Below are 58957 nucleotides of genomic sequence, written 5' to 3'. Positions count from 1 at the left end.
TGTCATAAAAATATCATTTAATTTATTACTGTAAATTATGAAATATCCCTACACCATCGATACATATAATGAGACGAGACATTCATTCCCAACCCATGAGATAATGACAGATGATAGATTCTAAAAGGTGGAAAAGAGGGGGGGTCCAACCATATATGTCCCATTTAAATGCATTGATCGAGCATCGTTCCCCGAAACCACATTCCCTCAAAGATGCAACTAGGTAGACCGTGGCACGATTCAGGAATCGAAGTCTGGAAATGAGTTGGAGTTAGGTTGGAGAGATTTAGAGTGTGGCGGAACAGACGGCGAGGCCGGAAGTATAATTTATGCTTCTGAACTATAAAAAAAAATTGAAACTGTAGGGGGTGGCAAGGAGGAATCATTCCATGTTCACTCCCTCAATAACACAGTGTACAAGCGGACAGTGACACAAAACGGAAGTTGCTGATCTGTCCGACGGCGATCGGCTCGTTGTTTTTCAAAAAAATATAGAATATCAACACAAAGTGTCCCATAATGGATTGTTCAGCAGCTCAAGGTAAGTGAATAACTACAATGATGTATTTTTGACCATTTAAAGCTTATTTTATGCTTTTAGCATCAACCGTCTTTTTAAAATAACTCCTGATCATGAAGAGGGGTCAAAATTTTGCGATTTTTCGAGTCATAAATCTTAACAAAACTCCGAAAATTCAAACATTTTCAAGATTTTTAATCGATACATAGTTGAATAATCATATTCCGCATACACACACAAAAGTTTGGTTCATTTTTTTTTATTATATTGTCACAATTGAATTTTTTCTATTCAAAGTGTACTGTCCGCCTCGTTGCCACCGTATGTTTTCATACTGTCCGATTCGTTGGTCATATTCATGATCGATATCTTAAGCAAAAGTAAGATTGAAACATGCAATTTATCCACATTCATGACCGATTTCCTAGGAAATATCAACATTTATAAAATGTTACTGATTATTACATATAAAAAGCATTGTTAATGCATGCACATGAAAATTTAATATACGTTTCTCTAGTTTGTTTTAGGAAAATGGGGCACGTAGGTGATTTTTATGGTATATTTATTCATACATTCATGTGGAACATTGTTATTTTTATCACTTAAAAACATAAATAGGGGTAATAACTTTTCATGAAAAATACAACCATGCAACAAAAGTTATTTCTAGGCCTTATATAGCTGACTATGCGGTATGGGCTTTGCTCATTGTTGAAGGCCGTACGGTGACCTATAGTTGTTCATTTCTGTGTCATTTAATTTGTTCTCTTGTTTAGAGTTGTCTCATTGGCAATTACACCAAATCTTCTTTTTTTTATTTATAAACGTTTGACACAGAAAATCAAAACAATAGTTTTTTACACCCAGTTTGCGTCTTATTTCACCAATAATCAAACAAATCTCATGGCTTGGAATTCAAGTCAAAAAGAATCAATTGAAAAGTTACGGTGTACTTGAATGGTCCATGAGTTTGTTTTCCTATTGCCTTAGTAGAGGTAAGAATACTTATATACACACATTTAACATGAAGTATGCGGTGAAGCCTTTCTTGTTAAATTTTTTATCATAACTTGCATTTATTCTGTATGAGTTATTATTCGATTCTTATATGTCACGGCCGACACTCGGCTAACCGAGAGATAGGTCGGTTAATCTATATTGAGTATGCGGCTAAATCGGCAGTGGGTCTGTTAATCGGGTTGGCTAAAGTCTGTTAAGAGTAAAACTCACAATTTAATGTTAAACTCTGTTAAATATACAGATTTTTTGGCACATTATGAGAATCACACCAAAAAAAGAAAAGTGTCTGACAAAATGATATCTGTCATAGAACATTTTCCACCATTAAAACAAATGCATAGCCTGCGCAATTTTAAGTAAAACGAAAAGGCGTCGTGCAAGTATGTGGTTTTTATGCATGTACGCATACCAATATTTTAGATAAAAGGCCAAAAACCATTTTTAGATCTGATTTAAAGGACACAAAGTAGTACTTTGGTTCTTAAAGATCAATTGTCATTGATAAATATTTCATAATTGTTATATAAGTTGAGTTATACCACATTTTAATGAATATTAGGGGAATGCAGTCTGTTAATGGGTTGGATAATTTAAATCGTGTCAGTTAAGAGTTATTTAGCCACGACAATAGTCTTACTACCTTGAGTTTATATTTTCACATTGAAAACAATGATATGGTACTTATGACGAAAAAAATACAATACGGTGAAACAGTATCCTTATAGAAAGAGCACTTTTATTTTAATTTTTTTTCTCTGCATTTCATTAAAAAGGTGTGTCACTTCAAATTAGCATTATATGGACTGATTGGCCGCTCGAATTCGCATGAATTTATTATTTACGCCAAGTTATCAATCAGCCTTATTTGTTTGTCTGTTCAAAGTCTGTAACATCTATGAATCTGTCATGTGTTGCAATTCAGCTGGTTAAATTCCATGCGTTTTCTTTGGAATACTAAGGCTTTTCTACCTTATGAATAGATTACCTTATGCCGGCGTCACACATTGACGGATAGATCAGCGTGCACTAAAAGTACAGAGAAAAATGACAAAGTCGGTATATGTTAGTTGCACGCCATAGGAACGCTTAGCAATCGTTCAAAGCGCGTTGTATAAGTTTGAAGTACGTCGAAATACAAAGGTAAAATTGAGAAAGGAAATGGGGAATGTGTCAAAGCGACAACAACCCGACAAAAGAACAGGCAACAGACAAAGGCCACTAATGGGTCTTCAATGTAGAAAGAAACTCCAGCACCCGTAGGCGTCCTTCAGCTGGCCCCTTAAAAATATGCATACTAGTACAGTGATAATGGACGTCATAATAAACTCCGAATTATACACAAGAAACTAAAATTAAAAATCATATAAGACTAAAAAGGCCAGAGGCTCCTGACTTGGGACAGGCGCAAAATTGCGGAAGGGATAAACATATTTATGAGATATCAACCCTCCCCGATACCTCTAGCCACTGAATGAAAGTAAATACGCTTGATGAACGCTACAACCCGAGGAAATTTTTATGCAGCATAAAAAACATAAAACATACGCCAACATACGCTTCTAGTACGCCAAATTCACGCTTAAAGCATATTGGCAGCGTAAATGATTTTTAACACGCCAGAGCTATACGCTGATGTGTGACGCCGGTATTAGTTGTATTTCCTCAATGCTTTTCAACTTTGTTTTTGGCCTTTTAAACATTTTTTTTACCGTCACTGATGAGTTTTTCGTAGCCGAAACGCGTGTCTGGCGTAAATATAAGGTGCAAATATCAAATTTCAATCCTGTTATATATGATGAGTTTATTTCCGGTATGTATTTTCCTTTGTACCGAGTCATCATTCTCATTTTCTGCCGCCTAAGGAAATGTCTGTACCAAGTTCTAAACCGTGGTTCTAAACAAGAAATAGACATTAGTAAGTTTTTTTTTTATATTAGTGTTGGGTGCTGATTTAATAAGTAACAACAAGACAATTTTATAATCCTGTAAATCACAATAAATGCATATTATTAATTTTATATTTCGAGTAATGATGTATTCCAATGATATCGCAAGTCATTTAGCCGACTCGCAGTCCGCAAACGTGCTTGTTTTTCTATCGAGTGACCTTCAAGGTGTAGAGAAAGGTTGATGTTGAAAGATTTGTCTATATTTGTTTGCATTATAAACATATTTCAGTTCATTTGATAAAAAAAAATCAAGACATTAAGAAGTTTATCTCTGATTTATGTACTTGTTAATTATGTAAATGACATATTGGTGCCATTCATATCAATGAAACAGAATCCACATGATATATGCGACCCATTCTTTGATGAAATTAATATTACTCTGATTTTACACGTTTTAAAATCATTTTTATCAATTTTCAGATTCCATTGTCTAAACTTATGTTTCATTGTTCATGTGTTGTTTCCATTTATTCTAGCCACTAATATTGGGTCTATCTCTTGATTCAGGTAACACCCCATATAACAATTAAAATTATACTTGTAATGTCATTCATAACTCTTAACAGACCAATTAACAGACCGAGTTTTATACATCCGACCCATTAACAGACCATATTTTTTATTAAAAATTGTTTTATGTCACCAAAATACAGTTTTTCGTGTAGATTTTTCACATATTGATGTTAATATGGTAAACAAACATAATCCCAGTCTTTTTTCGATGTTCAAAAGATTGCATGCAAGTAAACTCAACCAACTTGTAATTTTTGTGTACATTTTGTGTGTGTAAAATGTGTATATATTTACTGATGAGTAACTCGCCTTTTCATTTTATAGATCGTTTCTTGAAGCTAAAAAAAAAATAATTACACCACTGGATTCAGTACTCCAAATCATTTTGTCAGACATGAATAGTTTTTATGATATAAATATAATTAAAAGGTTACACAATGAAACATGCAGACCTTAAATTGATTTTCACGATAACACCTGATTAACAGACTTTAGCCAACCCGATTAACAGACCCACCGCCGATATAGCCGCATACTCAATATAGATTAACCGACCTATCTCTCGGTTAGCCGAGTGTCGGCCGTGTATGTACAAATCATCGATTAAATAAATTAATATGAATACATTCACGTTACTTAATACATGTATTTGTAATCGCTTAGGCAGTTGCGGATCCAGGCGGTCGGGGGTCCCAACCCTAGTTACTTTTTTTTTAATCTTTCATCTGGGTATGAATTCTCTCTTAACAATTTCTGGATCCGCTCCTGAATTATATTTTTGTAAGTTTAAAAAACACGAATATCAGTGAAATTAACAAATATGGAAAATATGGGGCAAAAAATACCCGTCCCCATGTACCTACGATTACATCTATGTTATAGTATACATTATGATCGAAATGTTAAAGTCTGATCACGGATGCAAAGTAAGAGCGTATTTTCCTTTTGAAATGTCTGAAGAAAAGGACACGATAATTTTAAATTATTACATGGCATTTTCCATATCGACCCTGGTATCAGCCCTAGACTTCCATATCAAGCCAGAGGGCTTTAGCCCGAGGGCTTGATATGGGTCGAAGGCTGAAACCAGGGCCGATATGTAAAATGACATGTCATGATCTATTTATCACATATTTCCAAGTTTACTGGGGCTGATATGGATTTTCAAAAGCTAATATCGATTCTCAAGGGCTGATATCGATTTTCAAAGGCTGATATCGATTTCAAGGGCTGATATCAATTTTCAGGGGCTGATATGGATCTTCGGGGGCTGATATGGATATTGGAAAATAGCCAACTTTAACTTCCTGCTTTATCTGACCATGCAAAAGCATACATATCAGTTCAAAATGTGTGATAAAAATATATATAAATGCTTTGATAATTATGCTGAACGATTGATCAAATATAAATCAATGAAGTTATCAAATATTATTATGTTCTAAACATTACACGCCGTATACCAACATGGCATAAGCTGAACAAAAACGGGCGTGGGCCCCCAGGCCATCCTTATCGGTTTTAATTTCATTTAAAATTTACAGAGATTGCGGGTCAACTTGTTTTGTGTCCGCTCCTCCATTCTTGATGCAAACATTAGTGGGACCCCTTTTATTTTTATAAAATCTGGATCCGCCTCTTATTGGTCATATGCTTTAAGTAAATCTTTAATGACCATATCTAAATCTATATCTTGATTGTAACCTGCGTCATCGAAGTGAAAGAAAGTCTCATTTTTTGTCTTTTTGCAACTGGGCTTCCAATTTCATGCGAGTTATCATTTTCAATTTCAAAAAGAGTGCTTGCTGTTTCCAAAAGATCACATGTTTTTCCTATATTAAGAGTTTCCTTATAATTGTCACTATGTATGTAATAACCATCCTTTTGTAGTTGGTTTGGAATAACACAAAAGTTTTTCGTCTGAAGAATGCATTTATTTTGAATATAAACCTTTATTTTAAGTGTTTGTTCCGGATGGCGAATTATATTGTGGTCTATTATTTCGGAAAATATTTTGCACGAAAACAAGCATGTTGTACAACTATAAGGATTACTAGTACTCATCATGTATATCTGAAAATATAAGCAAAACATTATTTAATTGATGTTCTTAAGTGCGCTGCATCACTCACTATCATCTACTGATGTTTTAAAATAACTTTTAAACAAGAATGTGACCATAGTACACGGATGCCCCACTCGCACTATCGTTTTCTATGTTCATTAGGCCGTAAAATTGGATCAAAACTCTAATTTTGCATTAAATTAGAAAGATCATGTCATAGGGAACATGTGTACTGAATTCACCATGCATTTATTAGAATATTATATCGGTAGAGAATCTAACAACAAGGTCCGCAAACGATGAATACGAGCAGCAGACATGAGTAAAGGTTCTGGAAGAGTGACCAATGTCCCCCTTTAATTGACACGAGATCCAAGCTGAATATATAATCTATAAATATTTTCCATATATAATCATAGACAGTATCTGTGTTGAATAAAGTTTAAATGTGGATAAATTGCATGTTTCAATCTTACTTTTGCTTAAGATATCGATCATGAATATGACCAACGAATCGGACAGTATGAAAACATACGGTGGCAACGAAGCGGACAGTACACTTTGAATAGAAAAGATTCAATTGTGACAATATAATAAAAAAAAAATGAACCAAACTTTTGTGTGTGTATGCGGAATATGATTATTCAACTATGTATCGATTAAAAATCTTGAAAATGTTTGAATTTTCGGAGTTTTGTTAAGATTTATGACTCGAAAAATCGCAAAATTTTGACCCCTCTTCATGATCAGGAGTTATTTTAAAAAGACGGTTGATGCTAAAAGCATAAAATAAGCTTTAAATGGTCAAAAATACATCATTGTAGTTATTCACTTACCTTGAGCTGCTGAACAATCCATTATGGGACACTTTGTGTTGATATTCTATATTTTTTTGAAAAACAACGAGCCGATCGCCGTCGGACAGATCAGCAACTTCCGTTTTGTGTCACTGTCCGCTTGTACACTGTGAATAAAGAATTAATTTGTGTAAAGAAACCGGTGCAGTGGTCATACTATGTTACCTATTGAATGTGGTAGATTTTGTCACAGCATTCATAGATCAGAAAGGCCGTGAAAGGAAAGGAGATGAGTTTCATTACATATATGAGTGTACTTTCTTAAATGCTGAACGGCTGAAATTTTGGCATGCAGATATTTGTAAATTTAAAAATACTTTATTAGTTTCTCCAATTTAATGAACAGCAAAGATAAATTTGTTCTTGTTGGCTTATAGTCAAGTTTTGTAAAATTGTAATTTCAATTTACAAATGATATTTGCCTTCCCATTTATTCATGCATTTGCAAATAAGTTTGTTCATGTATTATTTCTTATTTCTTATATTGTGGTACTATCATGCCTCATGTTATAGGCTTTTACAGTGAAATAAAATGTTTCAAAGATGAATATGGACCAATTATACGCGCGTACGGTTACTCAGCACGAGGTTATTTGGAATGTGAAGATTGTTTAGGACTTCAGTTGTCAACAATAAATGCTAGCACATCATAGAAAAACAAGTTAGTTGGATTTGTTTAAAATTTTATAACCTGAAAAATCTATTCATAAGTCTTAGGATTTGTTACAAAAAACTTTGATTTATTTTCCTGAAAATCCCATTTTTCTATTATAACTGCAATGAATCAATAAATAATAATGCTTTGCACGAAGTTCCCCCTTGGTATATTTACAAAAGGCCCATCTCTGTAATTCCTTATATTTGCTGTTTTGACACTATTGTAGTTAAAAAAAATCGTAATTCACATGGCCAAAGGTTCAATTAAAAATTAAAATACACGTATTTGAAACTCGAGATTTGAAATAATCACATTCGCAATGTCGGCTATTGGAGGATCTTCTAAGAGCTGTTGTACAAAAAGCTCGTTTACAAAGAAATCCATTATTATATTGTATCGTCCATTTTTTTATTGGAAAGTTCGCTCAACCTTAGATTAACATGTCAAATCAATGTTAAAACTTGGAATTGAACAATTCATCGGCGATGTTTCAAATTGCATGTTTTTTTAGGTTTTTTTAAAGTTTGTTTTTTTAGTTTGGTAAGACTGAACCAAATGGGCTCTGGGAACAGTATATCTAACAATATATATGTTCCTGATTGGCTGCAAAAAGTGAATTATTGTTTTGCTATTTGACTTCCATTAATGATGGAACAATCAAAAACATGTTTGAATTTTCGTTTTATCTCGTACCTACCCCCCCCCCCCCCCCCCAAAAAAAAATAGCTGCCTACTCAAAATCTTTTATTGCCTTATTATAACCAATTAGACATGAAGACTAAAAAAACATCTGACACATCAATTTATCTCCACAAAGAAAAGAAAATGTCTACCTACCTACCCATTGTCACTACCATTGGGTAGGGTTTGAGCAAACTAAAATATTTTTAAGTGTGGCATCATAAAAATATTTCAATATAAAATTGTCAACATTCTGAAACATTTTTTCATAAACGTTCGCGGAGTTTCTGTCTGGTTGTGAAAAAAAAAGTAAATTTTTTAAAATCTTAATAGTGTAGCATTCACACCACATCTTCCTATATATATATATATCTATTAGAAGCAATTATTTCAATTATTGATAAAAATCATGATAAAGTAATCATAATGCTTTTTATTTAAAGTCATAAGAAATGAAAATAAACTTAGCAGTACTTTATACAAGTTAATGCTATGTTTAAAAAGCAATCATGGTGTGAATTTCAAGTGGATAAACCACATAGAATCTATATTTAATGAGCTAGGCATGAGCTTTATTTTTTTAAACCAGTTTGCTGTATACGAAAAGGCTTTAGTAAAACAAATTTTGTGTGACCAGTTCATACAAAAATGGTATAGTGATTTACACACCACATCACGTGGACAATTTTATTCACTGTCCAAAAAGAATTTTGAAATAGAAAGATACCTTATTAATTTACCAGAGTCATCTAGAATTTGGATTTCAAAAATCAGAACTGCAAACTTACGATTGCCTATAGAAACTGGTAGATGGTACAATATACCAAAATCAGAAAGAAAATGTAATTTATGCAAAGAGGATATTGGTGATGAGTATCATGTATTATTTATTTGTAAAAATGCAGAGATAGTAGATTTGAGAAACAGATATTTACCACAGTATTATAGAAATAATCCAAACATTGTAAAAATGGAAGGTCTTTTGTCACTCTGCAATATTGAGTTATATAAGAAATTGTCAATGTTTATCAGAAAACTGTCTTCTCTTCTTTAAATTGTGTTTGTATTAATTTGTTAATCACTTGTTCATTTCTGTCATATTTAATGTATATATGTTATCAATAATGACCTCTTGTAACACATTATAAATGTGTCCGAGTGTTTTCCTAATAAATCTTGAAAATCTTGAAGAAACCTCAAATTAAAAAAAAATATGCATATGTTTTTTATAACTAAATGGATAGTTTTCATTATACAGCTTATGTACATATACTTTTTTCTGAGGACAATTCTTTAATTTGTCCACATTTAGAAAAAGTTTACTTATTTTTAATTGCTTGCTTCCAGGAATTTAAGCAATTCGCCGACATATTTTCCGTATGCATAGTGACCCGAGCTTAACCCCGAGTCCTCGTAAAAATCCGGTGATTAATTGCAATACGCATGGATCTGTCATTGAAATAAACAAATATCTGATTTATCATTATACATGTTAAACACGTGCGTAATACCCATCATGGCTTTTTGTGATTTGTTTACTATAAGGTGACAATCGGTAAAAACTCGGCTTCAAAACACGGCATTTAATGAGCAGCCATATTTTTTAAATCATAAACAGAGAGAGAAAAAATTGACGATTATATGATCTGTGAGGAGAGAGAGAGTATGAGAGGATGAGGGTGTGTGAGTGGACGAGAAAGTGTGTGTGAGGAGAGAGAGAGCGTGTGAGAAGAGGAGGAGGGACTGAGAGGATAGACTAAGTGTGTGGGTGTTTTATTGAGAAGGAGAGTGAGAGAGAGTTTATGTTAGTGAGAAAGAGTACCGAGTGAGTGTGTTGGTTGGTTTGAAAAAAAAACGTACCGCCTTTTACCGCCTTACCCTTCCAGAGCACCTGCGATCACCCTTAGTTTTTGGTGGTGTTCGTGTTGTTTACTCTTTAGTTTTCTATGTTGTGTCATGTGTACTATTATTTGTCTGTTTGTCCTTTTCATTTTTAGCCATGGCGTTGTCAGTTTAATTTCGATTTATGAGTTTGACTCTTGACTGACGTCCCTCTTTTAAGGTTCATCATAAGGAATTGAAAAATATGGCCGTGTTTTCACCTCAAAATTTACTATGAGTACAGACAAAACGTCTAGGAAAGTTTTGAGGCATGGCAGGAACTAGATATATAAAAGTAATATGAAGTCTACGTTTCAGAAAATTAAAAACTTATCTCGATTTTGATGTCCAGTTTTTTCCAGTCTGTAGAAGATAGCAAAATAAACAACCACCCGAGTTTCATTTGATACGGTCCACTCAGTTACACAGTTTAAATCACCTATTATCTGCAGATGCCTATTGTCCATCTATTGTCCATTTGAATTAATACTACTCACAACATGTATTATATGAGGGGGAGATTCTCAAACCTCTTTCCCAACTTAGTTTATTTTGACACCTTCTGCAGGAACGAAAAAAACTGGATAGCAAAATCTAGTAAAGTTTAAAATTTTATAAGATATAAAATGCATTTAAAATTTATATATCTAGTTCCTGCCATACCTTAAAACTTTTGCAGGTGCATAGGTTTGTCTGTACTCAGATTAAGATGTGTGGTGTAAATACAGCCATATAAGCCAAAAAGGTTATGATGAACCTTAAGTGGAATGGTTGTTCCCTAAAAAGTAAATTACAGTTGAGTATTGAAGTGCCCCTTCTTTTTTATGGGACACATGCACATTTTTGTTTTAACCTTTTCTCTTTATCTATAATAATTTCTGCAAATGTAAAAAAACAAAACAAACGAAGTCTTTTAAAGGCAATAGGCTTTGCAATTTACTTTTTAAATTTGTCACTATCATGTCTATCTGTAATAGTTTTCAAGACAATAACCAGAAACTATGAAACTTACAAAATAAATGACATTTCAGAGGCAACAACTCCAAAATGGGTAATTTGAATGACTAAAATAATTCTCAGTTCATACCCCGACTTTTCAATTCTACCACTATATATTCTCACATTGTTCTGTTTTAGCATGTTTATTGGATCAATTCATTGGATACAATTTTTCAAGTAGAAACCCTAAGGTACATTTAAAGATGAAGTGAGGTAACATCTGGCATAGTGTCACAGGTGAAGAGTTAAAAGGTCATTCCCCAAATGGTAACTCCCATATTACTAGTGTTGAAAGTTTGATTTGGGGCATCTCTTTATTTTTATCTGTTGTTTCTCAGTATTCTTGAGTGAAACTCTGGATGATTGATGGACGATTTTATAAGGAGCTTGACTGGCTTTATATCCCTTGCTCGGTGGTGGTTTCTTATCCCAGGCATAGATTACCTTAGTCGTATTTGTCACAACCTTTTTGGAATTTTTCATCCTCGATGCTCTTCAATTTCAAGGCCGTAGCGCATGTTTATTTAAAGTGAGGCAAATCGCCGAGCGGAGCGAGGCGAAACAATTTTGAGCCTTTTTTTACGGGGGTTCGAGTGTCTGGAACGGAAGATAGCTTATTTCAGCATTTCTATTAATAATAAAAAAAAAAAAAAAAATATAACAGAAATGCGTAATTTTTATTAGCTAGCCTATAAGTAAATATTAAAATTAATCTCTGTTAGTCAACCAAAACTTTCCGATTCTCCTGTGACCTGTACTATCGAAAAGCTTCAACACACGTTCTTATGTATATACATGTATATATATTTATGTCCAGAAGCAAGTTATAAGCATCTAGAAGACGAGAATATGTTATAACATTCTAATGCCACAAGTGATCACAAGTTATCTGTAAACATTCCGCTGAAAGACATGTCAACCCACCTGGGTTGAGTCAATATCGTAGCAGCTTCGTGGCGGTTACGTAGTTGCTATCAATATCTATGTAACAACTAGTCTATAGCTACACGTTCAATAGTCGAAATCTACGTAGCACTACGTAGCCGCTACGATATTGAACGCAACCGAGGACACATAATTCTACCAGTTTTTAAGTCATTGGTTCGACCTACCGGGGTTAGAACCCACGACCTACCGCACTAGAATCAACGGAACACGCTAGCATACAACCAGACAATGCTCAGAAAAAAACCACGAAAACAATATTTTCAAACAATACCAAAAATATATTTCTTACTTTTATTAAAGATAAATAAAAATCATGAATTGCCATATACATCAAAGACTTCCATAGAAAAGGCGCTTCATGATTTTGTTTAAATTAATTATGTATAATTATTTTTGGTCAATGATTTTATCGATTAGCATTTGTTGTTCAGTGAGTTGATAGACGTGTAAACATTGGTAGCTATAGCGTTATCGATACAAAAATGAACCAAGGAAAGTAATAAGCCAGCATACTTATAGGGGGGTGTTTATACTCAGGAGTTATCTTTTTCAACCGTCTTCAACCAGTTTTGTAACGACTTTAAGATTTGTTTCAATTTTTTTATTTTTATTTGTATTCGGAACACTTATTTTTTTTACCGTCACCGCTATGGTAAAAGCTGCAATCGCTGCTGCAGATTGGACACACTGTATGTAGTGTGCCGGTAGATAATTTGAAACTCGAAACTCGCATATTGATAATGTAAAATACATTTATAGTAAAAAAAATTACAATTTGAAAGTTTGGTCGTCGTTTCAAAAGTGAGGCATTTGCCTCATTTGCCTCCATTACGCTACAGCCCTGAATTTTGTACTTTTGTAGTTTGGCTTTATAAATATTTTGATACAAGTGTCACTGATGAGTCTTATGTTGATGAAACGCGCGTCTGGCGTATTAAGTTATGATCCTGGTACCTTTGATAACTATTAATGACTTGTGTTAAGTCAGAAACAACACACTACAGGAACATATCTGTACCTGTATATATAAAACTTCAAAGCCTCTTTTCACTGACCAGGCCAAAAACAGACAAAAGCTATTTCAATAAAAGAACAGAGTTCTAATGTACCTGTGTTGCACCTATTTTATGTCTTGTTTTTTCTTCTGTAAGTATTATTTGTCTGTTTGCCTTTTTATTTTTAGCTGTGGCATTGTCAGTTTATTTTCAATCTTTGAGTCTGACTGTCCCTCTGGTATCTTTCGTCCCTATTTTATCTGTCCCAGTGCAAAAATTTAGACAAATTCTTTAAACTTTAAATATCTTACAAAAAATGTATGTCTGGAATCCCTTACAATTTATTATCCAATATTTCTTTTTCCAAGATGAATAACTTTTTTTGTAAAAAATTTGGTTTGCTCTCTTCCAAGAACTTATTGATCAAGCCTTGTATATTAACTATAAAGAAATTCTACTAGAAATGCAGGTGTGAGTGTTTACAATGCAAAGTTAAATATAAAAATAATAGAATAGTGCTGATTTTACAAATTCACCAAAGAATTATTATGCTGGTATAAACATAGATATAAATTCAATAAAAAAGTGAGAGTGCTTTTAATGACAATTTCGGTTAAATTGATATTTTAAAGAGGCATAACTCTTTTAAAAATAGTTGATTGACTAGATATTTTTTCTTGTTCAAAATATTGCTTAAATATATAAGCCATTGATATAAATTTCATAAATATCTGGCCAGAACTGTACACTTGGTAAAATTTTCAATGCAATTTTCTCTAGAATTTACTTTTCTAGTAGACATAATTTCTGAAGATATAATTTATGAAAGGAGATCATACCATGTTTTACCTGTCTAAGGTGCATTTCAAGATTACATTTGATTAAAAAAAGGCTAGGAGGTTAAAGATGAAAACATGAGAACATAAGAATACAAGCTATAGCTTTTAAGAATACTGAAAGTAATAAAAGACCAATTTTTCATACTGGGCATAGAACAACACCACAAAATTTTTAATATTTTTATTACAAAAACAACAAAGATTTTATAAAATACAACAAAAATATATAAAGTGACTAGAAAAAAAATATAAAACAAGATGCTCCAATGAGCATGCATTTCACAACCCATATAAATTCATTCACATTATGAAATATTTGTTTTAGGTAAGCTTTTGTAATTTTCTCCTTTACTATATTGTCTTAAAAAAACTTATCATATTGTTAAAAAAAACTATAAATATATACATGATATGTATGAAATCATTGATCGCAACAAATCAAACTGGTTGAAGAAGTGCAATTAAAAGTGAAATAATTTGATTTTGAAGGTAACCAAATTGATTACAGTATGTTTTTTTTTTTTCAGTGAAGAGATTATAAATACATGAATATTGTCATAAAAGATTAACAGAAGCTCAATTGCACATTTGTGAGGGACATTAAGTAGAATCATGAATCCCTTATAACAGATGGATAATAAAAGTCTTTTCAAGAATAATTTCAATACTACTTAGAAAGTATACTCTGAACATTAACTAGTCTGAGATTGCTGACTTCTAACAGCTTTTTTTTTAAGAATTTGCTGAGATTGTGAGCCCATTTCTAGTCCTAAAAAGGCCATCAGAGCAATATTTGAATAGCTTAAGTTGACATCAAAATTTTAAATGATAACTGTAAATTCAGAAATTGTTGCAATATTTTTTATTGTGAAAAATGTGACAGCAGCCAGTAAATTGCAACAATAAAACATTGCATTCATACTTTTAGTATTGCTGTTTTCCTTACAAAATTTTGACATCGCTTTAATTAAATCTGACATCTTACTGGAATTCACTGATTCACAATATAAATGCAAGCACTTATTTTCAAATTTACAATATTTTGGTGTAACACATTCATGCCTCCAAAAATTAGTACAAAATGAATTGTGGAGTTTTTGTATACAAAAACCCCTTTGTTTATGATAATAAAAGTATAAGTAATTGTAATTTTTCTGCAGTTCAAGCAGAATGTTTTCACATTTATGAGACTTTATTCTTTATGATGATTTCATGTAAATATAGTTTGTGTTATTTAAAAATTGTTGAGAAATATTCTGTTGGACTAGTAAAAATGTTAAATAATAAAGAAATTTAACAAAAACATGTATCAAAATACAAACTGTCAATAATAACAGTCATACAGTGTAAAAAAAAACATCTAACAAGTAAAATGAATATAAAAATTGTATCACAAACAATATAAATAATAAACAATAAACAATAAAGCCTTGTATACTGTTCTCCTGTTTAAAGTTTCCAGATTTTTTGATTGACTGACAGAATAATCGTCATGTTATAAAGGATGGGGCTATCTTAGAGTAGTCATAATGAGGAGTCACTATAAATAGGTAAATACCAATACCAATATAAAAAGTTTTGCAGTATTGTTTACAGCTGTGAAATATTAATAACAAAATTTAAATGCAGAATATATTTTTTTTCTGAGTCAATCACAAAAAATGGAAATGTATATGTTGCATAACTAAATTGTAACAAAATGCTGGCTTAGTTTAATACCAGAATTTACCTTATAGTTGACAGAACAATCATGGGTTCATGATAAATACTATACAGAAAATCATAAGATAGCCAGAAGCTCTGCAGGGCGCAGCTTTATACGGCCGCAGAGGTTGAACCCTGAACGGTTGAGGAAAGTATGGACACAACATTCAAGCTGGATTCAGCTCTAAATTTGGATTGTGATTAAATAGTTGACACAGAATGAATGTGGTCTAATGAAATTAAAAAAAATTATTTGCCTTTGAGCAATTCACTATGCTGTTGAATAATAATCCTCTCAAAAAAAAATTTGAAGAAATTTTATTTTTATTTATGAAATCTGAAATGAGAAAAACTTTCCCTTATTCCAAAACTGATCTCAATTCAAATTTCAAATGGAGTTTGCAACAATAACTGCTCATTTAAATACATCATAAAATATTAAAATGTAAAAAAAAGTGCTTGTTATCACTGAATGGTAAAGATTGTTTTAATTTATCAGTGGGTAGTAATGGTGAAAATACATTGATTATTGTATAAAACAATGATTTAATTTGATTCAACTACTATTCTTGACAAAGAAAGATAACTAAGATTTACAAAGAATATTGAAAATATCTTGCTATTGCACAAATATCTATTCTGGACAAAGAAAGATAACTCCAATTGAAAATTGATTGCTATTGCACAATATTGTGAAATTAGATATTTCTTGCTATTGTGCAATACTGTCAATTGAAGATTTCTTGCTATTGAACATACTGTGCAATTGAAAATTTCTTGCTATTGCACAATTCTGTACAATTGAAGATTTCTTGCTATTGCTGAATACTGTGCAATTGAAAATTTCTTGCTATTGCACAATACTTAATATAATAATTTTAAATCCTGATTTGGACCAACTTGAAAACTTTGCCCATAATCAAAAATCTAAGTACATGTTTAGATTCAGCATATCAAAGAAGCCCAAGAATTAAATTTTTGTTAAAATCAAACTTAGTTTAATTTTGGACCCTTTGGACCTTAATGAAGACCAATTTGAAAACGGGACCAAAAATTAAGAATCCACTAACACAGTTAGATTTGGCATATCAAAGAACCCCAATTTTTCAATTTGTGATGAAAGCAAACAAAGTTAAATTTTGGACCCCGATTTGGACCAACTTCAAAACTGGGCCAATAATAAAAAATCTAAGTACATTTTTAGATTCAGCATATCAAAGAACCCCAAAGTTTCAATGTTTGTTAAAATCAAACTAAGTTTAATTTTGGACCCTTTGGACCTTAATGTAGACCAATTTGGAAACAGGACCAAAAATTGAAAATCTACATACACAGTTAGATTCGGCATATCAAAGAACCCCAATTATTCAATTTTTGATGAAATCAAACAAAGTTTAGTTTTGGACCCTTTGGGCCCCTTATTCCCAAACTGTTGGGACCAAAACTCCCAAAATCAATCCCAACCTTCCTTTTGTGTTCACAAACCTTGTGTTTAAATTTCATTGATTTCTATTCGTTTATACTAAAGTTATTGTGCAGAAACCAAGAATAATGCTTATTTGGGCCCTTTTTGGTCCCTTATTCCTAAACAGTAAGAACAAAAACTCCCAAATCAATCCCAACCTTCCTTTTGTGGTCATAAACCTTGTGTCAAAATTTCATAGATTTCTATTTACTTAAACTAAAGTTATAGTGCGAAAAAAAAGAAAATGCTTATTTGGGCCCTTTTTGGCCCCTTATTCCTAAAATATTGGGACCAAAACTCCCAAAATCAATATCAGCCTTCCTTTTGTGGTCATAAACCTTGTATAATAATTTCATAGATTTCTATTCACTTTTACTAAAGTTAGAGTGCGAAAACTAAAAGTATTCGGACGACGACGACGCCAACGTGATAGCAATTTACGACGAAATTTTTTTCAAATTTTGCGGTCGTATACAAAAAGACAGACGTCATAACAATATCTAAGAAAAAGAGATCAGAAACAATACATTAGTCCATAAAACACCACATCAAAAACTTAAGATTGACTACATGCCCTAGTAAAAAAATAAGAATGAACTTAATGCAAAAAGGGTTGTGTAATGCCACCATCAGGGATGGGCATGATTACTGACAAATGTTATCAATATTGATAAACAAAAGATTACTTAGATTTTCGTTTGTAATTGATTACAATAGATTACTTTACCAAAAGTAAATACATTATTTTTTGTTGCCTCACTGTCAATTCATGGGCATAGAATTTATACACAGAATTAAATAAAATACTTACATAAATACAGTAGAAGGCGGAGTAATGCTATAATATAAGTGATTGAGCGTGAACAAAAATATTTTTGCAATTACTTTGGGCCTCAATATATCAAAGTTACTGTATTTTGTCATGTTCTTTTAAGAAGATTGTTTTGACCTACAAAAATGCTAATTACTATTAAAGAAAAAAACATGTATAGTGAAACAACAGTGTTCATAGCTTCTTCAGTCAACAACCCTAGATTGCACAAATACTTTAAATGGCTTAGGATGAACTATTTCATCAAATTCAGACTCCAGTTTAAACACCTGTCCATTCTCTGCAGCTGTTACTGTAACTTGATGCATAATGTAAGTAAAGAAGAGGAATATCTCAACATCCACAAGAGTCTCTCCAGGACAACTCCTCTTACCAGCACCAAATGGCATATACTGATCTGGTATGACAAGATTCTGTTTGTCATCAAGGAACCTGAAAAATGTAGAGTTAATAAGTGTTTGTTTACCTTTATCTAGGAGGAATACCGGTAACAGATAAACAGGATTACCATTAGGAATGTCCTTCATGTTATGGTTGTAGACATTATTGAATACATTTTTCATCTATGTGATGATTAATATAAAAAAGAAGATGTGGTATGATTGCCAATGAGACAACTATCCAAAAAAGACCTAAATGACACAGACATTAACAACTATAGGTCACCGTACAGCCTTCAACAATGAGCAAAGCCCATACCGCATAGTCAGCTATAAAAGTCCACGATAAGACAATGTAAAACAATTCAAACGAAAAAACTAACTGCCTTATTTCTGTAAAAAATGAAGCCCTTTTTAACTGATTTTTATAGTTTGTTCTTACATTGTACTTCTACACCACTGTCCCAGGTTAGGGTGGGAGAAAATATTATGAAGAAGGGACATAAAGCAATTGCAAAAGCCTAAGAAATAGCATGCGTACCACTTCATTCTCATTAGAAGAGTCTGTGCCAGTTTGGCTGAATTCTTTCAAGCCATTTTAATGTATTTGCAGAAGCTAATTAACAATAAAATGAATTGTAGACAATTAAGATCGAAATGGGGCTAATTATAGCTTGATGTTCGGTGTGAAGGCTGCTCTTTGACCTTAAATTGTCAACTTTTTATACATTGTGACTTGAATGTAGAGTTGTCTCAATAGCACTCATACCACATCTTCTTATTTATATCTACCTATTTATTGCAAGAAACAGCTAAATTACTGCCAGATATTTGCCAGGGTTGTTTGTGGGGTTTGTGTCATAGTTTTCTATGTTGTGTTTTGTAAACTGTTGCTTTTCTTTTTTTGCAATGTATGTTGATGTCAAGATTGTTTTCAACTTATGAGTTTTAATTTTCTTTGGTATCTTTTGCCAAGCTCCTTTGACCATGATGACACAATAAGTATTGGATAACCAAAAAGGGACAAAGTGAAACTTCATGCAATTCTTAAGGTAGATCACAAGTATATATTTTTTGAGACAGAATTTTTTTATAATTTGCCAAAATGAAGATTTTACTATGCTCTTTTCAAAAATTTAATAAAAAGTATGGGTCACCGTGCTATTTTTCAAGCTATGAGTCGTTGAAAATTGCAAATAATTGGTTAGTTTGTTCATGAAAATCCACATTAGTGTGCATAAAAAAAAATCTATGAGATAGAATTTTGAAATAAATTGTGAGAAGAAAGGTTTCATAATATGCTTTAAGAAAATAAAAAGGAAAAACAGTGAACTTGTTTTCTTGCTACAAGTAAAAATAAAAAAAATCCCTATTAGACCAGTATAAATTTTGTACTTAAAGAGTTATCTCCCCTGAAATGGCTCATTAGAAAAAAAATGATTTAAAACCAAACAAATTGATATTTGTTAAAATATTTTGTATTATTCAATTAATTAACAAGTTTTCTTTAAATAGAAAAACATTTTAACCATTGAATTGCATATCTGTCTCCAAATTTGCAGATTTAGGCATTTAACTAGACCGATTTTGTACTGTGATTGTACAATCCAAGACGGCGGTATACCATCAATCTACCTTAAATATTCAAACTAACCTGTGTGGGTCAAATCTCATTGGATTTTTCCAGTATCTCTTGTCATGATGAATGCTCCAAATGTTAAACATCATTATTGTATCCTCTGGTATATCAAAACCTGAATATCATAAATATAATTAGTTAAATATGAGACAAATATCAATTTTACTGATATAAAAGATTTCTATTAAAATGGTCTAGTCTATAATTAAACAAAATGTATCTCACAAGACAAAATTGTATTTGTTGATTTTTAAACATTACTTATCAATGTGCTATTGCACTGTAATATTTTCTTCTCATGATCTTGTTGTGAAAATTTATGGTAAGTAGCAAGGCTGGAAACAGAAAAATATATGATAGTGGACTTACAGTGGATTCATTTATTTTCATGGGTACCAACTTTTGACATGTTTGTTGATATTTAATTTTGTGGTTTTGGCAAAGTCTGCATACATTTCTTTAGAAAATTTGTAGTTCGTGGAACATAGTTTGTGGTTCCCCTGTACCCATGAAATCCTCAAAAAATTTAGTATCAAACAAATATTAATGAATCCACAGTAACAGTATTACCTTGAAATACACAGTGCTTTGTTGTTCTGTGGGGCTGAAGGAAGGGGAATACAGTAACGATTCTCTGGACCTCTAAAATAACGGCCATAGTGAAAGGTAAATATGGCTGATTGACTAAGGACGGAAATCTCTCTCTACCAACAACTTCATCTAGTTCTCTCTGAACTAGTTTTTGGCAATCTGGGAATGCCACCATGTAACCAATGAGCCACTGTAGGATGGCTGGCACTGCTGAAAATCCTGACTCAAATATCTCCATAAGGAGGTACTCTATATCATCACAATCAATAAGGCCGTGATCCTCGTCACTTTCTATAAACAAGAGTAAGTGATCTACAATGTCGCGGAGTCGATGTGGACTGTATGTATCTTTATGATGATTAAGCATGTCTCTTTGAAACGCCATCTGAAGTTCAGTTCTTTCAACAGTACTTTGAAAATCGTCTTTATAAAAAGAATGTAAAAATGGAAAGAAATTATTAGGACTAAAGACTTTCTTTGCATCTGATCGCGTTTTAAGTGATTTATAAACATCCTGTATAGCTTGGTCTTGTGTTTGATGGAAGACCAATGTCATCATAATATGCAAATGAGCAAATTGGAACGATTCTTTTGGGTCAAATTCTTCTTCTTGTTTAAGAAAATAACATAAGAGATTAACTGCCTCTGTAGTTATCTTTTCTTCAATGTTTGTGTCTACGGAACAATAACTTCCTAGACAGTCTATGATGAACTTTTTCTTTATTGATGTTTTTTCGTCAAAATCTGCAGTTCCCAAACCTAAAATGCAAAAATAATGTATATGTTATATTGTATATTGTAGATTGCTGATGTAATATTATTATACAAAATATATGTACAAATGGGAAAAGGTGACATTCATCATGTTCATTCTTTTCGTTATTAACAAATTATATAAAGTTTGCAGAAGCTCCTGGTTTCAATGATAAACAACTGAATGAAACATTTAAATTGATGTGTTCCAAGCATGACAATACAATATACAATTTTGAAACAAGTAAATAAATTTTTAACTTTTTCACCAATTTGCTAGTTTGTGTATATATACAATGAATGTGTGTATACAAGTCATGATCATACAGACCGGTTTCCTGTTATATAATTAGTCCTCACTTTGTACTTGTTCTATAATGCTACATAATATACAGCAATAAATAAAAAAGCACATTTTTATTGTGTTAAAGTTTAAACAAAAAGAGGGATATTTAAATAAATTAAGAAGAAAAAATCCACATACCGCTATATAAAATTTACCAAAAAATTACCTTTTTGTCTGCAACCATGGAACAACCAATGAAAAGATGGTAGGTTTGGTCGGTCATCAAATGTGTCATCTGATTGGTTCAACCCATTAATCACACCATCCAATGAGCAAACAAACACAATTCTATTTTTCCCAGCTTTAAGGCTAAATATATCCCCATATTTATTTTTCAAATTTGTTAATCGGATGTGGTGTTTTCCTTGGAACAAGATAGGATTTCCAATGATGGGCCATGGAAATGGTCCGGGTGGAAATCCATTATGTGTTTTTCTCCAAAGATATATTGCGCTTAAGAAAAACATGAAGAAAACCAAAAACAGCTGGTTTGTTTCCAGATTACTGAAAAATTCAACCTGCAACATTTTCATCAGATGTTTAGTTTGATTTCATTTAACGTGATTTTTTCATGGCAAACTAACAGAAATTGTAATGAGATACATGAAGTCTTTCATTTGAGATAATCTTTTATGTTTCCCTCCTGACAACAGAATATGGTCTCATTTCTCTGAAAAGAAAGGAAAAGAAAACATGATAAAAGTTAGTTGAACAGCTGGTAAACCAAAAAAAATCTCCTGCCACACAAAAACTCTAAACTGTTACCATGGTTACAAATGTAGCTGGTATACATTTGTAGCTACTGTTAATTTTAAAAGAGGGTGATAACTGGATGTCACTTTTTATATTAAAATTCTTGATTTATAAGTGAATATGTTTTCATACAGTCATGAAATCTTATGGACCTCAGATAACTTTTTGACTAAATATCCTCCACTATTACAATGTATACTTAAAACAAGTACATGTAACATGCATGTTAATGTAACATCCAATAACATTTAAAAATTTAAGGTAAAGAAACCGAAGCCCCGTCTATCTATTGATTACAGTCATCAATCTTAAGTACAACTAGAACACACCCGCGAAATAGCCGGCATTCAGAGCAGAGTTAAAAGTATGTAAAGTGTTGTTGGAAGAATTTTGAAAAATATTAAATGACTGGAGAATTTTAGCAAAAGTGTCATAAGTCATACATGTCATAGGTTATTGGGGACAGGTAACTGTTTTTTTTTTTATCCCTCCTCCTTTATTTCCAAAATTCCCAATTCATGAATTACTGAAGCCCCGCCTATCTATTGATTACAGTCATCAATCTTAATTACAATGCTTGAGCGAACATTTCTACAAACAAAGCAAGAACGCCTTATTTTTTAGCAAAAAACAGTTCTTAAAAAAAGTTTGCAATAATTTATGAATTTACAGTATTCTGTAAAAAGTACACCTAATGTTTTAACATTGTTTAAGATAACTAACTAATATATTTTGAGAAACTTTAACAATTAAATGCTCATGACGAGCATTTTATTGATTATGATAAGAAGGATAGCTCTTGATTTTCAGTTTTGGTGTGTGTAAAAAAAAATACATGTCATACTGTGAATCCACTGATTTTTCGTGGGTTGAGGAAAACTAACATGATTGTGGATATTTAATTTTGTGGTTAAGACAAAGTTTGCATACAAGCCTATAGAAAATTTGTTATCCGTTGAACATTTATTTTCATGGTTCACAGTTACATGTACACACAAAATCCATGAAAATTGGTATCCTATGTCAGAATAATAATAATGGATACACAGTATTTTAACTAATTAGAACATGTAGAAAATCAAATTGTATTTTACTATTTTATCAACAAGAAATTGATTTGAACAATGTTTATCCTTTTGACTTTTTTTTCGTAAAAAATACTCTTGAACCAGTATTGGATGTTGAAACTGAGGAACACACTAAGACAGGTGACAATTAAGATGTAAAGGAAAATAGTACATGTAGATCTTACTGTTGACAAATAGTAACTTTACTTGGTAACAATACAGATTATGAGATAGAAAACATTAATAGTAATACTGTTATCTTTGAATAAAAAATAGAAAAAAAGGGGAGAAATAAGTTAGTACATGTATAATGTAGCATAATCTGCAAAATATACACTGCAAACTCAGGGCCGTAACTAGGGTTCGAATTCATGGGAGGCAGGGGTATGGGGGCTGTGCTCCCCGCCAATTTTTTTTTCTAGGTAAAATGGCTAAAAATAACCGGTATTCCTTCGATTTTCTTCATTTCGAAACATCAGTATTGCTTGAACCTGGCAGCCATTTTTATGCAAAAACAAGCTGTCTGTGACTGAGATTGCTGTTCGGAGAGACCCAAGGCTCCGTCTTGATGGCCGTACTTTGACCTATAATTATTAACATCAAGTAAAAACATTATGACCGCCGATTTTTTTCTCTCAGTAAAATGTCTTAAAATAACCAGTTTCCATTATTCCTTTTCTTTTCTATCATTGGGCATTTGAATTTCATCCTCTATATCTCTTTTACATAATATAATTTTACAATATTATCGATCTTGCACCTATAGACCCTTTATTCAAAATTGTCAAAAGCAAAGTTTCATACGTGTTCTCGTACGACTATATCACTGTATATACTGAATTACAAAGAGAAGGCCACACGAAAAAATCAATAAAACTATACCGTAGTTACGGCCCTGAAAACTTTAACAAATATGTCAATTAAAAAACTCAAATGCTCAAGTTCATGTATCATGGTTGTGAGGTCCAAACTTCAGCTGGAAATTTTCCAAATTTTTCATTATACTAATGAACTCCAAATCCTTCAAATCTTTTTTTGTGGCATTTTTAATTCCTGCATTTGCACAGAATGCAAAAATTTACTTCTGCCTTCTGGTCTCATTATCTTGAGAATTGCAGTACTATAGTAAAATATAGGAACTCAAGGAACACAAAACCAATAGTTTTAAATAATTCTTTGTCCTTGATATGAATTAACGTTACCTGATGCATTGGGTTTCTTTGTTTACATTGAACATGATGTCATAACTTAAATAACGTCACAAGTAAAATCCCTAACAAGAGAATCAAAATGAGAAACGTTCCGGTATTAACATTTCTTTTTTTTAGCAAATATTAAGGTTACAAAAAAAAAAATTCATACAGACTTCGTCCCCATTCACAGGTAATGCCTGCCTCATATTATACCTTTATACCTTTATACCTTTATCTTCGGGTCGTTAAATAAGCCAAAGGCTTCTACTGACCCCTCATCTTGGATTGTCGTATACTGGTATATGCATTTCTCTTCTCATAATTAATATATATATATATAATATATATTAAACTTATAGTAAAAAACACTTATTTGGGTGTGCGCAGCTGAACACTTAATTAACACGAACATATGAATTTATAAGGGTTCCAGTTTTCGCCATTTAGTGCGGACTTAAAATTATTTAGAGTCTTTGCCGTCACTGTTAAATCAGACAGGTTATTCCACTGATCCACTACTCTAATTGAAAAAGTATTTAGTCTATGTGTGGTCTTACACTGTTTTTTAAACAGTTTTAATGAGTGACCTCTAGTATTATTAGATGGTGCTAAAGTAAATAGCTTCATCCAGTCGATGTCATCTATACCATGCAACGATTTGTAGACTTGTATCATGTCATTCCTATCCCTACGATATTCCAAAGTTGGCAAACCCAATGAACGTAGCCTGTCTTCATAATTAAGATGACAAATATTTTTCACCAGTTTTGTGGCCCTCCTTTGTACAGATTCCAGTTTACGGATGTCTTTTTTAAGATACGGTGACCAGACGCATGTCGCATATGGGCAGGAATTCGCTAGTGAAATTTTAGGGTCAATAGTATGATAGTGTTTATCCAATTAAAAAATAAAGAAATCATGCAAATTTGGAGAATAAACATTGTTTAAATATCAAAGTGGGTTAGTCTTTATTGCCAAATGCAAAAAAATTGGATCCAATTGAAAAAATCAACAAAAAATCAGCACTTGTTAAGTGCTGGCAGTTGAAAACTGTAGACAAAAAGTGTGACATTTCTGCAGTGGCTAAACCCCTAGCCATATTTAGAATATGCCTGAAGAATTGTTCTACTATAATAGTTGAAAATCAACTGCAAAATGATCGGTCTATCATTTAGAAACCCCATTTTGTACAGAATCCGATTATAGCTGCAAATAAAATACGTTTGAAAATGGACAAGTGCATGTAACTTTTCGGGTCAACAAATGTTACATGCACCTTTTCATTAGCTGATTAGCTTTGGAAACAAGTTATTGGTCCAGCGTGGCAAATTTTGAAAGCTGTCAACAATGGGTACAATTTGGATTTCATGATTTTTATCAATCAACTGAAGTTTGAAAAATATAGAAGGTAAGAAAATTTATTTCATTTTCGTGTCAATACTGCCCAATAATACTCATCTTTTTATAACAGTTGCATACTTTTTATAGTAAGCATTACCATAATTATTTTTTTCACATTTCAACCCACTGACAATTACATTAAAATGTGGCTTTGCCATCTTTCACACTTGGCATCTACCAGTGATCAAGCAGATGATAAGAGAGTGGGACCAGGTTAATTTGTCCTCACAATGAAGTGTTACATGCACTTTCTGTGTAAATTAGGTTCTTTGATAATGATGTGTGACTTGCTTTGCAATTTTGTCAAACAATATAAGTTTATCTTGTATTTAAACAGGTTTGACCCTTACAATATCCATTTTATTGCTGGAGAGATTTCTGTACATAACATTGACACGAAAATATTTACCAAGGAAAGGTGTCTATGATACATGCAAAAGCTTTTTTTTGTACGGTTTGCCTTATCAATCTAATTTATTACATGAAATACCACAGATTAATTGCCAATTTGATTAACTAGTACTTGTATTCATTCTCAGCATTATAAAGATAACTGGCCACTTAATTTGAAAACATAAAATGTAACATTGACACCAGAATAAAAACAATATTACTTTATTACACTTAAAGCATAATTGGCCAGTGCATAATATTAAATCAAATGTAAATTTATGCTGAATTCTAAACAGAGAAGTTGTTGATCTTTCTTGATTTCTAGACGTTACAATATTTACTTGTAATTCTTATTGTTTAAAGGTATGTAACATTGACACATCTTCTGCGTCCAGGTTACATGCTACAACCTAATAAATGTGCATACAATTATTCAATCAATAAAATCTTGTTGAAATTTAAATTTGCTTCATTAAAATGATATTAAAGAAATAAATGAGTTTTAATTATTTGTGTTTATTTTTTTCCTGATTGACCAGCAATTTTTCCTCATCATTTGTTGGTGTTCCTGTCAATGTTACATACATAACCCAGAATTAAAATGTTTTAAAAGCATTGATTTCCAAACCTCTGTTATGAGCTTTAAAATGAGTTTATCTGAGTTTATAAATGACTAACATCTGAAATATTGTCATCACACAATTTCTTTGATGCTCCTATGATAACTTTATGAGTAACATGGACTACGATTTTTGTATCAGGTCTTTTTTGTGTTACATGAGAAGATTTTACTGTGTTAAAATCAACAGTTTATCTAATTTTTAATATTCAAAGTTATTATTATGATACTTATTTTAAAAAATTAATGTATAAAGTAAACCCAAATTAAACTTTTTTTTCATTAAGAAATTGTGTATGTAACATTGACAGAGTCTATTATTTAGACTTTTACATGTTCAGGCCAGTGTTACATGCGTAAACAAAACTTACTGCCATATGGAGCTATTATCTTATTTTTATTTTACAAAATTAAAGCGTTTTCATGTTTTCCTGTATAATTTGTCTTTTAACACTAGTTAGTAACATTGACAACAATATTTTGTGTCAAGATTATTTTATGTTACATGCAAAGGTATTACTTCCTTAAAGTCAGACATTTATATAACATTTTATAACCTAAATGATTAATTAGATATTACTGGGCAGCAATTATATTATTTCTCCAAAGTTGACTATTAAGCACACCACTTATATCTTCTGGTCTTCATGTATGTAACATTGACATACAACCTTTTACTTTTCTGTCAATGTTACACGCATGAACAGAACTGATAACATTTACTAACTCCTTTGCTCTATAAAGAGATTATTGATAATTTAACTTGTTTTACCACCATCAAACTTCATCTTTATTTCTAAATATAAATATTCTTTATAGAAGTGTATTTTCTTCATTGACAACAAAATTGGTGTCGGTCTTGAAAATTCACATGCTTTTTTTAATAAAAAAAATCTACAGGCAATATAAACCAAAGAAAGAAAAAGATGATCAGCAATAAATGTGATGAAGAAAACTCTCAGGAAGATGCTGCAAAAAGATACTGTCCCTGACAACCAGTCAGATGGTGATGTCCCTGGCAGCCAGACAGATGGTGATGTCCCTGTCAGCCTGGAAGATGGTGATGTACATATCAGTCAATCAGTTAGTTGGTGATGTTCCTGTCAGTCAGTCAGTCTGTGATGTTCTTGTAAGCCAGTCAGATGGTAATATCCCTGTCAGCCAACAGATGGTGATGTCCTAGTCAACCTGACAGATGGTGATGTTCATATTAGTCAGTCAGTTGGTGATGTTCTGCCAGTCAGTCATATGGTGATGTTCCTGTCAGCCAATCAGATGGTGATGTCCCTGTCAGCCAGTCAGATGGTGATGTCCCTGTCAGCCAGTCAGATGGTGATATCCCTTTCAGCCTGTCAGATGGTGATAACCCTATCAGCCTGGCAGATTATGATGTCTGTGTAAGCCAGTCTGATAAGGTCCCTATTAGTGAGTCAGGTGGTGACGGTCCTTTCAGCCAGTCAGATAGTAGTGTTTTTCTGTGTCAGAAAACCAGATGATGGTGACTGTGCATGCAGACATACTAGTGATCTCCAATTTAAATATTCTACAGCAGTGTAGAAGATAGTTATTTCAAAATCTTGTTTATTTATCCCTTTTCAATCACCAGTCAACACATGTATCATGTGTATTTACTGATGCTCATTATAGAAATCATGAGGAATTCAATTTGTAACATTTTTTTTAAAATTGTTATGCCAATAATTGACATTCCAGAATATCTTTTGCATTATAAGAGGTTCAGGCTCCTTCTGATTTCAAAATAATAATAATAAACTCATCATGGATACCAGAATTGAAATTTTGTAGGCCAGAAACGCTTTTCGTTTACAAAAGACTCTTCAGTGACGCCAATGAAACAAAAAAGTAAAAGAAGGCCAAATAAAGTTGAAAACAGGACTATGGTCTAGTGGGTGTAGGTTTTCTCTTCTGAATTGTTTTACACTGGTCATTATGGGGCCCTTTAAATTGTGGCTTCCTGTAGTTTAGGAAACAAGTTTTCAAGATGAAATGGCATTGAAAAATCGAAACAAGATATTTGAGAGTTTCTATATTATTGTAAATTTTATAATCTATGCATGGATTTTGGTTCTGTTTGAGGGTAGATTAATTGTTGTTTTGTTTTTTTCTTTTTTCAGATAGATAGTTGAAGATGTTGGAGACAGAAAACAAGAAACAAGAAACTTGTTTTGAATGTTTGAAATAAAATTATTGTTTAAACCTTAAAAAGTTATCATAAATGTAAGATTAACCAGCAGAAATAAAACGAGATATGGGGTAATATGTCTATCAGACAACAACCTCAAAGATGAAACCCAAATTGTTCTTTATAGAAGTTATGTAAACGATTGAAAATAAGATTCTCAATAAATGCAGCTGTATCAACCTCTTGTAGATTTGTCCATGTTTTGTCTTGGTTTTTCATACTATTAGTTTTAAGTGTAACTGTGTCACATGAATGAGGGATACATGTAATCATTTTGTACCCTTACTTTGTCAGTATTAGTTATTGAGTGAGAAACTTGTGGATGCTGATGGTTGTGTGGTTGTCTTCTTATCAATCTCATCCCTGTGCATAAAAAAACCGGTTGCTTACTTACTGATATAAAAATGTTTCATGTTGTGGAAATTTTGGATGACTCCTTCATCAACATGATCAATTGATCTATCTTTGGTCTTAATTTTATTTTTCTGGTTATTTTGACATTTGAATATCTTTTAATTTAGCCTTCCACAGTGTACCACCATGAACAAGCATAACTTCTGGTATAGTTAAAAAATATGTCTGCTGTCTGAAATTTAGGTGAATGGTTTTGGTATTAACCACTATTTAAATAATATCATATATGAGAAATGTGGCAGTATTATTGTTTAATTTACATTCAGATGGTTGTTTGGAGGCTTTTTATATCTTTTAAGGTCAATTCTGGCATGGTTCATTATTCATATTTTTTGTGTCCACGTTACATGCAACATTTAAGTCACTATTTTATGACAGAAATGAGATAATTGCAAAAATATTAATACATTTTTTTAATGTGAGGGTAACACAATGAAAAAGAGCCTTTACATGTTCAGAAAGAAAATGATTCTTACTGTATTTTTTCTCTTAAACATTGCATGTAACATTGACAGAAAAGTAGAAGAAACTTGTTTTCACAAAATTTCTGAAAGAAATGAAAATATACATTTTAGAGTTTTGATGATAGACAATGTTTTGTGATCAATATATATGATATTGAATGTTGAATAAGTTAAGGAATCATTAATCTCAATTTGGAAAAAGTGTCCATGTTACATGCTCCAAATTCATTATTTGCTTTGGTTCCAAACTGACGCAAGTTTAAAAATGATTTTTTTGGTTACAAATAGAAGGACACCATTTGTAGCAATAATTTGTAAAAAATTTAGAAGCTTATAATGATTTTTATTTTTTTCTTACAATGTCACACTAAAGGAGCATTAGCGAATTCCTGCCCATATATATTCAAGCAGCGGACGCACTATTGATTTATAAATAGTAAGAAACATATCTTGATCCATGTAATCAAAAGAATGATGAATAATTTGTTATAAATATCACTTATATGTTTTTCAAATTTCAAATTAGACTCGAAAGTTACTCCAAGATCCTTTTCTTCATTCACTGTAGATAATGCAATAAAATTTCCAGATTCATCCAACATGGTATAACGATATTGCAGGTCATTGTCAGGATTAATATGCAATACTTTACATTTAGCAGCATTAAATTTTAATTTCCACATATCTGACCATTCACATAATCTGTCCAAATTTTCCTGTAACTTACTTTGCTCATAATCTGACGAGACTTTAGAATAAACTTTACAATCATCAGCAAAAATTTTCACTATGCCCTCTTCTACATCAGGAAGATCATTTATAAATGTTAAGAAAAGAACTGGTCCTAAAACACTTCCCTGAGGTACACCGCTCACAACGTCTGACCATGTTGATGTTGTGTTATTTATACGAACACATTGCTTACGCCCAGATAGAAAACTTTTTATCCAATTTAAAATGCATCCCTTTATTCCAAGTTTTTCAAGTTTCAAAAATAAACGCTGATGCGGTACAGTATCAAACGCCTTGGAAAAATCAAGGAAAATCGAGTCCAGTGGAAAACCACTATCAATTAATTCTTACCACTCATCCAGAACCTCTAGGAGTTGAGTAACACATGATCTACCAGGACGGAAGCCATATTGACTACTAGTAAAAAGATTGTTTGTAAGAATAAACTTCATAATATTGTCTCTAATAATGGATTCACATATCTTACATACCACTGATGTTAACCTTACAGGTCTATAATTACCAGGTTTTATTTTTTTCCCTTTCTTAAATATCGGTGATACTATGGCATTTTTCCAATCGTCTGGAACTTTCCCCTCTTTGATAGACTTATTAAAAATTAGAAACAATGGATAACAAATTGCATGTCTAACTTCATATAAAACTTTCGGATGGAGACCATCAGGTCCTGCAGATTTATCTGTCTTTAATTTATTAAGTTTCTTTATCACATCTTCCTGACAAATATTAATATCATTTAAATAGTTGTTCGACACTGAATTAGTATCATAATCTTTCAAGTCCTCCGTTTGAGTAAAAACACTAGTAAAAAACTGATTTAAAACTTCAACTTTGTCAGCAGTACTGGATGCTAAAGTACCATCCGGTTTCTCAAGCGTACCTATTCCTAATCTAGTCTTAAGTTTACTGTTAACATAATTCCAAAACGACTTTACATTAGTCTTTGATTCTAAGGCCACTTTTTGTTCAAAACTAAGTTTGGCATTTTTAACAGTATTTGTACATTCATTGCGATCCTTCACATATTTGATATATGACAAATTATTTCTTGAATATTTATATTTTTTCCATGATTTACGTTTCTTGACAATTGCAGACTTAGTAGCTCTATCCATCCACAAAGGTGGGCTTATAAATTTACGGTCATTTTTCTTCTTCGGAATAAATCTATCAATGTTATCGGACATAACAGTAGAGAAACATTTCCACATTTCATTAATGCTTTTATTATTTAGCAGAACATCCCAGTCAATGTCGTTTAGAGTCTCATTAAAAATCTCACAGTTACCTCTAAAATATGAAAAACGATCGCCAGAAGTATTCTCATTATTCAAATAGCAACAAAAATCGAAATTTATCATGCAATGGTCACTCTTCCCAACTGGCGAATCCATTTGTATAGAGTCTTTGGATATCATGTTTTCTTCATTCGTGAAAACCAAATCAAGTAAATTGGCATTTTGACCAGTACTAAAACGTGTCGGTGTACATATATGTTGAAATAGGAAATTGTTTTGCATACACTCATAAAATTTAAAAGGATCTGTGTTAATACCACTTGATACTTCATTATCAACCCATTTGATTTCAGGGTAGTTAAAGTCTCCCATAATTAAATAATGGCTGTACTTTAAGTTACGAGCATGACATATTAAATCATTTAATTTCTTATTATTACAAGATACAGACGACGGACTCCTATAAATACAGCCCAATAACAGTTTATCAGTTCCTTCTAATTTAATTTCACACCACACTGATTCATTAAAAGCAGATTCCGATAAAATGTCAACTTTAAAAGCAGTCAAAGACTTGTGAATATAAATAACTACACCTCTATCCCCCACTTTGTCCGGTAAATACTTTTCATAATCAGCTAGATTTAGCATGGATGATATAGATTTATCCATAGAGTTCTTCGGATATATTTCGCATAAACCTATTATATGTGGCTTTTCAATTGATAAATGTGCCTCAAACTCTGAACGCTTATTTGACAGGGTGTCAACATTTGAAAACAAAACTCTCAACGACTTCAAATTATCCTTCGGAGTAAATTTCTTATCCTCCTTAACTGGTTGGGTATTGGAAATACCTTGCGACATATTTAACTCATTTGTACTGTCATTAACTGTAACTTTAACATAACTATTAACTGGAACAAAATTATCAACATTAACTGTTAACATATTTACATTTGAAGTATCTGAATAATCATTGTTATCATTATGTATCGGGGGCCCATGGAGGAATCCCCGATTTTGGCAATTCAACTATCTTCTCTCTACGAATGGCCCAACTCCTATGTGGAAAATCCTTTTTCATTTGACCCAGTTCAATACGTAGAGCATTATTAATTTCTCTCTGTATTTTTGTGAGGTCTCTGCCTATGCCAATTTTCTTGTGAGCACCTATCTTGGTGTCTTTCAACTTATAAGCATTACGGAATAGATTGTTCCTAGAGGTATTATCCTAAAATATTAACCTTTTAAATTTTGACCCTAACAGCACATGTACTCTCATGTTTAAATAATTGCATATGACAAACTTTAATCATAAAAAAATCTGAGATGTGTATGTTGTACCCATTTTTTCAAGGTTTTGTAAATATTTGGATTTTGTAATAGCCAAATTTATATACAAAACCTTGAAAAAAAGATGCCAGGTAAAATTAACAGAAAATTAAACTGGTAGGCCTAGAATAGAAATAAAGCATCCAGTTTACACAAGACTTACCAGATTAAGTGAAGTAAAATTACTTTAGCTAAAGAACATGATTGATTAATGCAGGACAGGTGTACCTGTGGTTTTCATTTCCCCCAGCATCAGTTGCAGTGTCGGAATCAAGCAAATGCTTGTAATTTGCCCCTTATATCAAATAAAAATATGCATTTAAATTTAATTAGATAGCCACAAGACTAAGGTAAACAAGTGAAAAAAAATCATGTATTTGATTTATTCTAAAATATTCAATTTTCATTGAACAATTCGGTTGTTGAGTATTGATTTCAAGCGTGTGATTAACATGGATTCGCTTACGACATCGAAAATGATTGTTGACATGATTGTTGACATGTGAAGGACAGGGAGGTGTTTATAAACCTCGGTATTTAACAGGACAGCATAGATAATCATGGCTTGCAGTTTATCAAATAGATTGTCGTACAAGAAGCTTTTATTATTACAAAGGTTACACAATGAAATTTAAATGCTGACACAAATAGACTTGCCCGTCTTGAACATCAACCTTGTCCCTAAAAAAACAACTTTTTTTGCCTGTTCCAAGTCAGGAGCATCTGACCTGTGTTTGTCTTGTATGTTTTTAAATTATTAGTTAATTTTTATGTTTTGGAGTTTTGTGTGGTGTCCATTTTCACAGAACTAGTTCACAATTTTTATCAGGGCAAGTCAAATCAACACCTGATTAAATCAGCATCTAGCAGAGTTCGCGAAAAGTGGCGGTTCTCAGGATTTTACCACAAAATTTTGCATCTAGGACTGACTCAATTTTAGTATTTTTCAATAGAATTAAACGTGAGGACCAGCATATTTTCTTCAAGGACCACCAAGGAAATAAAGATTTAGCGAACTCTGACATGTCTGATCTAGTAAATACGGGCACGAGTTAAAAGTCATTTCAATTTGTGATAATTCTATTGGTACCTTATTTAAAGTCCTTTCCTTTTTAAATTTATTTGGGATTTTTTTTTATATGATACAGATCATATTGACATACATCTTCGCTAGCCATTTGTGATATCAATGTTGCGCCATCTGTTGGAAGATAAAAATCGTACCAATTCCGAATACATTAGTCTTCACCAATGGTCATGGTAGCACTTGAACTCTTCAATTTGGAGGTAAAAACACGGTAGCGTCTAGATTCTACACTTGGTAAAGCCAGAAATGAAAGCATACGTCAACATTCATGCATTTGTGCATGAAACATACGCAGGAACTTCTATTTGTTGCATTGATTAAAAACATTCAAGTTTTCACTAAATATGGAATAAATATGGCTGCCGAGCAGTTAACACCTTAGAAAGTTAGCTCCCAGTTTTTGCAGCTTTATGACAAATTTAGGAAGACACTGTCTGTGAATTTAGTACTATGTGATAGCTAATTCAATGGAGATTAGAATGATAAAATTTTTGTGGAATATTTTTCAACAGGAATAATTTTGTGACTTGTGAAAGATTTTTTCCATAAGGATCTATTTTGATATTTGATTATTGATTTCTACTACTAGAGGTGACAATATATGTACAGTATGTCTTCAGGGCAAAATTTAGCTGGTTTAAAATCAACAAACAAAAGACCTACTACTAAACCTGTGAATACTGTTCAGACATTGCTTGCAGCAAAAGTAGATAAGAATAAACCACCACCTAGTAAACGAACTCATTCAGACGTATCTAATGAATCAAACAATAGTTTAGACTTATCTGGCATAATGAACTTTCAAAAGGATATTGATGAAATTAAAATCAAACTTGAAGGTGTGACAAGGAGAGAGGACCTTGATAGAGTAACAAAAGATCTGATTAAAACTAGTGATCTTGAGCAAGTGGTTACTTTAATTGTCAAAAAGCTGATGAATGAATTTGAAATAACTGTACAAAAGAAGATTGATGAAAAAGTGGAAGAAGTTAAAAATGAAATGCAGGAAAAATTTGATGCTTTAACTATAGAAAATGAAGACCTGAAAAATAAGATACAAGCTATACAGTATTCCAATACAACAATTAGAAGAGACTTAAACGAAACAAGTCGACTTTCAAGACAGGCTGATATAAGCAGCAATTATAACGAGCAGTACTCGAGAAAAAATAACATTAAAATAATAAATTTTCCAAGAAAGGATAAACAAGATCTTAGAAAGGACTTTATGGAAACTGTGAAAAAAGAACTAAATGTGCAATTAGAAAACAGAGATGTGGTTGCAATCCATCGTATACCATCCCTAAAGGCTGGGCCCTATCCAGTTATTGTCAAGCTATTCAGTAGTGATGTTAAGCGCCAAATTATGAGATGTAGGAAAGAATTGACCAGTAAAATTAGATTTGTGGATGACGTTACTCAAAGAAACATGAGTTTAATTGAGAGACTTAGAAAAACTGACGAGTTTGAGTCTGTCTGGTACTTTAATTGTGGAATTTATGGTAGAACACCTGCAGGACTTCAGCTGAAATTTGGACTATATGATGACATTCATTACAGAGTACAGCAAGGGAAATAGATGTTACGTAATTAGAACTTAGACCTCACGGACAGTTTTGAGAATTCTATAGTTCATTGTTGATATTTGACTTAATATTTGTGCTTATCTCCCTTTCTTTGTATAAAAAAAATCAGAGTTATCTCTCTTTTAATTATAGATCATGTATAGTATTGATTTTCTTTCTACAATACATATTGATGTTAATTTTTTTTTTTGTACAGATAATCTTAATTTTTGTTGAACTATTATTTTGTTGGTGTCATATAAGGCAAACTGCATAAACTGACAAATCCCAACTACAATGTGGCAAAACATATTGAAATATTTAATTTTTTTAACACTTTTTTTGTCTGTTAATTTAATTTTTTTCTATGAATTGAATGTCTGTAAAGTATTGAATAACACTGTTGGTCCATGTACGAGGCTTGGTAATACATGTATGTTGAGAATTTTTATACCACCATATCTAGATGTTTTGAGCAAACCTTTGCGTATATGTCTTTGTGTCTCATGTGAATGTATAATATGGATGATCATATGTAAAAATGCATGCTTATATGAAATGATGATGTACACATATTTCAAACCATTATGGGCTCTTTAAAGATACTGTCTGTTAACTGTCAGGGTCTGGGTGATTTATCTAAAAGGAGGGATGTATTTAGTTTTCTAAAATCTGGAAACCATAACATTTATTGTCTTCAAGACACTCATTTCACAGTGGATAAAGAAAATAGTATAAGAACGTTATGGGGATATGAATGCTACTTTTCATCCTTTTCTTCAAATTCAAGAGGTGTAGCTATTATGTTTAAAAATAATTTTGAGTGGAAAGTACTTAAAGAAAAAAGGGACATTGATGGAAACTACTTAGCTTTGGATTTGGTTGTAGATAAAGTCCGTTTTACTCTCATAACTATATATGGCCCAAATACTGACAGTCCATTTTTTTATGAGCATATTATGTCAATTATTGATGATTTTGAAAATGAGTGTTTTATTATCTGTGGAGATTTTAATCTTGTGTTAAATCCAAATTTAGATTGTTATAATTATTTACACATAAATAATCCTAATGCTAGAGACAAACTATTAGAATTGATTGACGATAGATCTCTAGTTGACCCCTTTAGGGAACTTTTTCCTGACCTGTGTAGATACACTTGGAGAAAAAAATCACCTTTCAAACAAGCTAGGCTTGATTTTTTCTTATTTTCTGAAAACATTTTGTCGTTTTTGAAAAATTGCTGTGTAGAACCGAGTTACCGATCGGATCATTCTAGAATTATTTTAGAACTTGAATTGAATCCATTCATTAGGGGGAAAGGTTTATGGAAGTTCAATAATTCTTTGTTGTATGATGCTGACTATGTTAATGTTATCAAGGAAAAAATTTTGGATGTAAAAAAACAGTATGCAGCCTTGGTATATAATTTTGACAATATTAATGAAGTGAATAATAATGATCTTCATTTTACAATTAACAGTCAGTTGTTTTTGGAAACTCTATTAATGGAGGTGAGGGGCAAAACTATCTCATACTCTAGCTTCAAAAAGAAGGAAAGAGAGAGAAGGGAAAAAACTTTAAAAGATGACATTAATATTTTAGAAGAAAATGTAAACTCAGGTTCTATACAGCAATTGGAAGACAAAAAAAATGAACTAGAAAAATTCAGAAAGGAAAAAATGCATGGTAAAATAGTTCGATCTAGAATACAGTGGATAGAAGAGGGAGAAAAACCCACAAGTTATTTTTGTGGACTTGAATCTAAGAATTTTACCAGCAAGATTATTCCAAAGGTTGAAAAAGAAAATGGTGATATTGTAACTAACCAAAAAGAAATACTTAAACAGGTTAAAATATTTTATGAAAATTTGTACAAAAACAGAGATGTTGAATGTTGTAAACCTAAAGATATTGAAAATAGTCTACAAAATGTAAATGTTAGAAAGTTATCTTTGGATGAACAAGATAAACTAGAAGGTGAAATATCAGTTCAGGAAGCTGGTGAAACTTTAAAAAGAATGAAAAGCAATAAAACGCCTGGATCAGATGGTTTTTCAAGTGAATTTTTTAAATTTTTCTGGCCTGACTTAAAAATTTTTGTTGTAAGATCCTTGAATGCAGGGTATGATAAAGGGGAACTTTCTGTTACTCAAAAACAGGGGATAATTACATGTCTTCCAAAGGGTAACAAACCTAGACATTTTTTAAAAAACTGGCGCCCTATATCTTTGCTTAATACTGTATATAAAATTGGCTCTGGGGTTATAGCAGGAAGATTTAGAACAGTTTTGACTAAACTTATTGATACTGATCAGACAGGTTTTATGAGTGGAAGATATATTGGGGAAAATCTAAGATTGATCTATGATATCATGGAATATACTGAAGATAATGATATACCAGGCCTTTTGTTGCTGATAGATTTTGAAAAAGCCTTTGATTCCATTTCATGGGAATTTCTTTTAAATGTATTGAAATTTTTTAATTTTGGCGATTCTATTATAAATTGGGTGAAAGTGCTCTATCAAAACATTAATTCAGCAGTCATTCAGGGAGGGAATCTTTCAGACTTTTTCACTGTTGAACGGGGTTGTAGGCAAGGTGATCCATTATCGCCTTATCTTTTCATTCTTTGTGCTGAAATTTTAGCGTTAAAAATAAGAGATAACAAAAATATAAATGGAATCAAAGTTCTTGATGTTGAACACAAACTCTCGCAGTTTGCTGACGATACATCACTACTTTTAGATGGTAGTGAAGAATCTTTAAATGAGGCATTATTGGAACTAGATTGGTTTGCTAAAATTTCTGGTTTGAATATAAATTTTTCCAAAACTCATGTCATTTGGATTGGAAGTAAAAAGTACAGCACAGAGACACTTTGTACAAATCAAAATCTTACTTGGGGAAGCACATCCTTTAAATTATTGGGTGTTAATTTTGATGTTGATTTAGAAAAACTAGTTAAAATCAATTATGATGAAAATATTGTAAAAATAAAAAGACTAGTCAAACAATGGTCTAGACGTAACATTACTGTTATTGGTCGAATTACTGTTGTAAAGACACTTATGTTGCCAATTTTAAATCATTTAATATTGTCACTACCTAATCCAAGTGAAGATATTATTAAACAGATAAATGAACTGATGTATAAGTTTATTTGGAACTCACCAGTTCATAGAGTGAAAAAAGATGTAATACAAAAAGATTATTGTGATGGAGGCTTAAAAATGATTAATTTACATGCTTTTATAAATGCTTTGAAATGTACTTGGATTAGAAGAATTTGTAGAAATGATTGTAAATGGCGAAATATATTTTTGTCATATGTTGATAAAGATAGATTATTTAGTTGTGGTAATAGCTATGTAAAGCAACTACAGCAAAGTATTAAGAATAAATTTTGGAAAGATGTACTGGGTGCTTGGCAAATGGTAATTGAAAAAGAAATGAATTTGCACGACTGGGAATATTTTCTTTCCAGTCCAATTTGGATGAATAACCTATTCCAAATTGATAACAAACCAGTTTTTTTCAAAGACTGGCATAGTAAGGGTATTTTATATGTAAATGATATTGTGGGGGAGAATGGTACCTTTCTAAATTTTTATCAATTTCAGGAGTGTTTTCAGATGGATATAGACATCATGAAATATAATAGCATAATTTCTATGCTAACTAAGACTTCCAAAAAAATTAAAAGGGGAGATTATAAATTAGTATCTCCTTTCATACCATCAGTTATAAAGACCATTCTCAAAAGCAAAAAGGGATCAAAAGATATGTATTTGGTGCTAAACAAAAACAACACTGTTCCTACAGGAGTAAAAAGATGGGAAGCAATTTTAGTTTTAGAAAATCAAAACTGGAAAAAGATTTTTCAACTACCATTTGCTATTACAAAAAATACTAAGCTACAATGGCTTCAGTATAGAATTAATCATAAAATTCTGGCAACAAATACGTTTTTAAACAAAATTGGGATTGTGCAAAACCCATATTGTACTTTTTGTAAGACTGAACTTGAATCAATTGAACATATACTGTGGGATTGTTATTATGTACAACAATTTATTGAGCAAACTGAAATGTGGTTTCTCCATAACGGTATTAGTATACCATTTACACAGGATATTTTTTTGTTTGGAAATTTATCACGAATGTACAAAGGTGACCCTCAAAACAATATTTTTCTCTGGATTAAACAATATATATATAATACACGATATTTTAAAGGAGAATTAAGTTTAACAGCATTGATTGAAAAAATAAAGCATCATTATATTTTGGAGAAGAAGATATCAGTTAAAAATAAATGTTTTGAAAAGTTTAATCAAGCTTGGTGCATTTACCAAGAGGCTTTACAGGATAATTTGGTGGATGAGCACTTATGAAAAAATTAGCAGACATCAAAATGATTTTTTTTTTTTTTTTTTTTTTTTTTTTTTTTTATATTGGTTTTTTGTTGCTTTTGTTTTTTTTCTTTTTCTTTAATCATCTTTTAATTCTTTTATTTATTAATTCTCTATATTTTTTTTGTATGTCCTTTTTAATAAGATACAATTATAAAATCCAAACAAAATGTTATTTTCAAGTTCTATACATTTTCTAATAGGTTGTATTATATTACATTTATATATATGAACTTATTGTTTGAAAACTGTACTGTTGTATATTATATATGTTGGATAAAAAAAATAAAAATAAAAAAAAAAAAAAAAAAGTTTTCACTAAATATAGTCGTATGTTTAGGGATGTAAAGGCTTGTTGCACAAAAAACATGTGGCAATTGTTTACAAACACTTTCTACATTTACACGTGATCATGTTATAGGCGCATTTTGATTGGATGCAGCGAGTTTTGACTGCACCCAATAAAAATCCTTACCTTGTGTCTCCGAAATTTAATCTCAATCCGCCAAGGGTGAAGAGAGCGGGAGTGGATCGTAACCCTTGGCTAGCGAAGATGATTGACATATAATGTTTTTGTATTTGTATGGATTCATACACATGACGGGGGAGGACCTTTATAAGGACTCCAGGATCCGGTGTTTTTAAGCTCAGGATTTTGGGATTGATCCTTTCGTGATCTGGGAATTCTTTTTTCGAATTTTGGGATGGCAGGAATTACATTTCTTTAACTTTTCAGAACCTCAGGATTTTATGTTTTTAATTCCAGGATCATCCATGTACATTTTGTACATGCTTTTTCAATAGAAATTATGATGACACAATACATTCTTAATAGAATAATTAGCACTAAAACCCATGAGATAAGGATTTTTTTTGGCCAAACTAAACTCAGCTTATGTAATTTTAAAATAATATAACTATATTAATATTATTCTAAAGAACTGTTTAGTATGCATTTCAGTTACTTGACATGATGTTTTGTTTTATAGATCAAGAGTTAAATTATATTCAGAAAGATCATTATCCAGTGGAAATCAAAGTAAGTAGTGTTTTTTTAAGAATGGTTTGTATCAATATATAATACATTCATAGTTTTACTGCCATGACTGCAAATAAAAATTAAAGGAACTTGTGTTCTTTCGATATGTATTTTTTTAAAGAAAGTGTTTTGTTTCATAGATATTATTTTTATTCAACATAATAAGAAATAATAAGAAATTGTCTCCACTAAATTGATGATACATACATTACTACATGTACTAAGGGATCAAATCATAAGAATGGAGAGTAAAGTTAAACCCAAGGAAACAACAATCACAAACTAAATGTCTAAGGACCTGATTTATGTACATGTACCAAAAAATTGATTTGAAAAATAAGTATGATACACAGCAACAAACAACAACAACTGAATTACATGCTCCTGACTTGGAACAAGCACATAAGAGGTGTCCAATCTTCCCCTAACCTTGAACATGGGTGTTACAGCACAACACAAGAACCACCAATAAAAATCAGTTGAAAAGTTTTTAAGAGTTATCTCATTGGCACTCATACATGTACCACATCTTCTTCAATGTATATATATTAAATATTTAAGTATGTTCACATGATTTTTACAACAAAAGATATTTTCCAATAAAATGAAATTGAGAATGGAAATGGGAATGTGTCAAAGAGACAACATCCCAACCATAGAGCAGACAACAGCTGAATGCCACCAATGGTTCTTCAATGCAGAGAGAAACTTCAGGCCCTGAGGCCTCCTTCAGCTGGCCCCTAAACAAATATGTATATTAGGTCATTGATAACGGACGTCTTATTAAACTCCGAATTATACACAAAAAACTAAAATTGAAAATCATACAAGACTAACAAAGGCCATAGGCTCCTAACTTGGGACAGGCACACAAATGCTGCGACGTTAAACATGTTTTTTGAGATCTCGACCCTCCTCTATACCTCTAGCCAATGTAGAAAAAACAAGTGCACAACAAGTATTCATTCAACATGTACATATAGGTTAGTTTATTTATTGTGACTAAGCTAAAATACTAGAAAATTCATTTAGAGGTATGCAGAATTAATTTTTGATAATTAATATTCTTCAATCTTTTGTAGACATTAAACCTATAGAAAAGATATTAATAGCTAACAGAGGAGAGATTGCCTGTAGAGTTATACAGACTGCCAGGAAACTTGGTATCAGGAGTGTGGCTGTATACAGTGATGCTGACAAAAACTCACTACATGTCTCATTGGTAAAAAATATCCTATTGTGTATTTTAAAATTTAAAAAAGCTTTTTTTTTTATTAGCATGATTAGTAAGATAGCCATTTTACTGTGACTCTACACTATCATATTGGAATGCTTATTTAAGGTGGTACCAAACACCTTGACAAAATTAATTTGACTTGTTTAATTTTTCTAAAATTTTGACAAAAATATAATATTTTCAAAGAAATTGAAACACACATTTTATTGGAAAAATGTCATTGGATATATAATAAATTGGCAAACACTAATTTTGATCATTGAGAAGCTTAATATTTCATTGTGATTACAGCTAATTTCCTAAAGCACGTAATGCAAGACTTTAACTAGCTTGCTTGCTTTGTTTCTATATTGTACAATCATTAAGATAACACCCAATTAAATTCATATATTATATATATACAGGTTAAACTATGCCTATATATATTTTTTAAAGATGTCAATCTTATTTACAAAGCTTGTATAAACAATTATACAAACAAAGCAAGCAAGCCAACCAAAGTTTTGCTTTACATGCAATAGGAAATTAGCTGTAAAGCATTCAGTTTATTTAAATGAGTTATCTCCCTGTAGTGTTATGTACCACCTTAATGACATTGTACAAAGCAGATGACGCGCTGCATTGAAAACCTATTGGTGACTTCCTTTGTTGTCTGTTCATTAGAATCAAGTGGAAGATAAATTGAACTTAATTTTAAATATAACTATAATATTCCCCTACATTTTGACTATTTTAAAAAGACCAATTCATTGATTCATTATGCATAAAACATTTGCAACTGCCAAACACCAACAATCTATATACATGTACATATAAAAATAAGAAGATATGATATATACCGGGGGTGGTATTTACCGCCCAACCTTGTATGATTGCCTATGAGACAACTCTCCACAAGATCCCAAATGACACACAAATTACCAACACCATTTCAGAAGTGGTATTTCATGTATAGATGAATAACTTGTTTTACTTATTTTTGTAGGCAGATGAAGCCTATCATATTGGACCACCTGCTGCATCTCAGAGCTATCTTTGTCAAGATAAGATAATGAATGTAGCTAAATCATCTGGTGCACAGGTAGAGTAGGATAATCATTTTTAAATTCTACTTTAGATTTTGGGCTGCTCCAGAAAATACTAAGCCCTTCCAGAGATGGCACTTTTCTTAACTCTTACCACCCACAGAATTAAAATTGATTAGAACAGCACTTTCTTTGCATTTTACCTTTTCAGTATTTCAAATACACCCACCCACATGAAATATTAGAAAATGCTTTCCCTGGAGGGAACATAGTATCCTCTGGAACAGCCCTTAAGAGAAATGTTATTTAAGTACTTGTTATTTCAGTACTTGTCATTCAGAAAGTTGGCCAATTTTGTGAGATGTTGCTTACAATATATGCTTTAAAAACCGCACTGATTTTACTGCTCCTCTGGATTAGGAATCCACAGCCGTTTCAGATCTTGATACTCTGCATGCAAACTAAATTTGCAAGAATTTTTGATTTTATTTTTACAAAGCCTACCTTTGCATCAGCTCAATATTTGTAACATTGCAAACATGTTTAAATAAAATTAACAGGGATTATCTCATTATTTTTGTAAGAGTTTGGTCTGACATATGTATATGTCCTTTCTTGCTTTATGTTGAATCAAAAATAAATCTGAAACCACTATGTGAGATGTATTAGGGGTGTCTTTACGGTGTTATATTTCTTTCCATAAAGGCTATCCATCCTGGATATGGATTCCTGTCAGAGAATACAGAGTTTGCAGAAATGTGCAGTAAGGAAGGTGTTATATTTATAGGACCACCAGCTACAGCAATTAGAGACATGGGTATTAAAAGGTAAATACTGCATTTAGATATCAAGTTGTTTCTAATATCTGTTTTAATTGTACATATAAGGTAAAAAAAAGTATAGTCTTGTTTTTTGATATAAGGTCAGAAAAAAATCAGGGATTTGTTGACTATCAAAATTTGGTGAAAATTCCTAGTTTTAAACAAAATTTTGACTAGCTCGTTGGAGTACTGTAATGAAATTTATATTTCTTTTAATTTTGACATGAAAAATTGTAGGGTCGGCATAAAAAAATAAGGGTAGGTCAGGTAGCAGGAAACAAGTATTTTTTTTGGGGGGTTATATAATTAAAGTCATTCAAGAAGTAGAGGAAAATAATGAACAAGCAATTTTAAAACAGAAGTTCTTTAAAGGGTTTGATAAACAATATTCAGATAAATTCTTGCCAAAATAGAATACAATTGAAATTGCATAACATCTCATCAATCAAATCAGAATCGTTAAACTACAGAAAAGTTGGAAATTTAATCATTGGACACTACAATCTTCAATAAAACCATAAGTCATGATCTGTTAATTTATGTTGTAGTACATCAAAGCATATCATGTCTGCTGCTGGTGTTCCTATTATAGAAGGTTACCATGGTGAGGACCAATCAGTTTCCAAGTTGAAACAGGAAGCAGCTAAGATTGGTTATCCTGTTATGATTAAAGCTGTCAGAGGTGGTGGTGGAAAGGTATGGCTACCTGGTTGAATAAGAATCAAATTCTGACGAATCTTGGTAAAAACTAGGAAATCGATTATGCTTGAAAAATTTTCATCAATCCTCAAAAATTTGTTACCCAAAAATAAATGAATCAGTTTCATGTGCAGGTGGTGACAATTTCTCTATGATGGCAATCAGCAATTGGTGCATTCATTATATATTTATATAAATATAATAAACAAAAGTTGTGTGTGCAAAAACATAACATAGGTTACCTTGTTAGCGCAGATTATCTCTGCAAAGATGAGTTGATAATTGTACAAAAAGTTATTTATTTGCATCAAAGAAAAATTATACTATCTATGGGAGACAACTCCATTTTTGAAATATTTGTCAGACAAAAAAATTAGTAAAATGCAATGAACTGTAATAGCAGAGAAAAAGCATGTTATGATATATACATTCTAAACATCAATAGTAGAACATGTTTTATATTAAACTATTCTTTGTGTTTTTTTTTAAATATATGATTGCCAATTTGACCTCTTCATATTAAACAAATAAAATTTAAATTTAAAACGTAATAGGTAATTTATTTTTAACTGTACACCAAGTTTATGAAATAAATAGTCAGAGTTCATTTTTCCATAAACTTGATTTTTCCATAAACTTACATTCAGAAAATAATTATTGTTTTGAAAAAAAAGATGACTCGAGAAAAAATTCAGCATGTATATAAAAGTTGAACAGACAATACCAAAATAGACACTTTCCTGTACAAAACATAGATAATTTTTTCATTGATTTATATAAAATGGATTAGCTGTATTTAACATTTTCTTTTTAATTACAGGGCATGAGAATAGCCATGACGGAGGCAGAATTTGATGGTCAGCTTGATTCGGCCAAAACGGAAGGAATGAAATCATTTGGTGATGATGTTATGTTGATTGAAAAGTTTGTTGAAACACCAAGGTAAAGTCCTCATTTTAACCCAGGTCTCTGGAGCGAGTCAATACTTTTTGGAACCTTTCTTAGGAACCTCTATAGATCAATTCTACAATTTATTTTTTAAATCATGAAAATTTGTATACGAAGCAGTTATTTCCCTTGATTAGTAGTAGATTTGTTTGAGTAAAACAGAGGAGTAAGATTTAAAAAAGAACATTAGATGTGACTTTCTTAGGACTCCCTGCTCATGACAGAGATGCTGGCAGTTTGAATATACGAAATATGTGTTTACTTGACCTTTTCTGAAATAAAATAACTTTCTTTCAATCTTTTTACCTTTTAATTTTTATCATTAGCCGTAAAGATATGGCTGGTAATCTGTATAACATGAATTTTGTTTCTTTCAGACATGTAGAAGTACAAGTATTTGGTGATCACCATGACAACTATGTGTATTTATTTGAGAGAGACTGCAGTGTACAAAGACGGCACCAGAAAATCATTGAAGAAGCACCAGCTGTAAGATTTGATATCATTTTTCTGTCAAATTCAATTAGTTTTCTTGTATCTTTTCATTATCACCAGAAAACCTAACCTTTTCATGCAGAATTATTAACAATGTGGTTAGAATATGGTCGAAATTATTATTTTTAGTCCTGAGTCCAGTAGGAAGAGTGGATATACATTTTTAAACTGTGAAACTCAATTTTCATGGTTTGTGAACACAATGTTAGTTTGTTGGAGTTTTAATCAATCAATATATTGAAACTTTGTGAGGAGATGCATGCTAGATCGCAGTACAATTTGACAAGTTTTAAAGGTGTAATACCACCAAATCATGGTAGGTACGTCACATCCGGTTGTATACGAAAATAGGTCAGAAAAAACTATTCCCTTGGATTTGACAGTTGTAGGATATTAGTCCTACATTTTATTGCAGTAAAACATTTCTGTGTCATAAACATATGTCTTGGGTATTTCAAAACACCATTATTTTTTTATTTGGGATTTTTATAGAATATTTTGTAATCTTGAGGTAACATGGTGACTAAACTTTGTACACAGATAAAATAAGGGGCGAAATTTGATATTTTCCAATGATTTATTTTCTTATATGCAATGAAATGTTATGTTAAATTTTTTCTATAGTACTAGACAGGATAAATCTTTACTCATTCCAAGTATTTCTTTAGGCCAGGATTTTTTAATTTGTTGGTTTACGGATCCGCCGACCCGATTTTGCCGATTTCCAAAATAAAAATAAAATCGAATTTTCAGGCTTTTTTTTATTCTCGCCGACCCTAACAAATGCATTATCCCTGAAAAATAATTAAAATATCTTTTTTTATGAAATGAAATGCATTAATCACTAACAGAAGTGATGACACTTTCTGTTGTGAAAAATGAAACTTTCAGTTTACGTTTCTAAAAATAGACAAATCAATTATTAATGACCTTGAAATGTCGTTTGCGCAAATAATTTTGCGGAACGAAACCTGTGTTTAAAACCAATTACACAGTAAGTTCGTTTCCCTTATTTGTCACCAGTCCGTAAGATGCATGTTCTCATATAAATAGACTTGTCCAAATGTGGACAGGTGGAAGTTCAAGACATCAAGTTAAAATACTGAATTTTAACAAATCATTTGATATTTTCTTGTTTTATAGATAATAAAAAAATATCGTTCATTTGGATAAAAAACGGGAATGCATGACAACAGATTATTTAACCTGATATTCTCGCTTTTCCAGTGGACGGGTCTATTACGTTTTTGACACGTGTGTTGAAACTTATTTTCGTACGACGTTTTTACTTCTTTTTTTTATCAGTTTTCGTGCTTATTATTTTTCACCAAGTTTTGATTAAAAGCTAAGTCAAATAACTGACGTGAATCTGTTTTTCTTGTTTGTGAAATGACGATTTAATTTCGTCTTTGTCAGTGTACCCCCCTTTTTTCACGGGAAATTATTAGACAATGTCATGCGATGTTTACAGTTGAGCAATAATATTTCATCAAACTAAAATTTAAGAACGATGAAAAAATAGTATGACAAACATATTATTAGAAATGTGAAATATATTTTTATTTTGCATATCAGTTTTCTGTCTTGAAAGATTTTTTTTTTTTTTTTTTCCGACCGACCGACCCGACTTTTTCATGGAGAAAATCCGTAAACCAACAAATTAAAAAACTGTGGCCTTATTTAAAACAAAGATAAATTCTGCACATTTTTTTTTAAAAGTGCAAATTTAACAAAGACTAATAGGGGAAAATTAATGGTGGTATTACACCTTGTAACAAAGAATTTTTAAATTTCAGTCAGTATGTTGACTGAGCTTTCACAAAAGCATATAAGACACATATCATTGACAGTTTCCGAATTTTTTCAAAACTTGGCTTTCTGAGGGGAAAAAAATGTTTTAAAGACAGATTTATGAAGTTCAAAACTTTACATTTATATCACAATTATTTCCGACTTTGTATGATTTCAGAGGAGATGCAGCTCAATGAAATCAGTCACTTCCTTTGGTAGTATATATATTTGTATTATATTTCAGCCAGGACTGTCAGAAGAAGTAAGAAAGTCTCTAGGAGAAGCTGCTGTCAAGGCTGCTAAAGCAGTCAACTATGTCGGTGCAGGTAATATTTAACCGGATCTTTGTGACAAAAATGTCCGTTATAATGATTTGGGAATGTCAGATAGGTTGGTCAGGCGGCAACCAAATGTTGTCGGTGCATTCACTCATGAACTGTTCATTCAAAGCTTTTCATATTTTAATATGTTGTTACTGACAAAAAAATGAAGGTCAAGTTCAATAATGACGATTTTGACTTTTACCGTTCAGGAGTTATGGTTCTTGAAAGATAAAAAAAATGGTGTTTCCATTCATGTTGTTGCATTTACTCATGAACCATTCAACCTAAGCTCTTTCAAATTTGAATATGTTGATACTGATGACAAAATGGAGATCAAGTTTAATAATGACGATTTTGACTTTTACCGTTCAGGAAATATGGTTCTTGAAAGATTGAAAAGTGGCGTTTCCAGTCGTGTCCATGCATTTACTCATGAACTGTTCAACCAAAGCTTCCCAAATTTGATTTGTTGTTACTGATGACAAAATGGAGGTTAAGTTCAATAATGACGATTTTGACTTTTACCGTTCAGGAGTTATGGTTCTTGAAAGATAAAAAAAATGGTTTTTCCATTCATGTTGTTGCATTTACTCATGAACCATTCAACCAAAGCTTTTCAAATTTTAATATATTGTTACTGATGACAAAATGGAGGTCTAGTCCAATAATGTCGATTTTGACTTATACCGTTCAGGAGTTATGGTTCTTGAAAGATAAAAAAATGGTGTTTCCATTCATGTTGTTGCATTTACTCATGAACCATTCAACCTAAGCTCTTTCAAATTTGAATATGTTGATATTGATGACAAAATGGAGATCAAATTTGATATTGACCATTTTCACTTTTACCATTCATCAGTTATGGTTCTTGTGATATTGCCAGGACACAAATAAATGATAATAAATCAGGTTTGCTTTCGTTGTGACAGCCTCTTGTTTATATATTACTGTGGGATTCATTGTTATTCAAGGGATACCAATTGTTGTGGATTTCCTTGGTTTTTGTGAACTGCAAAAATGTTCGACAAAATACAAATTCCCTCCTCTAGGCTTGTATTCCAAAGATGAATTGGAAAATGAAAAAGCTTGTTTCTATAAAAGTAAACATGTTGGTGTTGGTTCACCACATGGAGTTATAAACTGAAAGTTTTATTTCAGCATTGAAATGTAATTATGAAAATTAGATACTTCTTTTTGTATTTATATGAGGTTGTAAAAGGTCATTTTCAGGTTGAAATATTTATACAAATGTGCATAGAATCAATGCATTTTCAGAATCGTGACATTATTTACAATGGACAAAGATCACTTTATATGAGCAACACAGGCTCCTCAAAGCAGCTTATTTGTTTGATTTGGTAAAAATTATTCCCATTTTGAAATAAACGAAATAATTCAGTCGTTATATTCTGATGCTCTTTAATGTCTACAGTAATACTCCAAGAGTCCATGGGACTTTCTATTTTATAAGTTGAAAAAAATTGATAAGGTCATCGGAAAAAAAACATACAACAAGTTGACATACAAAAATCTTCGAAACACAATACAGAAAACTGAAACATGGTGTATTAGGCATTTTCATCATACAACTGTTCTGGAAAAAATAATTAAATAAATTATTAGGATTCAATTCATATTTTCTTGAAAAGATGTACATGTAAATTTGAAAATGAGAAAAATTGTTCTTTTTAAACAGGTACCGTAGAATTTATCATGGATAAAAATCAGAACTTTTATTTCATGGAGATGAATACCAGGTTACAAGTGGAACATCCAGTCACAGAAATGGTGACTGGTACTGATCTTGTGGAATGGCAAATAAAGGTAACAGTAAGATTTTGTCAGCAGGAAGCAATAACAAAAAGAAGATTTATGACATCTACTTGCAGCTAAATTTCTTTTGACATTGAATCAGTTATGTCTTGTAACTTTTCTTACTATTAAAAGTCTCATAAGAAAAATTGGGGGTTAAGAGTTGTAGGTAGATGGAGTGAAATTTAAAAGCTGGTTTAAAAATGCTTGAAAAGATTCAAATATAACTGGAAATTAACTTTAAAAAATTTCTTTCTTTGCAAGGAAAATAAAACATAGGTCGAACTGTATATATATGGAGAGTTGTCTCATTGGCACTCATACCACATCTTCCTATATCTATAAATCCCTGTTCATATTAAATGAGTGTAGTGTAATGTGTTGGATCTGGAAATATTGTACTTTATAAGTTCCCATTAACCATAAATGGTTAAAATAGGGGTTGCATGTATACATATACAAGAAAAAGTCATTAAATGTTATGCTAATGAAAATTATTATGACATGCTCTTTCAATAAGGTTACTAAATGATCCTGTTTGACCTACAACTTGTTTATTTCCTTTCAACAAAAAATGCAAATGAAGTGGGTGATTGGAAAATGGCCCTTTTTAGAAATCTTGAAATATGACCATATATATATAAAAAAAGAAGATGGATACAAAAGCAAATACATTTAACAAAAACACAGATTGGACATGAGCGGGTAGTTGTACATCCCAACAACAAAAATACTCTTAGTACAGATCTAAGAGTACTCACAGTTACTGACAGCTAGTTCAAAGTCACTAACAAATGATAAAAAAAAATCATACATCTATAAAGACTATAAAATATGTTGGTGTTTGAGTACATCATGCTTTACAATACACCTTATCGTTTATCCCGGCTGACCCGGCTGCTTGAACTTTTGACGCATACAACAATCACTTTTCCATTGTGGCATCAGATATTTTGTATTATGACGTCAAAATTTTACAGGAACCTCTGTAATATCCAGTAATGGCGGACAAATAGAGATAAGGTGTATTATTTCATGTTCATCATTATGTTCATTTTTTTCACACATTTACAGACAAAACTATATTTAACCTATTTTGAAATGCTACAGTAAATTTTTTTTATTTTAAGGTTGCCAGTGGTGAACGTCTACCTCAATCTCAGGAAGAGCTAAAGTTAACAGGCCATGCTTTTGAAGCTCGTATTTATGCAGAGGACCCAAATAATGCATTTATGCCAGGTGCAGGTCCACTTCATCATCTTACAACTCCTGAGGCTAGTCAGAATGTCAGAATTGATACTGGCGTTAGACAAGGTATGTTTGGATGTTGTTATTTTGTTGTACAACTTTTAGGTAAACCTCACAAAGTACTTTTAAAAGTGCTGACTACATTTAAAAAGAAAAATACATGTACAAGCTTAAAGACCATGCATACAAAAAAGTTAATAAAAGTATGTGGAACTTAAAATTTTTCCTTCAGACAAGGGAATGACAGAGGGCAGACTTGTGATCGTCCTACACAAATTTTGATGGCCCTGTTTTTAAAATTTAATGAAAAATTATTTTTAATTTCTAGAAAACCTGGATTAAATGTCTTTGTTTTGATATGTTCGTCCACCTGTTTGGTTTCCTTTGTCTCGATGTGAGCTTGACTCCTATCTTGATTGACTGGGATTGTCAGTTTTCTTTTAATATACAAAGGTCATGGTTTTCCTGCATTCCCTCACCAATAAAAACTGACCACCACAATATTGCTGAAAGTGTTGTGAACAGCAACCGAACCACCAATCAATTGATACTTCTCATTCTTGTATTGTCTGTCTTGATCTATCTTAGAGATTCCATTTGTTGTATTCTCTGATTAAAGATTATTCAAGCCCATTTAAACTCTTTAGGTATTCAATATTTTAAAATGAATTATTTTTATTGCAGGTGATGAAGTTTCAGTCCATTATGATCCTATGATAGCTAAACTTATAGTTTGGTCACCAGACAGATCAACAGCTCTTAGGAGTGTTAGAAATGCACTGAAAGACTATCATGTAAGAATTTCTTTCTGCTTGTGATTTATGGCTGGTGAAACCCACCATGTAATCCAAACACAGATCATTAACTAAAAATGTAATGGTCACTTGCTCTCAACTTCGTACTTTATTTGGCCTTTTTAACTTTTTTGGATTTGAGCGTCACTGGTGAGTCTTTAGTAGACGAAACGTGCGTCTGGCGTATATACAAAATTTAGTCCTGGTATCTTTGATGAGTTTATTTGCTTTCATTTCGAAACAATTTTCAAAAACACAACATTCAATTGTTATATTTACAGTCTTTTTTTTAAATAAAACAAATATTTGAATTCACATTTTGAATCTGTAAGTAAAACTTTAAACACAAAATTTCCACAGATATTGTCTAGTGAGATTAAAGCAACCTCATTTCATGTGAAATCAATTAGGATAAGATGTAGTGCTGAAATTATTAAATTTTGATTGTGATGTCATAACTTAATATCAAATATTGCGAACTAAGAAGAAAATTCAGGTAACAAAAGATTTAATTGCAACTGTTGCTGTTTTTTTTTGTTTTTTTGTTTACCTAGATTTGGCAGCAATAGTATGGAATGGCAAGACAGTGAGTCCTTTATAATTTTTACTGTATTAAGCTTGCAGTGCTTTGAAGGATAGGTAATGAAATATTTAAAATGTATATTGTGGCATTTATGTATTATTTTTACTTTTAGGTAATAGGATTAAATACAAATATACAGTTTTTAATGGATTTATCAAAACATTCACAATTTGAGGCAGGAAATGTTCACACAGATTTTATTACTCAGCATTCAGAGGAACTGTTTCCCAACAGAGTACTGTCGTCTGCTAGTATATGTCAGGCTGCTGTTGCTCTAGTACTGAAAGACAGAGAGACAGCTAAACTTACCTACCAAAATACTCTAGGTTTGTTACTGAGATTATGGCATTATTTAAGAGTAAATGTTTTTTTTAAGAATTTAAGTTTTAAAATTAAATGGCTTACCTTAACAAGTTATAAAATGTGTCTTCAAAACTGAGAAATATTGATAACAATGTGTAAGTCTAAAAAAGAAGATGTGGTATGATTGTCAATGAGATAATTCTTCACAAGAGACCAAATGACATTAACAAATATATGTCTTCAAGAATAATCAAAGCTCATAACACCTAGTCACCTTTATTAGGCCCCAAAATCACAAATGTTAAACAATTCAAACAAGAAAACTAACAGCCTAATTTGTATAAAAAAATCAATGAAAAACAAATATGTAATACAGCAACTCACAACAAGCACTGAATTACAGGCTCCAGACTTGGGAAGGCACATACACACAAAATGTGGTTAAACTTGTTAGAGGGATCCAAACCCTGCCCCCGAACCGGGGGCCGTGGTGTAATAGTACAACATAAGAACTAACTATAAAAAATAAAAAATCAGTTGAAACATGCTTAATTCATCAGATTGATTCAAATATGTATATACATAGCTATTGTTGTGAATGTGTAAATTTGGTAAATTTAGTTTGTTTAGCCAATGACAAAGGTGTACATTTTCTTAAAGGATCAGTTAATTTCTCATTGTTACTATACGGTTGCCTATAATTGTTTGCATCCACTTCATGGCAATCATACCACATCTCCTAGTTTTATACTGATTAAAAAATTTTATTTTTTGTTTTTATTTCAGATCCTTTTTCACCATTTCTGTTATGTGCATCAGCCAGAATAAATAATCAAGCTAAACGTAGGATACAGTTAAAAGATGGAGAAACTGGTGAGTTTTGTCAATACATCTTCAGATACTTGTACATTCTTAGATTAATTAATAAATAGAAAAATGTTATTAAAATGAAATAGAGAGAAAAGAACAGGACAGGTTGAAATGTACATTCACAAAACTACTAAAAAATATAAAACATACATAAACCGCAAACCTGATATATACCTTAAATATAGACAATGACTCCATTGGCTCAGTATTCGAAAGTGCAATACATATTAAGATAAATATGAGATGACAAAACTACTGAAAAAGGTTGTTAATATTTTTTGAACCCCATGCAACTCTGTGATTGTAACATTGAGGGTCACCCAATATTGTAAGTGTGTGTACACCTTTTGGCAGATTTTTATAAAATTTATATCAAATGTTTATATAAGCAATTGATTTATTCTTACATTTCTTGTAACAAAAAGATTTAATGAATCAAAATAAATTATTCTGGAGTTATTGCCCTTGGATATTGAATATGTACATCTGCAGGTAATAATGTTCTTTTATTGTAGATGTTAATGTTATTGTCCAGTGTAATTCAGATAACTCATTTGATGTAACTATTGGCAATCAGGAACACCATGTGACTGCAGACCTGACCAATGATGGTAGTCGTACTTCCATTAGGTGTAATATTGATGGTGTTATATCCTCCTCAAACATAGTCATACAGAAAGATGCTCTTCATATATTTACAACTGTAAGTTACTGAAGATTCAGGAATTATTGCCAAGTTTTTATGCCCCATTTAAGGGCATTATGTTTTCTGGTCTGTGCGATCGTTCATCTGTTCTATATCCATGTGTTTCATTCATCTGTCTGACTTCAGGGTAAAGTTTTTGGTCGAGGTAGTTTTTGATGAAGTTGAAAACAAATTATTTTAAAACTTTGTATATATATTCTTATGGTATGATCTTTCTAATTTAAATAAGAATGGGCTATCCGTGTGCTAGGGACATATTCTTGTTATCTATGCAACAAATAGGTTTAACTAGTTCACAATTTTTGCTACATTTATTAATAGTAGTGACAAACTGATACCAACATACATCCATATGGTAAATTTTGGCATGCCTCCAATTCTGTCCATTTCTACTTTCTGTTTGGTTAATAAAAACCAATGAACTTTAAATTTAATTTATAAGTGTGTATCAATGCCATCAAATTTGGTTGTCCTGATAAGGTCATCAGAGCAGAAGGTAAAAAAAAAATGTTGTCAAATTCTTTTTCTCTTAAAGTGAACACAGGACATGTATCATAATCAGATAGGCTTAACTTGGGTATCTTATAAAGTATAAATCAAACTTAACAATACATTAACATAACCATATTATTTTCAGGATGGCAAACATGAGTTAACTTTCCCAATGCCAAAATACATGAAAGCTAGTAAAGGGACAGCTGGCGCTGATGATGCAGTTGCACCAATGCCAGGGGTCATTGAAAAGGTCACAGTTCAGCCTGGAGCTGAGGTCCAACAAGGGGATCCACTTGTTACAATGATTGCTATGAAAATGGAGGTAAAATACATTGAAATAACTAATTTGTTGTGTCTGCCACTGGGGTACCATGCTTGCATAAATAGTTCTGTTATTATACAACATACAACATGATGAAATTCCATTACATGTGCAGGGACTTAGTGGCTGAGTGGTCTAAGTGGTTCAAATAGTGTATCACTAGCCTTTGAAACACTGAGGTTGTGATTTCAAATGCAAAATGTGGCAGTTCCGTTCCACTCAAATCTTTATTGACAACTAAGTTTTTGGGATATATACTGCATATAGGTCTTTTAGTTCTCAAGAAGTAAATGTACATAAAACCAAATGTATCCTGAAGTTAGCAATTATAATATATAAATATGGGCGTACAAATTTGTAATTTTCTACCCGATTGTGACATTTTGACTGACTGGATTCAAATGGCGGGTGATGTAGACATAGCAGGATATGATTACCCTGTTAGTTGACTGGTCCACTGAAGTGGGTCTCATTGGGGTCTAAGCGTGACGCAGGATTGCCTATTTTTTGTAAGCTTGACACGTGAAAGTCAAATTATTGTGGCGTGAAAACGGAAAATGAGGTCTTGCAGGATCTGGGAAATGACAAAAAAATGAGAATTGCTTACGCACATAGTGTAAGCGGGATACAGGAATCTGACAAAACAGTAAGCGGGATCCAGGATTGGAACCCCCCCAATGAGTTCCCCACTGAACTCTAAACAACCAACAATCAATCAGTCAATTTGTTTACTGAGTTCCTCTTAAAGATCATGCTAGTATACTAGGGTTTTCTTGGTGTCTTTTATTTGTCTTCCTATTCAATTTATAAATTTTGAATTTTGAGAAAGTGATGTTGCCTTCATTTGTAGCCATGGTCAAAAGAAAATGGTTCATTATACATGTAAAACAAAAAAACATATACAAATAAGAAAATGTGGTATAATTGACAATGAGACCACTCTCTAACAGTGACCATACGCCATAGAAGTTAACACCTTTAGGTCACTGTATAGTTGACTTAGCAAAATATTAAAATGTTACAAATATAAATTAACTACTAAATCTAATTTTTAGAAAATAATAATTAAAATAATAACCTTGAAAATTTATTAAATATTAATAATTGTGTTCCTTTCTTTTGTATATAGTATGTGATCAGAGCACCTAAGGCAGGCATTATAGAGAAAGTATTTTACAAAGTTGGGGATACAGTATCTAAAGGAACAGCACTGGTTCACTTTAAGGAGGATAAAACCAGTAGTGAGCCTGACAATGGCAGTGATTAGAGCTAAGGATACCAGATGAACTAGTGCTAAAATCTGTACATTATACAAATGTGATATTTATTAAAAAAAGAAAAAAACTTCAATCAGAATGTTTATATCACTTTAAACTGTAGAAGTGTATAAATCAGATAAGTTGATGTGGTATTATTGCCAATAATAGATGACTGTGTACTAGACTAAGGGATCAGGATGTGCTACATACAATTGGCCGTTTTAGAATCTAAAGCACTATGGGTAATTTCATTGTTCGTACTCCAAAGTGAAAATAACGTTACATCATTGGTTGAATTTCAAATATTTATAATGTTTTAAACCAATCAAAACGCTTTGATGAACGCTTTTGAAAATATTACCCAGGATGCATTAGATTCTGAAACGGCCAATTAGTTCATGTGATTTGATAGCTAACAAAATACAATCAACCAGAGATCAAAGGTTAAAGAATATAGGTACACTGTTTTATGGGCATACAGCCTTGTCTACCAATATGATACTTTGAAGGACATACATCCTTATGAATCTGATATTTAATTTTCATCCTCAAGAAATTCGTAAAAAAAACTGTTGTTTCAGCAGCTGCATTAACAAAGAATAATTTTGTCATTGGGTCAATATGGAGTATATATAAAAAAGAAGATGTGGTATGATTGCCAATGAGACAACTGTCCACAAGAGACCAAATTGACACAGATATTTAAAACAACTATAGGTCACCGTACGGTCTCAACAATGAGCAAAGCCCATACCGCATAGTCAGCTATAAAAGGCCCTGATAAGACAATGTAAAACAATTTAAACAAGAATTTGTTTATGGGTTTGTGGTTACGTCAGTTTATGTGTAACAACTAGGGGTAGGGCAATGATATTTGGTATGCAGTTTTATAAGCATTAGGACATTTAATTTCCATTGAGATTATTTAGTTTTGCACCTTTAGTCATGGTTTTGACTTTGAATGTTTTACAAAGTAAAGTTTGTTATTAGAACGGTTTAAGATGAACCACTAATATTAAGTCTATGATAATTGGTATGGAGCTGGCTCTGTGTCAACATTTAAGGTTTTCTTCCCTCTATTTTGTGTTGTTGTTGATGCAACCATAAAGGATGGACTGGTGTATGACATTTGAGCTGATTTTTAAAATTGTCATTCTTTCAATTGTGTCGAATTTATATTTACTCCTAATTGCATTTTCAGTTTACAATTGACAAATATAGAAGAGACAAAATCACTAGAGAGGAATATATTAGATGTGTTGCCTATAAATACTGGGCAAGAATGATTTATGATTTTAATGTATTCTGTTTTTAAGGATTTTAATGTTGTAAATAGATTTTTAATTCCTGATTTTAGTATATAAAAAGTATAAACAGAGTGCTTTCATCTTAGGTTCTTACTTCTTGATTTCTAAGTATGTAAACATAGTGCGTTTATATTGACTTATCCTTCTCGACATCCTACTTCCACCTCCCCGTGGTGAGCAGAGGACAACAGTCATATACATGTTATGATTGACAATTCATATCGTTTGTACAACTGGCTAACAGAAGAGGTCAATAATGATAAATAAAAAATAATATTCACCTGTACTTTACCTGTTAAAAAATCAACGCAAATGAAAGTAAAAATCAGTGCAAAT

The 58957-nt window shown here is 31.7% G+C and overlaps 3 protein-coding genes across 4 annotated transcripts; 1 reads left to right on the top strand and 2 right to left on the bottom strand.

Moving 5' to 3' along the window:
- Positions 1–18002: 18002 nt before the first annotated feature.
- On the bottom strand, positions 18003–33858 carry LOC134682062 (cytochrome P450 2C31-like). 2 transcript variants are annotated; one of them, XM_063541663.1, is made up of 5 exons: positions 33703–33858; positions 21808–22311; positions 20522–21301; positions 19967–20066; positions 18003–18364 (listed from the first exon to the last, which is right to left on the bottom strand). In XM_063541663.1, exons 2-5 carry the CDS (start codon positions 22172–22174, stop codon positions 18118–18120), a joined length of 1494 nt encoding a protein of 497 aa, XP_063397733.1. In that variant the 5' UTR covers positions 22175–22311; positions 33703–33858; the 3' UTR covers positions 18003–18117. The 2 variants fall into 2 exon arrangements, with proteins under 2 accessions (XP_063397733.1, XP_063397732.1); XM_063541662.1 differs by having other exon boundaries at positions 33638–33741.
- Positions 31228–33090, bottom strand: LOC134727880 (uncharacterized). Its single transcript, XM_063592274.1, has one exon. The coding sequence runs from the start codon at positions 33088–33090 to the stop codon at positions 31228–31230; it is 1863 nt and encodes a 620-aa protein (XP_063448344.1).
- Positions 33859–33954: 96 nt separating the features above from the next.
- On the top strand, positions 33955–57390 carry LOC134727879 (methylcrotonoyl-CoA carboxylase subunit alpha, mitochondrial-like). Its single transcript, XM_063592273.1, has 17 exons — positions 33955–34090; positions 41534–41583; positions 42666–42805; positions 43806–43901; positions 44551–44672; positions 45215–45362; positions 46186–46307; positions 46691–46802; positions 48844–48925; positions 50619–50746; positions 51865–52048; positions 52667–52776; positions 53472–53685; positions 54449–54535; positions 55048–55235; positions 55876–56055; positions 57185–57390. Exons 1-17 carry the CDS (start codon positions 34035–34037, stop codon positions 57320–57322), a joined length of 2157 nt encoding a protein of 718 aa, XP_063448343.1. The 5' UTR covers positions 33955–34034; the 3' UTR covers positions 57323–57390.
- The last annotated feature ends 1567 nt before the right edge of the window (positions 57391–58957 follow it).

The sequence above is a fragment of the Mytilus trossulus genome, chromosome 8, assembly GCF_036588685.1.
Source record: "Mytilus trossulus isolate FHL-02 chromosome 8, PNRI_Mtr1.1.1.hap1, whole genome shotgun sequence".
Lineage (NCBI taxonomy): Eukaryota > Metazoa > Mollusca > Bivalvia > Mytilida > Mytilidae > Mytilus > Mytilus trossulus.
Note: the sequence above shows the minus strand (reverse complement) of the source record. Positions and strands in the feature narration are given on the sequence as shown.

What these genes read in the sequence shown, in the direction of transcription:
- LOC134682062 (XM_063541663.1), bottom strand. Translation starts at nt 22,174, where the DNA reads ATGAAAATGTTGCAGGTTGAATTTTTCAGTAATCTGGAAACAAACCAG. An exon ending in CCATGGTTGCAGACAAAAAG is followed by an intron (nt 21,302 to 21,807) that starts GTAATTTTTTGG and finishes TTTGCATTTTAG; the next exon opens with GTTTGGGAACTGCAGATTTT. An exon ending in AAAGCACTGTGTATTTCAAG is followed by an intron (nt 20,067 to 20,521) that starts GTAATACTGTTA and finishes TATGATATTCAG; the next exon opens with GTTTTGATATACCAGAGGAT.
- LOC134727880 (XM_063592274.1), bottom strand. Translation starts at nt 33,090, where the DNA reads ATGTTAACAGTTAATGTTGATAATTTTGTTCCAGTTAATAGTTATGTT.
- LOC134727879 (XM_063592273.1), top strand. Translation starts at nt 34,035, where the DNA reads ATGGCTTGCAGTTTATCAAATAGATTGTCGTACAAGAAGCTTTTATTA. An exon ending in TCAGAGGTGGTGGTGGAAAG is followed by an intron (nt 45,363 to 46,185) that starts GTATGGCTACCT and finishes TTTTAATTACAG; the next exon opens with GGCATGAGAATAGCCATGAC. An exon ending in ATGCACTGAAAGACTATCAT is followed by an intron (nt 52,777 to 53,471) that starts GTAAGAATTTCT and finishes TTTTACTTTTAG; the next exon opens with GTAATAGGATTAAATACAAA.